Below are 72,089 nucleotides of genomic sequence, written 5' to 3' on the forward strand. Positions count from 1 at the left end.
GTTCTTAGACACAGTGAGGAGTTTTTGGGGATAATGGGAAAATCATTTCCAACTAAATGACAGGAATTTCTTAGTCCAATCATGAGGTGTGCTAGGCTTTTTTATACTGTGGCGGAAAGAGAGAGAGTATAACAGTCATTATAAATAAAGGGCCAAGGAAGTGACAGTTTATGGAAGGAACAATTTGCACATAGTTTTAGAATGTGGTCAGGAGGAGGACAATGTGCTTACACATATGAAACATTAGAAGGTAGACATTATGGAAGCACATATATTTCTTTATTTTTATTGTATTTGGGGATAGGGGGTTAATATAGCACGTCCAATGTGGAAAAGGGCTTTCCATAGCACCTTGCAGGTGGGAGACATCTAGAGCTGTGCAGTAGCCGCCCATGCCCCAGACGTCAAAGAGAACAAGAAGTTACACATGTTGGAAGTGAGGGTGAGACATTGAGGAGATATGATCCCCGTATGAAGCCGAGAGAAGGAGGAGGCGTGAACGTGCATCCATGTATGCAGGCGAGAAGGGAAGGAGCATTGGTCATGCATCCCTGCATGAGGGTGAGACAGGGAGGAGATATGATCCCCGTATGAAGCCGAGAGAAGGAGGAGGCGTGAACGTGCATCCATGTATGCGGGCGAGACAGGAAGGAGCGTTGGTCATGCATCCCTGCATGAGGGTGAGACAGGGAGGAGATATGATCCCCGTATGAAGCCGAGAGAAGGAGGAGGCGTGAACGTGCATCCATGTATGCAGGCGAGAAGGGAAGGAGCATTGGTCATGCATCCCTGCATGAGGGTGAGACAGGGAGGAGATATGATCCCCGTATGAAGCCGAGAGAAGGAGGAGGCGTGAACGTGCATCCATGTATGCGGGCGAGACAGGAAGGAGCATTGGTCATGCATCCCTGCATGAGGGTGAGACAGGGAGGAGATATGATCCCCGTATGAAGCCGAGAGAAGGAGGAGGTGTGAACGTGCATCCATGTATGCGGGCGAGACGGGAAGGAGCATTGGTCATGCATCCCTTCCTGAGGGTGAGACAGGGAGGAGATAAAATCCCTGTATGAAGCCGAGAGAACGAGGAGACATGAACGTGCATCCATGTATGCGGGCGAGAAGGGAAGGAGCATTGGTCATGCATCCCTGCATGAGGGTGAGACAGGGAGGAGATAAAATCCCTGTATGAAGCCAAGAGAACGAGGTGGCATGAACATGCATCCTTGTATGCAGGTGTGACATGGAGTCATCATGAACATGCATCCCTTTATAAGGACATAACATGGAGGACGCATGAACATGAATGCCTGAATTTTATGGTGGTGGCCTTCGGGTGATTTGGCACGTGCAATTGGTGAAGAGCACTTCTCCTGCGCAAAAAAATAAATTTACTATTAGCACCCCGGAGGGAGCCTCTGCACTTCTAATAGGGAGAAAACTCTGCAATGGAAGGGGACAGGGTCAATAACAGCTGTAAACTCTCACAAGACCATCACTGCTCTCACACTTTCCTGCTCTCAGGCTGGCGGGCCATTATCGGCCCTGGCTGCCGCACCATTGCCAGGTTTGTGTAACTATATTATTTCTAATTGGCTCCACTTTGATGACTTTCATTTGGATTCTGACTTGATTATTGAGATCTTAAATAAGTGACTGGGGATCAGGTGTCCACTTATTCTCATGGATAACATCACAACCAACCTTTAATTGAAACATGAGTCATGACATCACAGATGGAGTACAGCTTATGATAGAGGTGGAACGTCACATTGTAGCAGCCCAAGTAGCTCGCTGTGATCGTATAGGGGTTAGTACTCTGCGTTGTGGCCGCAGCAACCTCGGTTCGAATCCGAGTCACGGCATTGCGGTGAGGCAATGTCACGGCAGCTGGGCAGATATTTTAGAATTTCCATTAATACATTGGCAATCTCTGTGGAGGACTGAAACAATTCGATATGTCCTGTTACTGTTATGAACCTTTTGTTTCTTTAATGCTCTTTGCACACTTTTTCATCGGGTGACTGTAATGTATTTCAACCAAATCTAATTAAGAGCGCATTATGTGGTGACATTTGCAGTACATGAAACATTATAACAATGCCATTTACGTCAATAACCACTAGCTTGATTAAGACATATGTATTGCAGCGACAGTATTTCCCAGTTACAAATGGGAATAAAAACAACATCCGCGAGGGATTGAACCAACGACATTTAACTGATGTTGCCAATGGAGCGCATTACAGAGAGCGCGAGGTCCCGCCTTTACAGTCACACGCTGGTGATAATACAGATGTTTAAATAAACAGGCATATCTGTGGACTTGTGGTCTTTCTACATTGGGACTCATAGTCTAGTCCTAGGCTATTGTAGGCACTGGCGTATCTTTTAGTGGAGTGAGAGGCATTCTGTAGTCGCGTGAAAGGACCTTTCAAGTCAATCTGATCTGTATTGTCCTGTGAAAAAAAGCGTTCTTAGACACAGTGAGGAGTTTTTGGGGATAATGGGAAAATCGTTTCCAACTAAATGACAGGAATTTCTTAGTCCAATCATGAGGTGTGCTAGGCTTTTTTATACTGTGGCAGAAAGAGAGAGAGTATAACAGTCATTATAAATAAAGGGCCAAGGAAGTGACAGTTTATGGAAGGAACAAGGTGCACATAGTTTTAGAATGTGGTCAGGAGGAGGACAATGTGCTTACACATATGAAACATTAGAAGGTAGACATTATGGAAGCACATATATTTCTTTATTTTTATTGTATTTGGGGAGAGGGGGTTAATATAGCACGTCCAATGTGGAAAAGTGCTTTCCATAGCACCTTGCAGGTGGGCGACATCTAGAGCTGTGCAGTAGCCACCCATGCCCCAGACGTGAAAGAGAACAAGAAGTTACACATGTTGGAAGTGAGGGTGAGACATTGAGGAGATATGATCCCCGTATGAAGCCGAGAAAAGGAGGAGGCGTGAACGTGCATCCATGTATGCAGGCGAGAAGGGAAGGAGCATTGGTCATGCATCCCTGCATGAGGGTGAGACAGGGAGGAGATATGATCCCCGTATGAAGCCGAGAGAAGGAGGAGGCGTGAACGTGCATCCATGTATGCGGGCGAGACAGGAAGGAGCATTGGTCATGCATCCCTGCATGAGGGTGAGACAGGGAGGAGATATGATCCCCGTATGAAGCCTAGAGAAGGAGGAGGCGTGAACGTGCATCCATGTATGCGGGCGAGACAGGAAGGAGCATTGGTCATGCATCCCCGCATGAGGGTGAGACAGGGAGGAGATATGATCCCCGTATGAAGCCGAGAGAAGGAGGAGGCGTGAACGTGCATCCATGTATGCAGGCGAGAAGGGAAGGAGCATTGGTCATGCATCCCTGCATGAGGGTGAGACAGGGAGGAGATATGATCCCCGTATGAAGCCGAGAGAAGGAGGAGGCGTGAACGTGCATCCATGTATGCGGGCGAGACAGGAAGGAGCATTGGTCATGCATCCCTGCATGAGGGTGAGACAGGGAGGAGATATGATCCCCGTATGAAGCCGAGAGAAGGAGGAGTCGTGAACGTGCATCCATGTATGCGGGCGAGACGGGAAGGAGCATTGGTCATGCATCCCTTCCTGAGGGTGAGACAGGGAGGAGATAATATCCCCGTATGAAGCCGAGAGAACGAGGAGACACGAACGTGCATCCATGTATGCGGGCGAGAAGGGAAGGAGCATTGGTCATGCATCCCTGCATGAGGGTGAGACAGGGAGGAGATAAAATCCCTGTATGAAGCCAAGAGAACGAGGCGGCATGAACATGCATCCTTGTATGCAGGTGTGACATGGAGTCATCATGAACATGCATCCCTTTATAAGGACATAACATGGAGGGCGCATGAACATGAATGCCTGAATTTTATGGTGGTGGCCTTCGGGTATTTTGGCACGTGCAATTGGTGAAGAGCACTTCTCCTGCGCAAAAAAATAAATTTACTATTAGCACCCCGGCGGGAGCCTCTGCACTTCTTATAGGGAGAAAACTCTGCAATGGAAGGGGACAGGGTCAATAACAGTTGTAAACTCTCACAAGACCATCACTGCTCTCACACTTTCCTGCTCTCAGGCTGGCGGGCCATTATCGGCCCTGGCTGCCGCACCATTGCCAGGTTTTTGTAACTATATTATTTCTAATTGGCTCCACTTTGATGACTTTCATTTGGATTCTGACTTGATTATTGAGATCTTAAATAAGTGACTGGGGATCAGGTGTCCACTTATTCTCATGGATAACATCACAACCAACCTTTAATTCAAACATGAGTCATGACATCACAGATGGAGTACAGCTTATGATAGAGGTGGAACGTCACATTGTAGCAGCCCAAGTAGCTCGCTGTGATCGTATAGTGGTTAGTATTCTGCGTTGTGGCCGCAACCTCGGTTCGAATCCGAGTCACGGCATTGCGGTGAGGCAATGTCACGGCAGTTGGGCATATATTTTAGAATTTCCATTAATACATTGGCAATCTCTGTGGAGGACTGAAACAATTCGATATGTCCTGTTACTGTTATGAACCTTTTGTTTCTTTAATGCTCTTTGCACACTTTTTCATCGGGTGACTGTAATGTATTTCAACCAAATCTAATTAAGAGCGCATTATGTGGTGACATTTGCAGTACATGAAACATTATAACACTGCCATTTACGTCAATAACCACTAGCTTGATTAAGACATATGTATTGCAGCGACAGTATTTCCCAGTTACAAATGGGAATAAAAACAACATCCGCGAGGGATTGAACCAACGACATTTAACTGATGTTGCCAATGGAGCGCGTTACAGAGAGCGCGAGGTCCCACCATTACAGACACACGCTGATGATAATACAGATGTTTAAATAAACAGGCATATCTGTGGACTTGTGGTCTTTCTACATTGGGACTCATAGTCTAGTCCTAGGCTATTGTAGGCACTGGCGTATCTTTTAGTGGAATGAGAGGCATTCTGTAGTCGCGTGAAAGGACCTTTCAAGTCAATCTGATCTGTATTGTCCTGTGAAAAAAAGCGTTCTTAGACACAGTGAGGAGTTTTTGGGGATAATGGGAAAATCATTTCCAACTAAATGACAGGAATTTCTTAGTCCAATCATGAGGTGTGCTAGGCTTTTTTATACTGTGGCGGAAAGAGAGAGAGTATAACAGTCATTATAAATAAAGGGCCAAGGAAGTGACAGTTTATGGAAGGAACAATTTGCACATAGTTTTAGAATGTGGTCAGGAGGAGGACAATGTGCTTACACATATGAAACATTAGAAGGTAGACATTATGGAAGCACATATATTTCTTTATTTTTATTGTATTTGGGGAGAGGGGGTAATATAGCACGTCCAATGTGGAAAAGTGCTTTCCATAGCACCTTGCAGGTGGGCGACATCTAGAGCTGTGCAGTAGCCACCCATGCCCCAGACGTCAAAGAGAACAAGAAGTTACACATGTTGGAAGTGAGGGTGAGACATTGAGGAGATATGATCCCCGTATGAAGCCGAGAGAAGGAGGAGGCGTGAACGTGCATCCATGTATGCAGGCGAGAAGGGAAGGAGCATTGGTCATGCATACCTGCATGAGGGTGAGACAGGGAGGAGATATGATCCCCGTATGAAGCCGAGAGAAGGAGGAGGCGTGAACGTGCATCCATGTATGCAGGCGAGAAGGGAAGGAGCATTGGTCATGCATCCCTGCATGAGGGTGAGACAGGGAGGAGATATGATCCCCGTATGAAGCCGAGAGAAGGAGGAGGCGTGAACGTGCATCCATGTATGCGGGCGAGACAGGAAGGAGCATTGGTCATGCATCCCTGCATGAGGGTGAGACAGGGAGGAGATATGATCCCCGTATGAAGCCGAGAGAAGGAGGAGGCGTGAATGTGCATCCATGTATGCGGGCAAGACGGGAAGGAGCATTGGTCATGCATCCCTTCCTGAGGGTGAGACAGGGAGGAGATAAAATCCCTGTATGAAGCCGAGAGAACGAGGAGACATGAACGTGCATCCATGTATGCGGGCGAGAAGGGAAGGAGCATTGGTCATGCATCCCTGCATGAGGGTGAGACAGGGAGGAGATAAAATCCCTGTATGAAGCCAAGAGAACGAGGCGGCATGAACATGCATCCTTGTATGCAGGTGTGACATGGAGTCATCATGAACATGCATCCCTTTATAAGGACATAACATGGAGGACGCATGAACATGAATGCCTGAATTTTATGGTGGTGGCCTTCGGGTGATTTGGCACGTGCAATTGGTGAAGAGCACTTCTCCTGCGCAAAAATATTAATGTACTATTAGCACCCCGGAGGGAGCCTCTGCACTTCTTATAGGGAGAAAACTCTGCAATGGAAGGGGACAGGGTCAATAACAGCTGTAAACTCTCACAAGACCATCACTGCTCTCACACTTTCCTGCTCTCAGGCTGGCGGGCCATTATCGGCCCTGGCTGCCGCACCATTGCCAGGTTTGTGTAACTATATTATTTCTAATTGGCTCCACTTTGATGACTTTCATTTGGATTCTGACTTGATTATTGAGATCTTAAATAAGTGACTGGGGATCAGGTGTCCACTTATTCTCATGGATAACATCACAACCAACCTTTAATTGAAACATGAGTCATGACATCACAGATGGAGTACAGCTTATGATAGAGGTGGAACGTCACATTGTAGCAGCCCAAGTAGCTTGCCGTGATCGTATAGTGGTTAGTACTCTGCGTTGTGGCCGCAGCAACCTCGTTTCGAATCCGAGTCACGGCATTGCGGTGATTCAATGTCACGGCAGTTGGGCAGATATTTTAGAATTTCCATTAATACATTGGCAATCTCTGTGGAGGACTGAAACAATTCGATATGTCCTGTTACTGTTATGAACCTTTTGTTTCTTTAATGCTCTTTGCACACTTTTTCATCGGGTGACTGTAATGTATTTCAACCAAATCTAATTAATTGCGCATTATGTGGTGACATTTGCAGTACATGAAACATTATAACACTGCCATTTACGTCAATAACCACTAGTTTGATTAAGACATATGTATTGCAGCGACAGTATTTCCCAGTTACAAATGGGAATAAAAACAACATCCGCGAGGGATTGAACCAACGACATTTAACTGATGTTGCCAATGGAGCGCGTTACAGAGAGCGCGAGGTCCCGCCTTTACAGTCACACGCTGATGATAATACAGATGTTTAAATAAACAGGCATATCTGTGGACTTGTGGTCTTTCTACATTGGGACTCATAGTCTAGTCCTAGGCTATTGTAGGCACTGGCGTATCTTTTAGTGGAATGAGAGGCATTCTGTAGTCGCGTGAAAGGACCTTTCAAGTCAATCTGATCTGTATTGTCCTGTGAAAAAAAGCGTTCTTAGACACAGTGAGGAGTTTTTGGGGATAATGGGAAAATCATTTCCAACTAAATGACAGGAATTTCTTAGTCCAATCATGAGGTGTGCTAGGCTTTTTTATACTGTGGCGGAAAGAGAGAGAGTATAACAGTCATTATAAATAAAGGGCCAAGGAAGTGACAGTTTATGGAAGGAACAATTTGCACATAGTTTTAGAATGTGGTCAGGAGGAGGACAATGTGCTTACACATATGAAACATTAGAAGGTAGACATTATGGAAGCACATATATTTCTTTATTTTTATTGTATTTGGGGATAGGGGGTTAATATAGCACGTCCAATGTGGAAAAGGGCTTTCCATAGCACCTTGCAGGTGGGAGACATCTAGAGCTGTGCAGTAGCCGCCCATGCCCCAGACGTCAAAGAGAACAAGAAGTTACACATGTTGGAAGTGAGGGTGAGACATTGAGGAGATATGATCCCCGTATGAAGCCGAGAGAAGGAGGAGGCGTGAACGTGCATCCATGTATGCAGGCGAGAAGGGAAGGAGCATTGGTCATGCATCCCTGCATGAGGGTGAGACAGGGAGGAGATATGATCCCCGTATGAAGCCGAGAGAAGGAGGAGGCGTGAACGTGCATCCATGTATGCGGGCGAGACAGGAAGGAGCGTTGGTCATGCATCCCTGCATGAGGGTGAGACAGGGAGGAGATATGATCCCCGTATGAAGCCGAGAGAAGGAGGAGGCGTGAACGTGCATCCATGTATGCAGGCGAGAAGGGAAGGAGCATTGGTCATGCATCCCTGCATGAGGGTGAGACAGGGAGGAGATATGATCCCCGTATGAAGCCGAGAGAAGGAGGAGGCGTGAACGTGCATCCATGTATGCGGGCGAGACAGGAAGGAGCATTGGTCATGCATCCCTGCATGAGGGTGAGACAGGGAGGAGATATGATCCCCGTATGAAGCCGAGAGAAGGAGGAGGTGTGAACGTGCATCCATGTATGCGGGCGAGACGGGAAGGAGCATTGGTCATGCATCCCTTCCTGAGGGTGAGACAGGGAGGAGATAAAATCCCTGTATGAAGCCGAGAGAACGAGGAGACATGAACGTGCATCCATGTATGCGGGCGAGAAGGGAAGGAGCATTGGTCATGCATCCCTGCATGAGGGTGAGACAGGGAGGAGATAAAATCCCTGTATGAAGCCAAGAGAACGAGGTGGCATGAACATGCATCCTTGTATGCAGGTGTGACATGGAGTCATCATGAACATGCATCCCTTTATAAGGACATAACATGGAGGACGCATGAACATGAATGCCTGAATTTTATGGTGGTGGCCTTCGGGTGATTTGGCACGTGCAATTGGTGAAGAGCACTTCTCCTGCGCAAAAAAATAAATTTACTATTAGCACCCCGGAGGGAGCCTCTGCACTTCTAATAGGGAGAAAACTCTGCAATGGAAGGGGACAGGGTCAATAACAGCTGTAAACTCTCACAAGACCATCACTGCTCTCACACTTTCCTGCTCTCAGGCTGGCGGGCCATTATCGGCCCTGGCTGCCGCACCATTGCCAGGTTTGTGTAACTATATTATTTCTAATTGGCTCCACTTTGATGACTTTCATTTGGATTCTGACTTGATTATTGAGATCTTAAATAAGTGACTGGGGATCAGGTGTCCACTTATTCTCATGGATAACATCACAACCAACCTTTAATTGAAACATGAGTCATGACATCACAGATGGAGTACAGCTTATGATAGAGGTGGAACGTCACATTGTAGCAGCCCAAGTAGCTCGCCGTGATCGTATAGGGGTTAGTACTCTGCGTTGTGGCCGCAGCAACCTCGGTTCGAATCCGAGTCACGGCATTGCGGTGAGGCAATGTCACGGCAGCTGGGCAGATATTTTAGAATTTCCATTAATACATTGGCAATCTCTGTGGAGGACTGAAACAATTCGATATGTCCTGTTACTGTTATGAACCTTTTGTTTCTTTAATGCTCTTTGCACACTTTTTCATCGGGTGACTGTAATGTATTTCAACCAAATCTAATTAAGAGCGCATTATGTGGTGACATTTGCAGTACATGAAACATTATAACAATGCCATTTACGTCAATAACCACTAGCTTGATTAAGACATATGTATTGCAGCGACAGTATTTCCCAGTTACAAATGGGAATAAAAACAACATCCGCGAGGGATTGAACCAACGACATTTAACTGATGTTGCCAATGGAGCGCATTACAGAGAGCGCGAGGTCCCGCCTTTACAGTCACACGCTGGTGATAATACAGATGTTTAAATAAACAGGCATATCTGTGGACTTGTGGTCTTTCTACATTGGGACTCATAGTCTAGTCCTAGGCTATTGTAGGCACTGGCGTATCTTTTAGTGGAGTGAGAGGCATTCTGTAGTCGCGTGAAAGGACCTTTCAAGTCAATCTGATCTGTATTGTCCTGTGAAAAAAAGCGTTCTTAGACACAGTGAGGAGTTTTTGGGGATAATGGGAAAATCGTTTCCAACTAAATGACAGGAATTTCTTAGTCCAATCATGAGGTGTGCTAGGCTTTTTTATACTGTGGCAGAAAGAGAGAGAGTATAACAGTTATTATAAATAAAGGGCCAAGGAAGTGACAGTTTATGGAAGGAACAAGGTGCACATAGTTTTAGAATGTGGTCAGGAGGAGGACAATGTGCTTACACATATGAAACATTAGAAGGTAGACATTATGGAAGCACATATATTTCTTTATTTTTATTGTATTTGGGGAGAGGGGGTTAATATAGCACGTCCAATGTGGAAAAGTGCTTTCCATAGCACCTTGCAGGTGGGCGACATCTAGAGCTGTGCAGTAGCCACCCATGCCCCAGACGTGAAAGAGAACAAGAAGTTACACATGTTGGAAGTGAGGGTGAGACATTGAGGAGATATGATCCCCGTATGAAGCCGAGAAAAGGAGGAGGCGTGAACGTGCATCCATGTATGCAGGCGAGAAGGGAAGGAGCATTGGTCATGCATCCCTGCATGAGGGTGAGACAGGGAGGAGATATGATCCCCGTATGAAGCCGAGAGAAGGAGGAGGCGTGAACGTGCATCCATGTATGCGGGCGAGACAGGAAGGAGCATTGGTCATGCATCCCTGCATGAGGGTGAGACAGGGAGGAGATATGATCCCCGTATGAAGCCTAGAGAAGGAGGAGGCGTGAACGTGCATCCATGTATGCGGGCGAGACAGGAAGGAGCATTGGTCATGCATCCCCGCATGAGGGTGAGACAGGGAGGAGATATGATCCCCGTATGAAGCCGAGAGAAGGAGGAGGCGTGAACGTGCATCCATGTATGCAGGCGAGAAGGGAAGGAGCATTGGTCATGCATCCCTGCATGAGGGTGAGACAGGGAGGAGATATGATCCCCGTATGAAGCCGAGAGAAGGAGGAGGCGTGAACGTGCATCCATGTATGCGGGCGAGACAGGAAGGAGCATTGGTCATGCATCCCTGCATGAGGGTGAGACAGGGAGGAGATATGATCCCCGTATGAAGCCGAGAGAAGGAGGAGTCGTGAACGTGCATCCATGTATGCGGGCGAGACGGGAAGGAGCATTGGTCATGCATCCCTTCCTGAGGGTGAGACAGGGAGGAGATAATATCCCCGTATGAAGCCGAGAGAACGAGGAGACACGAACGTGCATCCATGTATGCGGGCGAGAAGGGAAGGAGCATTGGTCATGCATCCCTGCATGAGGGTGAGACAGGGAGGAGATAAAATCCCTGTATGAAGCCAAGAGAACGAGGCGGCATGAACATGCATCCTTGTATGCAGGTGTGACATGGAGTCATCATGAACATGCATCCCTTTATAAGGACATAACATGGAGGGCGCATGAACATGAATGCCTGAATTTTATGGTGGTGGCCTTCGGGTATTTTGGCACGTGCAATTGGTGAAGAGCACTTCTCCTGCGCAAAAAAATAAATTTACTATTAGCACCCCGGAGGGAGCCTCTGCACTTCTTATAGGGAGAAAACTCTGCAATGGAAGGGGACAGGGTCAATAACAGTTGTAAACTCTCACAAGACCATCACTGCTCTCACACTTTCCTGCTCTCAGGCTGGCGGGCCATTATCGGCCCTGGCTGCCGCACCATTGCCAGGTTTGTGTAACTATATTATTTCTAATTGGCTCCACTTTGATGACTTTCATTTGGATTCTGACTTGATTATTGAGATCTTAAATAAGTGACTGGGGATCAGGTGTCCACTTATTCTCATGGATAACATCACAACCAACCTTTAATTCAAACATGAGTCATGACATCACAGATGGAGTACAGCTTATGATAGAGGTGGAACGTCACATTGTAGCAGCCCAAGTAGCTCGCTGTGATCGTATAGTGGTTAGTATTCTGCGTTGTGGCCGCAACCTCGGTTCGAATCCGAGTCACGGCATTGCGGTGAGGCAATGTCACGGCAGTTGGGCATATATTTTAGAATTTCCATTAATACATTGGCAATCTCTGTGGAGGACTGAAACAATTCGATATGTCCTGTTACTGTTATGAACCTTTTGTTTCTTTAATGCTCTTTGCACACTTTTTCATCGGGTGACTGTAATGTATTTCAACCAAATCTAATTAAGAGCGCATTATGTGGTGACATTTGCAGTACATGAAACATTATAACACTGCCATTTACGTCAATAACCACTAGCTTGATTAAGACATATGTATTGCAGCGACAGTATTTCCCAGTTACAAATGGGAATAAAAACAACATCCGCGAGGGATTGAACCAACGACATTTAACTGATGTTGCCAATGGAGCGCGTTACAGAGAGCGCGAGGTCCCACCATTACAGACACACGCTGATGATAATACAGATGTTTAAATAAACAGGCATATCTGTGGACTTGTGGTCTTTCTACATTGGGACTCATAGTCTAGTCCTAGGCTATTGTAGGCACTGGCGTATCTTTTAGTGGAATGAGAGGCATTCTGTAGTCGCGTGAAAGGACCTTTCAAGTCAATCTGATCTGTATTGTCCTGTGAAAAAAAGCGTTCTTAGACACAGTGAGGAGTTTTTGGGGATAATGGGAAAATCATTTCCAACTAAATGACAGGAATTTCTTAGTCCAATCATGAGGTGTGCTAGGCTTTTTTATACTGTGGCGGAAAGAGAGAGAGTATAACAGTCATTATAAATAAAGGGCCAAGGAAGTGACAGTTTATGGAAGGAACAATTTGCACATAGTTTTAGAATGTGGTCAGGAGGAGGACAATGTGCTTACACATATGAAACATTAGAAGGTAGACATTATGGAAGCACATATATTTCTTTATTTTTATTGTATTTGGGGAGAGGGGGTAATATAGCACGTCCAATGTGGAAAAGTGCTTTCCATAGCACCTTGCAGGTGGGCGACATCTAGAGCTGTGCAGTAGCCACCCATGCCCCAGACGTCAAAGAGAACAAGAAGTTACACATGTTGGAAGTGAGGGTGAGACATTGAGGAGATATGATCCCCGTATGAAGCCGAGAGAAGGAGGAGGCGTGAACGTGCATCCATGTATGCAGGCGAGAAGGGAAGGAGCATTGGTCATGCATACCTGCATGAGGGTGAGACAGGGAGGAGATATGATCCCCGTATGAAGCCGAGAGAAGGAGGAGGCGTGAACGTGCATCCATGTATGCGGGCGAGACAGGAAGGAGCATTGGTCATGCATCCCTGCATGAGGGTGAGACAGGGAGGAGATATGATCCCGTATGAAGCCGAGAGAAGGAGGAGGCGTGAACGTGCATCCATGTATGCGGGCGAGACAGGAAGGAGCATTGGTCATGCATCCCCGCATGAGGGTGAGACAGGGAGGAGATATGATCCCCGTATGAAGCCGAGAGAAGGAGGAGGCGTGAACGTGCATCCATGTATGCAGGCGAGAAGGGAAGGAGCATTGGTCATGCATCCCTGCATGAGGGTGAGACAGTGAGGAGATATGATCCCCGTATGAAGCCGAGAGAAGGAGGAGGCGTGAACGTGCATCCATGTATGCGGGCGAGACAGGAAGGTGCGTTGGTCATGCATCCCTGCATGAGGGTGAGACAGGGAGGAGATATGATCCCTGTATGAAGCCGAGAGAAGGAGGAGGCGTGAACGTGCATCCATGTATGCAGGCGATAAGGGAAGGAGCATTGGTCATGCATCCCTGCATGAGGGTGAGACAGGGTGGAGATATGATCCCCGTATGAAGCCGAGAGAAGGAGGAGGCGTGAACGTGCATCCATGTATGCGGGCGAGACAGGAAGGAGCATTGGTCATGCATCCCTGCATGAGGGTGAGACAGGGAGGAGATATGATCCCCGTATGAAGCCGAGAGAAGGAGGAGGCGTGAACGTGCATCCATGTATGCGGGCGAGACGGGAAGGAGCATTGGTCATGCATCCCTGCATGAGGGTGAGACAGGGAGGAGATAAAATCCCTGTATGAAGCCAAGAGAACGAGGCGGCATGAACATGCTTCCTTGTATGCAGGTGTGACATGGAGTCATCATGAACATGCATCCCTTTATAAGGACATAACATGGAGGACGCATGAACATGAATGCCTGAATTTTATGGTGGTGGCCTTCGGGTGATTTGGCACGTGCAATTGGTGAAGAGCACTTCTCCTGTGCAAAAAAATAAATTTATTATTAGCACCCCAGAGGGAGCCTCTGCACTTCTTATAGGGAGAAAACTCTGCAATGGAAGGGGACAGGGTCAATAACAGCTGTAAACTCTCACAAGACCATCACTGCTCTCACACGTTCCTGCTCTCAGGCTGGCGGGCCATTATCGGCCCTGGCTGCCGCACCATTGCCAGGTTTGTGTAACTATATTATTTCTAATTGGCTCCACTTTGATGACTTTCATTTGGATTCTGACTTGATTATTGAGATCTTAAATAAGTGACTGGGGATCAGGTGTCCACTTATTCTCATGGATAACATCACAACCAACCTTTAATTCAAACATGAGTCATGACATCACAGATGGAGTACAGCTTATGATAGAGGTGGAACGTCACATTGTAGCAGCCCAAGTAGCTCGCTGTGATCGTATAGTGGTTAGTATTCTGCGTTGTGGCCGCAACCTCGGTTCGAATCCGAGTCACGGCATTGCGGTGAGGCAATGTCACGGCAGTTGGGCAGATATTTTAGAATTTCCATTAATACATTGGCAATCTCTGTGGAGGACTGAAACAATTCGATATGTCCTGTTACTGTTATGAACCTTTTGTTTCTTTAATGCTCTTTGCACACTTTTTCATCGGGTGACTGTAATGTATTTCAACCAAATCTAATTAAGAGCGCATTATGTGGTGACATTTGCAGTACATGAAACATTATAACACTGCCATTTACGTCAATAACCACTAGCTTGATTAAGACATATGTATTGCAGCGACAGTATTTCCCAGTTACAAATGGGAATAAAAACAACATCCGCGAGGGATTGAACCAACGACATTTAACTGATGTTGCCAATGGAGCGCGTTACAGAGAGCGCGAGGTCCCACCTTTACAGACACACGCTGATGATAATACAGATGTTTAAATAAACAGGCATATCTGTGGACTTGTGGTCTTTCTACATTGGGACGCATAGTCTAGTCCTAGGCTATTGTAGGCACTGGCGTATCTTTTAGTGGAATGAGAGGCATTCTGTAGTCGCGTGAAAGGACCTTTCAAGTCAATCTGATCTGTATTGTCCTGTGAAAAAAAGCGTTCTTAGACACAGTGAGGAGTTTTTGGGGATAATGGGAAAATCATTTCCAACTAAATGACAGGAATTTCTTAGTCCAATCATGAGGTGTGCTAGGCTTTTTTATACTGTGGCGGAAAGAGAGAGAGTATAACAGTCATTATAAATAAAGGGCCAAGGAAGTGACAGTTTATGGAAAGAACAATTTGCACATAGTTTTAGAATGTGGTCAGGAGGAGGACAATGTGCTTACACATATGAAACATTAGAAGGTAGACATTATGGAAGCACATATATTTCTTTATTTTTATTGTATTTGGGGAGAGGGGGTAATATAGCACGTCCAATGTGGAAAAGTGCTTTCCATAGCACCTTGCAGGTGGGCGACATCTAGAGCTGTGCAGTAGCCACCCATGCCCCAGACGTCAAAGAGAACAAGAAGTTACACATGTTGGAAGTGAGGGTGAGACATTGAGGAGATATGATCCCTGTATGAAGCCGAGAGAAGGAGGAGGCGTGAACGTGCATCCATGTATGCAGGCGAGAAGGGAAGGAGCATTGGTCATGCATCCCTGCATGAGGGTGAGACAGGGAGGAGATATGATCCCCGTATGAAGCCGAGAGAAGGAGGAGGCGTGAACGTGCATCCATGTATGCGGGCGAGACAGAAAGGAGCATTGGTCATGCATCCCTGCATGAGGGTGAGACAGGGAGGAGATATGATCCCCGTATGAAGCCGAGAGAAGGAGGAGGCGTGAACGTGCATCCATGTATGCGGGCGAGACAGGAAGGAGCATTGGTCATGCATCCCCGCATGAGGGTGAGACAGGGAGGAGATATGATCCCCGTATGAAGCCGAGAGAAGGAGGAGGCGTGAACGTGCATCCATGTATGCAGGCGAGAAGGGAAGGAGCATTGGTCATGCATCCCTGCATGAGGGTGAGACAGGGAGGAGACATGATCCCCGTATGAAGCCGAGAGAAGGAGGAGGCGTGAACGTGCATCCATGTATGCGGGCGAGACAGGAAGGAGCATTGGTCATGCATCCCTGCATGAGGGTGAGACAGGGAGGAGATATGATCCCTGTATGAAGCCGAGAGAAGGAGAAGGCGTGAATGTGCATCCATGTATGCGGGCGAGACAGGAAGGAGCATTGGTCATGCATCCCTGCATGAGGGTGAGACAGGGAGGAGATATGATCCCCGTATGAAGCCGAGAGAAGGAGGAGGCGTGAACGTGCATCCATATATGCGGGCGAGACGGGAAGGAGCATTGGTCATGCATCCCTTCCTGAGGGTGAGACAGGGAGGAGATAAAATCCCCGTATGAAGCTGAGAGAACGAGGAGACATGAACGTGCATCCATGTATGCGGGCGAGAAGGGAAGGAGCATTGGTCATGCATCCCTGCATGAGGGTGAGACAGGGAGGAGATAAAATCCCTGTATGAAGCCAAGAGAACGAGGCGGCATGAACATGCATCCTTGTATGCAGGTGTGACATGGAGTCATCATGAACATGCATCCCTTTATAAGGACATAACATGGAGGACGCATGAACATGAATGCCTGAATTTTATGGTGGTGGCCTTCGGGTGATTTGGCACGTGCAATTGGTGAAGAGCACTTCTCCTGCGCAAAAAAATAAATTTACTATTAGCACCCCGGAGGGAGCCTCTGCACTTCTTATAGGGAGAAAACTCTGCAATGGAAGGGGACAGGGTCAATAACAGCTGTAAACTCTCACAAGACCATCACTGCTCTCACACTTTCCTGCTCTCAGGCTGGCGGGCCATTATCGGCCCTGGCTGCCGCACCATTGCCAGGTTTGTGTAACTATATTATTTCTAATTGGCTCCACTTTGATGACTTTCATTTGGATTCTGACTTGATTATTGAGATCTTAAATAAGTGACTGGGGATCAGGTGTCCACTTGTTCTCATGGATAACATCACAACCAACCTTTAATTCAAACATGAGTCATGACATCACAGATGGAGTACAGCTTATGATAGAGGTGGAACGTCACATCGTAGCAGCCCAAGTAGCTCACCGTGATCGTATAGTGGTTAGTACTCTGTGTTGTGGCCGCAGCAACCTCGGTTCGAATCCGAGTCACAGCATTGCGGTGAGGCAATGTCACGGCAGTTGGGCAGATATTTTAGAATTTCCATTAATACATTGGCAATCTCTGTGGAGGACTGAAACAATTCGATATGTCCTGTTACTGTTATGAACCTTTTGTTTCTTTAATGCTCTTTGCACACTTTTTCATCGGGTGACTGTAATGTATTTCAACCAAATCTAATTAAGAGCGCATTATGTGGTGACATTTGCAGTACATGAAACATTATAACACTGCCATTTACGTCAATAACCACTAGCTTGATTAAGACATATGTATTGCAGCGACAGTATTTCCCAGTTACAAATGGGAATAAAAACAACATCCGCGAGGGATTCAACCAACGACATTTAACTGATGTTGCCAATGGAGCGCGTTACAGAGAGCGCGAGGTCCTGCCTTTACAGACACACGCTGATGATAATACAGATGTTTAAATAAACAGGCATATCTGTGGACTTGTGGTCTTTCTACATTGGGACTCATAGTCTAGTCCTAGGCTATTGTAGGCACTGGCGTATCTTTTAGTGGAATGAGAGGCATTCTGTAGTCGCGTGAAAGGACCTTTCAAGTCAATCTGATCTGTATTGTCCTGTGAAAAAAAGCGTTCTTAGACACAGTGAGGAGTTTTTGGGGATAATGGGAAAATCATTTCCAACTAAATGACAGGAATTTCTTAGTCCAATCATGAGGTGTGCTAGGCTTTTTTATACTGTGGCGGAAAGAGAGAGAGTATAACAGTCATTATAAATAAAGGTCCAAGGAAGTGACAGTTTATGGAAGGAACAATTTGCACATAGTTTTAGAATGTGGTCAGGAGGAGGACAATGTGCTTACACATATGAAACATTAGAAGGTAGACATTATGGAAGCACATATATTTCTTTATTTTTATTGTATTTGGGGAGAGGGGGTTAATATAGCACGTCCAATGTGGAAAAGTGCTTTCCATAGCACCTTGCAGGTGGGCGACATCTAGAGCTGTGCAGTAGCCACCCATGCCCCAGACCTCAAAGAGAACAAGAAGTTACACATGTTGGAAGTGAGGGTGAGACATTGAGGAGATATGATCCCCGTATGAAGCCGAGAGAAGGAGGAGGCGTGAACGTGCATCCATGTATGCAGGCGAGAAGGGAAGGAGCATTGGTCATGCATCCCTGCATGAGGGTGAGACAGGGAGGAGATATGATCCCCGTATGAAGCCGAGAGAAGGAGGAGGCGTGAACGTGCATCCATGTATGCGGGCGAGACAGGAAGGAGCATTGGTCATGCATCCCTGCATGAGGGTGAGACAGGGAGGAGATATGATCCCCGTATGAAGCCGAGAGAAGGAGGAGGCGTGAACGTGCATCCATGTATGCGGGCGAGACAGGAAGGAGCATTGGTCATGCATCCCTGCATGAGGGTGAGACAGGGAGGAGATATGATCCCCGTATGAAGCCGAGAGAAGGAGGAGGCGTGAATGTGCATCCATGTATGCGGCGAGACGGGAAGGAGCATTGGTCATGCATCCCTTCCTGAGGGTGAGACAGGGAGGAGATAAAATCCCCGTATGAAGTCGAGAGAACGAGGAGACATGAACGTGCATCCATGTATGCGGGCGAGAAGGGAAGGAGCATTGGTCATGCATCCCTGCATGAGGGTGAGACAGGGAGGAGATAAAATCCCTCTATGAAGCCAAGAGAACGAGGCGGCATGAACATGCATCCTTGTATGCAGGTGTGACATGGAGTCATCATGAACATGCATCCCTTTATAAGGACATAACATGGAGGACGCATGAACATGAATGCCTGAATTTTATGGTGGTGGCCTTCGGGTGATTTGGCACGTGCAATTGGTGAAGAGCACTTCTCCTGCGCAAAAAAATAAATGTACTATTAGCACCCCAGAGGGAGCCTCTGCACTTCTTATAGGGAGAAAACTCTGCAATGGAAGAGGACAGGGTCAATAACAGCTGTAAACTCTCACAAGACCATCACTGCTCTCACACTTTCCTGCTCTCAGGCTGGCGGGCCATTATCGGCCCTGGCTGCCGCACCATTGCCAGGTTTGTGTAACTATATTATTTCTAATTGGCTCCACTTTGATGACTTTCATTTGGATTCTGACTTGATTATTGAGATCTTAAATAAGTGACTGGGGATCAGGTGTCCACTTATTCTCATAGATAACATCACAACCAACCTTTAATTCAAACATGAGTCATGACATCACAGATGGAGTACAGCTTATGATAGAGGTGGAACGTCACATTGTAGCAGCCCAAGTAGCTCGCCGTGATCGTATAGTGGTTAGTACTCTGCGTTGTGGCCGCAGCAACCTCGGTTCGCACGGCATTGCGGTGAGGCAATGTCACGGCAGTTGGGCAGATATTTTAGAATTTCCATTAATACATTGGCAATCTCTGTGGAGGACTGAAACAATTCGATATGTCCTGTTACTGTTATGAACCTTTTGTTTCTTTAATGCTCTTTGCACACTTTTTCATCGGGTGACTGTAATGTATTTCAACCAAATCTAATTAAGAGCGCATTATGTGGTGACATTTGCAGTACATGAAACATTATAACACTGCCATTTACGTCAATAACCACTAGCTTGATTAAGACATATGTATTGCAGCGACAGTATTTCCCAGTTACAAATGGGAATAAAAACAACATCCGCGAGGGATTGAACCAACGACATTTAACTGATGTTGCCAATGGAGCGCGTTACAGAGAGCGCGAGGTCCCGCCTTTACAGTCACACGCTGATGATAATACAGATGTTTAAATAAACAGGCATATCTGTGGACTTGTGGTCTTTCTACATTGGGACTCTTAGTCTAGTCCTAGGCTATTGTAGGCAAAGGCGTATCTTTTAGTGGAATGAGAGGCATTCTGTAGTCGCGTGAAAGGACCTTTCAAGTCAATCTGATCTGTATTGTCCTGTGAAAAAAAGCGTTCTTAGACACAGTGAGGAGTTTTTGGGGATAATGGGAAAATCATTTCCAACTAAATGACAGGAATTTCTTAGTCCAATCATGAGGTGTGCTAGGCTTTTTTATACTGTGGCGGAAAGAGAGAGAGTATAACAGTCATTATAAATAAAGGGCCAAGGAAGTGACAGTTTATGGAAGGAACAATTTGCACATAGTTTTAGAATGTGGTCAGGAGGAGGACAATGTGCTTACACATATGAAACATTAGAAGGTAGACATTATGGAAGCACATATATTTCTTTATTTTTATTGTATTTGGGGAGAGGTGGTTAATATAGCACGTTCAATGTGGAAAAGTTCTTTCCATAGCACCTTGCAGGTGGGCGACATCTAGAGCTGTGCAGTAGCCACCCATGCCCCAGACGTCAAAGAGAACAAGAAGTTACACATGTTGGAAGTGAGGGTGAGACATTGAGGAGATATGATCCCCGTATGAAGCCGAGAGAAGGAGGAGGCGTGAACGTGCATCCATGTATGCAGGCGAGAAGGGAAGGAGCATTGGTCATGCATCCCTGCATGAGGGTGAGACAGGGAGGAGATATGATCCCCGTATGAAGCCGAGAGAAGGAGGAGGTGTGAACGTGCATCCATGTATGCGGGCGAGACAGGAAGGAGCGTTGGTCACGCATCCCTGCATGAGGGTGAGACAGGGAGGAGATATGATCCCCGTATGAAGCCGAGAGAAGGAGGAGGCGTGAACGTGCATCCATGTATGCAGGCGAGAAGGGAAGGAGCATTGGTCATGCATCCCTGCATGAGGGTGAGACAGGGAGGAGATATGATCCCCGTATGAAGCCGAGAGAAGGAGGAGGCGTGAACGTGCATCCATGTATGCGGGCGAGACAGGAAGGAGCATTGGTCATGCATCCCTGCATGAGGGTGAGACAGGGAGGAGATATGATCCCCGTATGAAGCCGAGAGAAGGAGGAGGCGTGAACGTGCATCCATGTATGCGTGCGAGACGGGAAGGAGCATTGGTCATGCATCCCTTCCTGAGGGTGAGACAGGGTGGAGATAAAATCCCCGTATGAAGCCGAGAGAACGAGGAGACATGAACGTGCATCCATGTATGCGGGCGAGAAGGGAAGGAGCATTGGTCATGCATCCCTGCATGAGGGTGAGACAGGGAGGAGATAAAATCCCTGTATGAAGCCAAGAGAACGAGGCGGCATGAACATGCATCCTTGTATGCAGGTGTGACATGGAGTCATCATGAACATGCATCCCTTTATAAGGACATAACATGGAGGACGCATGAACATGAATGCCTGAATTTTATGGTGGTGGCCTTCGGGTGATTTGGCACGTGCAATTGGTGAAGAGCACTTCTCCTGCGCAAAAAAATAAATTTACTATTAGCACCTCGGAGGGAGCCTCTGCACTTCTTATAGGGAGAAAACTCTGCAATGGAAGGGGACAGGGTCAATAACAGCTGTAAACTCTCAAAAGACCATCACTGCTCTCACACTTTCCTGCTCTCAGGCTGGCGGGCCATTATCGGCCCTGGCTGCCGCACCATTGCCAGGTTTGTGTAACTATATTATTTCTAATTGGCTCCACTTTGATGACTTTCATTTGGATTCTGACTTGATTATTGAGATCTTAAATAAGTGACTGGGGATCAGGTGTCCACTTATTCTCATGGATAACATCACAACCAACCTTTAATTCAAACATGAGTCATGACATCACAGATGGAGTACAGCTTATGATAGAGGTGGAACGTCACATTGTAGCAGCCCAAGTAGCTCGCCGTGATCGTATAGTGGTTAGTACTCTGCGTTGTGGCCGCAGCAACCTCGGTTTGAATCCGAGTCACGGCATTGCGGTGAGGCAATGTCACGGCAAATGGGCAGATATTTTAGAATTTCCATTAATACATTGGCAATCTCTGTGGAGGACTGAAACAATTCGATATGTCCTGTTACTGTTATGAACCTTTTGTTTCTTTAATGCTCTTTGCACACTTTTTCATCGGGTGACTGTAATGTATTTCAACCAAATCTAATTAAGAGCGCATTATGTGGTGACATTTGCAGTACATGAAACATTATAACACTGCCATTTACGTCAATAACCACTAGCTTGATTAAGACATATGTATTGCAGCAACAGTATTTCCCAGTTACAAATGGGAATAAAAACAACATCCGCGAGGGATTGAACCAACGACATTTAACTGATGTTGCCAATGGAGCGCGTTACAGAGAGCGCGAGGTCCCGCCTTTAGAGTCACACGCTGATGATAATACAGATGTTTAAATAAACAGGCATATCTGTGGACTTATGGTATTTCTACATTGGGACTCATAGTCTAGTCCTAGGCTATTGTATTCACTGGCGTATCTTTTAGTGGAATGAGATGCATTCTGTAGTCGCGTGAAAGGACCTTTCAAGTCAATCTGATCTGTATTGTCCTGAGAAAAAAAGCGTTCTTAGACACAGTGAGGAGTTTTTGGGGATAATGGGAAAATCATTTCCAACTAAATGGCAGGAATTTCTTAGTCCAATCATGAGGTGTGCTAGGCTTTTTTATACTGTGGCGGAAAGAGAGAGAGTATAACAGTCATTATAAATAAAGGGCCAAGGAAGTGACAGTTTATGGAAGGAACAATTTGCACATAGTTTTAGAATGTGGTCAGGAGGAGGACAATGTGCTTACACATATGAAACATTAGAAGGTAGACATTATGGAAGCACATATATTTCTTTATTTTTATTGTATTTGGGGAGAGGGGGTTAATATAGCACGTCCAATGTGGAAAAGTGCTTTCCATAGCACCTTGCAGGTGGGCGACATCTAGAGCTGTGCAGTAGCCACACATGCCCCAGACGTCAAAGAGAACAAGAAGTTACACATGTTGGAAGTGAGGGTGAGACATTGAGGAGATATGATCCCCGTATGAAGCCGAGAGAAGGAGGAGGCGTGAACGTGCATCCATGTATGCAGGCGAGAAGGGAAGGAGCATTGGTCATGCATCCCTGCATGAGGGTGAGACAGGGAGGAGATATGATCCCCGTATGAAGCCGAGAGAAGGAGGAGGTGTGAATGTGCATCCATGTATGCGGGCGAGACAGGAAGGAGCGTTGGTCATGCATCCCTGCATGAGGGTGAGACAGGGAGGAGATATGATCCCCGTATGAAGCCGAGAGAAGGAGGAGGCGTGAACGTGCATCCATGTATGCAGGCGAGAAGGGAAGGAGCATTGGTCATGCATCCCTGCATGAGGGTGAGACAGGGAGGAGATATGATCCCCGTATGAAGCCGAGAGAAGGAGGAGGCGTGAACGTGCATCCATGTATGCGGGCGAGACAGGAAGGAGCATTGGTCATGCATCCCTGCATGAGGGTGAGACAGGGAGGAGATATGATCCCCGTATGAAGCCGAGAGAAGGAGGAGGCGTGAATGTGCATCCATGTATGCGGGCGAGACGGGAAGGAGCATTGGTCATGCATTCCTTCCAGAGGGTGAGACAGGGAGGAGATAAAATCCCTGTATGAAGCCGAGAGAACGAGGAGACATGAACGTGCATCCATGTATGCGGGCGAGAAGGGAAGGAGCATTGGTCATGCATCCCTGCATGAGGGTGAGACAGGGAGGAGATAAAATCCCTGTATGAAACCAAGAGAACGAGGCGGCATGAACATGCATCCTTGTATGCAGGTGTGACATGGAGTCATCATGAACATGCATCCCTTTATAAGGACATAACATGGAGGACGCATGAACATGAATGCCTGAATTTTATGGTGGTGGCCTTCGGGTGATTTGGCACGTGCAATTGGCGAAGAGCACTTCTCCTGTGCAAAAAAATAAATTTACTATTAGCACCCCGGAGGGAGCCTCTGCACTTCTTATAGGGAGAAAACTCTGCAATGGAAGGGGACAGGGTCAATAACAGCTGTAAACTCTCACAAGACCATCACTGCTCTCACACTTTCCTGCTCTCAGGCTGGCGGGCCATTATCGGCCCTGGCTGCCAACCCATTGCCAGGTTTGTGTAACTATATTATTTCTAATTGGCTCCACTTTGATGACTTTCATTTGGATTCTGACTTGATTATTGAGATCTTAAATAAGTGACTGGGGATCAGGTGTCCACTTATTCTCATGGATAACATCACAACCAACCTTTAATTCAAACATGAGTCATGACATCACAGATGGAGTACAGCTTATGATAGAGGTGGAACATCAAATTTTGTAGCAGCCCAAGTAGCTCACCGTGATCGTATAGTGGTTAGTACTCTGCGTTGTGGCCGCAGCAACCTCGGTTCGAATCCGAGTCACGCATTGCCGTGAGGCAATGTCACGGCAGTTGGGCAGATATTTTAGAATTTCCATTAATACATTGGCAATCTCTGTGGAGGACTGAAACAATTCGATTTGTCCTGTTACTGTTATGAACCTTTTGTTTCTTTAATGCTCTTTTCACACTTTTTCATCGGGTGACTGTAATGTATTTCAACCAAATCTAATTAAGAGCGCATTATGTGGTGACATTTGCAGTACATGAAACATTATAACACTGCCATTTACGTCAATAACCACTAGCTTGATTAAGACATATGTATTGCAGCGACAGTATTTCCCAGTTACAAATGGGAATAAAAACAACATCCGCGAGGGATTGAACCAACAACATTTAACTGATGTTGCCAATGGAGCGCGTTACAGAGAGCGCGAGGTCCCGCCTTTACAGTCACACGCTGATGATAATACAGATGTTTAAATAAACAGGCATATCTGTGGACTTGTGGTCTTTCTACATTGGGACTCTTAGTCTAGTCCTAGGCTATTGTAGGCAAAGGCGTATCTTTTAGTGGAATGAGAGGCATTCTGTAGTCGCGTGAAAGGACCTTTCAAGTCAATCTGATCTGTATTGTCCTGTGAAAAAAAGCGTTCTTAGACACAGTGAGGAGTTTTTGGGGATAATGGGAAAATCATTTCCAACTAAATGACAGGAATTTCTTAGTCCAATCATGAGGTGTGCTAGGCTTTTTTATACTGTGGCGGAAAGAGAGAGAGTATAACAGTCATTATAAATAAAGGGCCAAGGAAGTGACAGTTTATGGAAGGAACAATTTGCACATAGTTTTAGAATGTGGTCAGGAGGAGGACAATGTGCTTACACATATGAAACATTAGAAGGTAGACATTATGGAAGCACATATATTTCTTTATTTGTATTGTATTTGGGGAGAGGTGGTTAATATAGCACGTTCAATGTGGAAAAGTTCTTTCCATAGCACCTTGCAGGTGGGCGACATCTAGAGCTGTGCAGTAGCCACCCATGCCCCAGACGTCAAAGAGAACAAGAAGTTACACATGTTGGAAGTGAGGGTGAGACATTGAGGAGATATGATCCCCGTATGAAGCCGAGAGAAGGAGGAGGCGTGAACGTGCATCCATGTATGCAGGCGAGAAGGGAAGGAGCATTGGTCATGCATCCCTGCATGAGGGTGAGACAGGGAGGAGATATGATCCCCGTATGAAGCCGAGAGAAGGAGGAGGTGTGAACGTGCATCCATGTATGCGGGCGAGACAGGAAGGAGCGTTGGTCACGCATCCCTGCATGAGGGTGAGACAGGGAGGAGATATGATCCCCGTATGAAGCCGAGAGAAGGAGGAGGCGTGAACGTGCATCCATGTATGCAGGCGAGAAGGGAAGGAGCATTGGTCATGCATCCCTGCATGAGGGTGAGACAGGGAGGAGATATGATCCCCGTATGAAGCCGAGAGAAGGAGGAGGCGTGAACGTGCATCCATGTATGCGGGCGAGACAGGAAGGAGCATTGGTCATGCATCCCTGCATGAGGGTGAGACAGGGAGGAGATATGATCCCCGTATGAAGCCGAGAGAAGGAGGAGGCGTGAACGTGCATCCATGTATGCGTGCGAGACGGGAAGGAGCATTGGTCATGCATCCCTTCCTGAGGGTGAGACAGGGTGGAGATAAAATCCCCGTATGAAGCCGAGAGAACGAGGAGACATGAACGTGCATCCATGTATGCGGGCGAGAAGGGAAGGAGCATTGGTCATGCATCCCTGCATGAGGGTGAGACAGGGAGGAGATAAAATCCCTGTATGAAGCCAAGAGAACGAGGCGGCATGAACATGCATCCTTGTATGCAGGTGTGACATGGAGTCATCATGAACATGCATCCCTTTATAAGGACATAACATGGAGGACGCATGAACATGAATGCCTGAATTTTATGGTGGTGGCCTTCGGGTGATTTGGCACGTGCAATTGGTGAAGAGCACTTCTCCTGCGCAAAAAAATAAATTTACTATTAGCACCTCGGAGGGAGCCTCTGCTCTTCTTATAGGGAGAAAACTCTGCAATGGAAGGGGACAGGGTCAATAACAGCTGTAAACTCTCAAAAGACCATCACTGCTCTCACACTTTCCTGCTCTCAGGCTGGCGGGCCATTATCGGCCCTGGCTGCCGCACCATTGCCAGGTTTGTGTAACTATATTATTTCTAATTGGCTCCACTTTGATGACTTTCATTTGGATTCTGACTTGATTATTGAGATCTTAAATAAGTGACTGGGGATCAGGTGTCCACTTATTCTCATGGATAACATCACAACCAACCTTTAATTCAAACATGAGTCATGACATCACAGATGGAGTACAGCTTATGATAGAGGTGGAACGTCACATTGTAGCAGCCCAAGTAGCTCGCCGTGATCGTATAGTGGTTAGTACTCTGCGTTGTGGCCGCAGCAACCTCGGTTCGAATCCGAGTCACGGCATTGCGGTGAGGCAATGTCACGGCAGTTGGGCAGATATTTTAGAATTTCCATTAATACATTGGCAATCTCTGTGGAGGACTGAAACAATTCGATATGTCGTGTTACTGTTATGAACCTTTTGTTTCTTTAATGCTCTTTGCACACTTTTTCATCGGGTGACTGTAATGTATTTCAACCAAATCTAATTAAGAGCGCATTATGTGGTGACATTTGCAGTACATGAAACATTATAACACTGCCATTTACGTCAATAACCACTAGCTTGATTAAGACATATGTATTGCAGCAACAGTATTTCCCAGTTACAAATGGGAATAAAAACAACATCCGCGAGGGATTGAACCAACGACATTTAACTGATGTTGCCAATGGAGCGCGTTACAGAGAGCGCGAGGTCCCGCCTTTACAGTCACACGCTGATGATAATACAGATGTTTAAATAAACAGGCATATCTGTGGACTTATAGTCTTTCTACATTGGGACTCATAGTCTAGTCCTAGGCTATTGTATTCACTGGCGTATCTTTTAGTGGAATGAGAGGCATTCTGTAGTCGCGTGAAAGGACCTTTCAAGTCAATCTGATCTGTATTGTCCTGTGAAAAAAAGCGTTCTTAGACACAGTGAGGAGTTTTTGGGGATAATGGGAAAATCATTTCCAACTAAATGGCAGGAATTTCTTAGTCCAATCATGAGGTGTGCTAGGCTTTTTTATACTGTGGCGGAAAGAGAGAGAGTATAACAGTCATTATAAATAAAGGGCCAAGGAAGTGACAGTTTATGGAAGGAACAATTTGCACATAGTTTTAGAATGTGGTCAGGAGGAGGACAATGTGCTTACACATATGAAACATTAGAAGGTAGACATTATGGAAGCACATATATTTCTTTATTTTTATTGTATTTGGGGAGAGGGGGTTAATATAGCACGTCCAATGTGGAAAAGTGCTTTCCATAGCACCTTGCAGGTGGGCGACATCTAGAGCTGTGCAGTAGCCACACATGCCCCAGACGTCAAAGAGAACAAGAAGTTACACATGTTGGAAGTGAGGGTGAGACATTGAGGAGATATGATCCCCGTATGAAGCCGAGAGAAGGAGGAGGCGTGAACGTGCATCCATGTATGCAGGCGAGAAGGGAAGGAGCATTGGTCATGCATCCCTGCATGAGGGTGAGACAGGGAGGAGATATGATCCCCGTATGAAGCCGAGAGAAGGAGGAGGTGTGAATGTGCATCCATGTATGCGGGCGAGACAGGAAGGAGCGTTGGTCATGCATCCCTGCATGAGGGTGAGACAGGGAGGAGATATGATCCCCGTATGAAGCCGAGAGAAGGAGGAGGCGTGAACGTGCATCCATGTATGCAGGCGAGAAGGGAAGGAGCATTGGTCATGCATCCCTGCATGAGGGTGAGACAGGGAGGAGATATGATCCCCGTATGAAGCCGAGAGAAGGAGGAGGCGTGAACGTGCATCCATGTATGCGGGCGAGACAGGAAGGAGCATTGGTCATGCATCCCTGCATGAGGGTGAGACAGGGAGGAGATATGATCCCCGTATGAAGCCGAGAGAAGGAGGAGGCGTGAATGTGCATCCATGTATGCGGGCGAGACGGGAAGGAGCATTGGTCATGCATTCCTTCCAGAGGGTGAGACAGGGAGGAGATAAAATCCCTGTATGAAGCCGAGAGAACGAGGAGACATGAACGTGCATCCATGTATGCGGGCGAGAAGGGAAGGAGCATTGGTCATGCATCCCTGCATGAGGGTGAGACAGGGAGGAGATAAAATCCCTGTATGAAACCAAGAGAACGAGGCGGCATGAACATGCATCCTTGTATGCAGGTGTGACATGGAGTCATCATGAACATGCATCCCTTTATAAGGACATAACATGGAGGACGCATGAACATGAATGCCTGAATTTTATGGTGGTGGCCTTCGGGTGATTTGGCACGTGCAATTGGCGAAGAGCACTTCTCCTGTGCAAAAAAATAAATTTACTATTAGCACCCCGGAGGGAGCCTCTGCACTTCTTATAGGGAGAAAACTCTGCAATGGAAGGGGACAGGGTCAATAACAGCTGTAAACTCTCACAAGACCATCACTGCTCTCACACTTTCCTGCTCTCAGGCTGGCGGGCCATTATCGGCCCTGGCTGCCAACCCATTGCCAGGTTTGTGTAACTATATTATTTCTAATTGGCTCCACTTTGATGACTTTCATTTGGATTCTGACTTGATTATTGAGATCTTAAATAAGTGACTGGGGATCAGGTGTCCACTTATTCTCATGGATAACATCACAACCAACCTTTAATTCAAACATGAGTCATGACATCACAGATGGAGTACAGCTTATGATAGAGGTGGAACATCAAATTTTGTAGCAGCCCAAGTAGCTCACCGTGATCGTATAGTGGTTAGTACTCTGCGTTGTGGCCGCAGCAACCTCGGTTCGAATCCGAGTCACGCATTGCCGTGAGGCAATGTCACGGCAGTTGGGCAGATATTTTAGAATTTCCATTAATACATTGGCAATCTCTGTGGAGGACTGAAACAATTCGATTTGTCCTGTTACTGTTATGAACCTTTTGTTTCTTTAATGCTCTTTTCACACTTTTTCATCGGGTGACTGTAATGTATTTCAACCAAATCTAATTAAGAGCGCATTATGTGGTGACATTTGCAGTACATGAAACATTATAACACTGCCATTTACGTCAATAACCACTAGCTTGATTAAGACATATGTATTGCAGCGACAGTATTTCCCAGTTACAAATGGGAATAAAAACAACATCCGCGAGGGATTGAACCAACAACATTTAACTGATGTTGCCAATGGAGCGCGTTACAGAGAGCGCGAGGTCCCGCCTTTACAGTCACACGCTGATGATAATACAGATGTTTAAATAAACAGGCATATCTGTGGACTTGTGGTCTTTCTACATTGGGACTCTTAGTCTAGTCCTAGGCTATTGTAGGCAAAGGCGTATCTTTTAGTGGAATGAGAGGCATTCTGTAGTCGCGTGAAAGGACCTTTCAAGTCAATCTGATCTGTATTGTCCTGTGAAAAAAAGCGTTCTTAGACACAGTGAGGAGTTTTTGGGGATAATGGGAAAATCATTTCCAACTAAATGACAGGAATTTCTTAGTCCAATCATGAGGTGTGCTAGGCTTTTTTATACTGTGGCGGAAAGAGAGAGAGTATAACAGTCATTATAAATAAAGGGCCAAGGAAGTGACAGTTTATGGAAGGAACAATTTGCACATAGTTTTAGAATGTGGTCAGGAGGAGGACAATGTGCTTACACATATGAAACATTAGAAGGTAGACATTATGGAAGCACATATATTTCTTTATTTGTATTGTATTTGGGGAGAGGTGGTTAATATAGCACGTTCAATGTGGAAAAGTTCTTTCCATAGCACCTTGCAGGTGGGCGACATCTAGAGCTGTGCAGTAGCCACCCATGCCCCAGACGTCAAAGAGAACAAGAAGTTACACATGTTGGAAGTGAGGGTGAGACATTGAGGAGATATGATCCCCGTATGAAGCCGAGAGAAGGAGGAGGCGTGAACGTGCATCCATGTATGCAGGCGAGAAGGGAAGGAGCATTGGTCATGCATCCCTGCATGAGGGTGAGACAGGGAGGAGATATGATCCCCGTATGAAGCCGAGAGAAGGAGGAGGTGTGAACGTGCATCCATGTATGCGGGCGAGACAGGAAGGAGCGTTGGTCATGCATCCCTGCATGAGGGTGAGACAGGGAGGAGATATGATCCCCGTATGAAGCCGAGAGAAGGAGGAGGCGTGAACGTGCATCCATGTATGCAGGCGAGAAGGGAAGGAGCATTGGTCATGCATCCCTGCATGAGGGTGAGACAGGGAGGAGATATGATCCCCGTATGAAGCCGAGAGAAGGAGGAGGCGTGAACGTGCATCCATGTATGCGGGCGAGACAGGAAGGAGCATTGGTCATGCATCCCTGCATGAGGGTGAGACAGGGAGGAGATATGATCCCCGTATGAAGCCGAGAGAAGGAGGAGGCGTGAACGTGCATCCATGTATGCGTGCGAGACGGGAAGGAGCATTGGTCATGCATCCCTTCCTGAGGGTGAGACAGGGTGGAGATAAAATCCCCGTATGAAGCCGAGAGAACGAGGAGACATGAACGTGCATCCATGTATGCGGGCGAGAAGGGAAGGAGCATTGGTCATGCATCCCTGCATGAGGGTGAGACAGGGAGGAGATAAAATCCCTGTATGAAGCCAAGAGAACGAGGCGGCATGAACATGCATCCTTGTATGCAGGTGTGACATGGAGTCATCATGAACATGCATCCCTTTATAAGGACATAACATGGAGGACGCATGAACATGAATGCCTGAATTTTATGGTGGTGGCCTTCGGGTGATTTGGCACGTGCAATTGGTGAAGAGCACTTCTCCTGCGCAAAAAAATAAATTTACTATTAGCACCTCGGAGGGAGCCTCTGCTCTTCTTATAGGGAGAAAACTCTGCAATGGAAGGGGACAGGGTCAATAACAGCTGTAAACTCTCAAAAGACCATCACTGCTCTCACACTTTCCTGCTCTCAGGCTGGCGGGCCATTATCGGCCCTGGCTGCCGCACCATTGCCAGGTTTGTGTAACTATATTATTTCTAATTGGCTCCACTTTGATGACTTTCATTTGGATTCTGACTTGATTATTGAGATCTTAAATAAGTGACTGGGGATCAGGTGTCCACTTATTCTCATGGATAACATCACAACCAACCTTTAATTCAAACATGAGTCATGACATCACAGATGGAGTACAGCTTATGATAGAGGTGGAACGTCACATTGTAGCAGCCCAAGTAGCTCGCCGTGATCGTATAGTGGTTAGTACTCTGCGTTGTGGCCGCAGCAACCTCGGTTCGAATCCGAGTCACGGCATTGCGGTGAGGCAATGTCACGGCAGTTGGGCAGATATTTTAGAATTTCCATTAATACATTGGCAATCTCTGTGGAGGACTGAAACAATTCGATATGTCGTGTTACTGTTATGAACCTTTTGTTTCTTTAATGCTCTTTGCACACTTTTTCATCGGGTGACTGTAATGTATTTCAACCAAATCTAATTAAGAGTGCATTATGTGGTGACATTTGCAGTACATGAAACATTATAACACTGCCATTTACGTCAATAACCACTAGCTTGATTAAGACATATGTATTGCAGCAACAGTATTTCCCAGTTACAAATGGGAATAAAAACAACATCCGCGAGGGATTGAACCAACGACATTTAACTGATGTTGCCAATGGAGCGCGTTACAGAGAGCGCGAGGTCCCGCCTTTACAGTCACACGCTGATGATAATACAGATGTTTAAATAAACAGGCATATCTGTGGACTTATAGTCTTTCTACATTGGGACTCATAGTCTAGTCCTAGGCTATTGTATTCACTGGCGTATCTTTTAGTGGAATGAGAGGCATTCTGTAGTCGCGTGAAAGGACCTTTCAAGTCAATCTGATCTGTATTGTCCTGTGAAAAAAAGCGTTCTTAGACACAGTGAGGAGTTTTTGGGGATAATGGGAAAATCATTTCCAACTAAATGGCAGGAATTTCTTAGTCCAATCATGAGGTGTGCTAGGCTTTTTTATACTGTGGCGGAAAGAGAGAGAGTATAACAGTCATTATAAATAAAGGGCCAAGGAAGTGACAGTTTATGGAAGGAACAATTTGCACATAGTTTTAGAATGTGGTCAGGAGGAGGACAATGTGCTTACACATATGAAACATTAGAAGGTAGACATTATGGAAGCACATATATTTCTTTATTTTTATTGTATTTGGGGAGAGGGGGTTAATATAGCACGTCCAATGTGGAAAAGTGCTTTCCATAGCACCTTGCAGGTGGGCGACATCTAGAGCTGTGCAGTAGCCACACATGCCCCAGACGTCAAAGAGAACAAGAAGTTACACATGTTGGAAGTGAGGGTGAGACATTGAGGAGATATGATCCCCGTATGAAGCCGAGAGAAGGAGGAGGCGTGAACGTGCATCCATGTATGCAGGCGAGAAGGGAAGGAGCATTGGTCATGCATCCCTGCATGAGGGTGAGACAGGGAGGAGATATGATCTCCGTATGAAGCCGAGAGAAGGAGGAGGTGTGAATGTGCATCCATGTATGCGGGCGAGACAGGAAGGAGCGTTGGTCATGCATCCCTGCATGAGGGTGAGACAAGGAGGAGATATGATCCCCGTATGAAGCCGAGAGAAGGAGGAGGCGTGAACGTGCATCCATGTATGCAGGCGAGAAGGGAAGGAGCATTGGTCATGCATCCCTGCATGAGGGTGAGACAGGGAGGAGATATGATCCCCGTATGAAGCCGAGAGAAGGAGGAGGCGTGAACGTGCATCCATGTATGCGGGCGAGACAGGAAGGAGCATTGGTCATGCATCCCTGCATGAGGGTGAGACAGGGAGGAGATATGATCCCCGTATGAAGCCGAGAGAAGGAGGAGGCGTGAATGTGCATCCATGTATGCGGGCGAGACGGGAAGGAGCATTGGTCATGCATTCCTTCCAGAGGGTGAGACAGGGAGGAGATAAAATCCCTGTATGAAGCCGAGAGAACGAGGAGACATGAACGTGCATCCATGTATGCGGGCGAGAAGGGAAGGAGCATTGGTCATGCATCCCTGCATGAGGGTGAGACAGGGAGGAGATAAAATCCCTGTATGAAACCAAGAGAACGAGGCGGCATGAACATGCATCCTTGTATGCAGGTGTGACATGGAGTCATCATGAACATGCATCCCTTTATAAGGACATAACATGGAGGACGCATGAACATGAATGCCTGAATTTTATGGTGGTGGCCTCGGGTGATTTGGCACGTGCAATTGGCGAAGAGCACTTCTCCTGTGCAAAAAAATAAATTTACTATTAGCACCCCGGAGGGAGCCTCTGCACTTCTTATAGGGAGAAAACTCTGCAATGGAAGGGGACACGGTCAATAACAGCTGTAAACTCTCACAAGACCATCACTGCTCTCACACTTTCCTGCTCTCAGGCTGGCGGGCCATTATCGGCCCTGGCTGCCAACCCATTGCCAGGTTTGTGTAACTATATTATTTCTAATTGGCTCCACTTTGATGACTTTCATTTGGATTCTGACTTGATTATTGAGATCTTAAATAAGTGACTGGGGATCAGGTGTCCACTTATTCTCATGGATAACATCACAACCAACCTTTAATTCAAACATGAGTCATGACATCACAGATGGAGTACAGCTTATGATAGAGGTGGAACATCAAATTTTGTAGCAGCCCAAGTAGCTCGCCGTGATCGTATAGTGGTTAGTACTCTGCGTTGTGGCCGCAGCAACCTCGGTTCGAATCCGAGTCACGGCAATGCCGTGAGGCAATGTCACGGCAGTTGGGCAGATATTTTAGAATTTCCATTAATACATTGGCAATCTCTGTGGAGGACTGAAACAATTCGATTTGTCCTGTTACTGTTATGAACCTTTTGTTTCTTTAATGCTCTTTTCACACTTTTTCATCGGGTGACTGTAATGTATTTCAACCAAATCTAATTAAGAGCGCATTATGTGGTGACATTTGCAGTACATGAAACATTATAACACTGCCATTTACGTCAATAACCACTAGCTTGATTAAGACATATGTATTGCAGCGACAGTATTTCCCAGTTACAAATGGGAATAAAAACAACATCCGCGAGGGATTGAACCAACAACATTTAACTGATGTTGCCAATGGAGCGCGTTACAGAGAGCGCGAGGTCCCGCCTTTACAGTCACACGCTGATGATAATACAGATGTTTAAATAAACAGGCATATCTGTGGACTTGTGGTCTTTCTACATTGGGACTCTTAGTCTAGTCCTAGGCTATTGTAGGCAAAGGCGTATCTTTTAGTGGAATGAGAGGCATTCTGTAGTCGCGTGAAAGGACCTTTCAAGTCAATCTGATCTGTATTGTCCTGTGAAAAAAAACGTTCTTAGACACAGTGAGGAGTTTTTGGGGATAATGGGAAAATCATTTCCAACTAAATGACAGGAATTTCTTAGTCCAATCATGAGGTGTGCTAGGCTTTTTTATACTGTGGCGGAAAGAGAGACAGTATAACAGTCATTATAAATAAAGGGCCAAGGAAGTGACAGTTTATGGAAGGAACAATTTGCACATAGTTTTAGAATGTGGTCAGGAGGAGGACAATGTGCTTACACATATGAAACATTAGAAGGTAGACATTATGGAAGCACATATATTTCTTTATTTTTATTGTATTTGGGGAGAGGTGGTTAATATAGCACGTTCAATGTGGAAAAGTTCTTTCCATAGCACCTTGCAGGTGGGCGACATCTAGAGCTGTGCAGTAGCCACCCATGCCCCAGACGTCAAAGAGAACAAGAAGTTACACATGTTGGAAGTGAGGGTGAGACATTGAGGAGATATGATCCCCGTATGAAGCCGAGAGAAGGAGGAGGCGTGAACGTGCATCCATGTATGCAGGCGAGAAGGGAAGGAGCATTGGTCATGCATCCCTGCATGAGGGTGAGACAGGGAGGAGATATGATCCCCGTATGAAGCCGAGAGAAGGAGGAGGCGTGAACGTGCATCCATGTATGCGGGCGAGACAGGAAGGAGCATTGGTCATGCATCCCTGCATGAGGGTGAGACAGGGAGGAGATATGATCCCCGTATGAAGCCGAGAGAAGGAGGAGGCGTGAACGTGCATCCATGTATGCGGGCGAGACGGGAAGGAGCATTGGTCATGCATCCCTTCCTGAGGGTGAGACAGGGTGGAGATAAAATCCCCGTATGAAGCCGAGAGAACGAGGAGACATGAACGTGCATCCATGTATGCGGGCGAGAAGGGAAGGAGCATTGGTCATGCATCCCTGCATGAGGGTGAGACAGGGAGGAGATAAAATCCCTGTATGAAGCCAAGAGAACGAGGCGGCATGAACATGCATCCTTGTATGCAGGTGTGACATGGAGTCATCATGAACATGCATCCCTTTATAAGGACATAACATGGAGGACGCATGAACATGAATGCCTGAATTTTATGGTGGTGGCCTTCGGGTGATTTGGCACGTGCAATTGGTGAAGAGCACTTCTCCTGCGCAAAAAAATAAATTTACTATTAGCACCCCGGAGGGAGCCTCTGCACTTCTTATAGGGAGAAAACTCTGCAATGGAAGGGGACAGGGTCAATAACAGCTGTAAACTCTCACAAGACCATCACTGCTCTCACACTTTCCTCCTCTCAGGCTGGCGGGCCATTATCGGCCCTGGCTGCCGCACCATTGCCAGGTTTGTGTAACTATATTATTTCTAATTGGCTCCACTTTGATGACTTTCATTTGGATTCTGACTTGATTATTGAGATCTTAAATAAGTGACTGGGGATCAGGTGTCCACTTATTCTCATGGATAACATCACAACCAACCTTTAATTCAAACATGAGTCATGACATCACAGATGGAGTACAGCTTATGATAGAGGTGGAACGTCACATTGTAGCAGCCCAAGTAGCTCGCTGTGATCGTATAGTGGTTAGTACTCTGCGTTGTGGCCACAGCAACCTTGGTTCGAATCCGAGTCACGGCATTGCGGTGAGGCAATGTCACGGCAGTTGGGCAGATATTTTAGAATTTCCATTAATACATTGGCAATCTCTGTGGAGGACTGAAACAATTCGATATGTCCTGTTACTGTTATGAACCTTTTGTTTCTTTAATGCTCTTTGCACACTTTTTCATCGGGTGACTGTAATGTATTTCAACCAAATCTAATTAAGAGCGCATTATGTGGTGACATTTGCAGTACATGAAACATTATAACACTGCCATTTACGTCAATAACCACTAGCTTGATTAAGACATATGTATTGCAGCGACAGTATTTCCCAGTTACAAATGGGAATAAAAACAACATCCGCGAGGGATTGAACCAACGACATTTAACTGATGTTGCCAATGGAGCGCGTTACAGAGAGCGCGAGGTCCCGCCTTTAGAGTCACACGCTGATGATAATACAGATGTTTAAATAAACAGGCATATCTGTGGACTTGTGGTCTTTCTACATTGGGACTCATAGTCTAGTCCTAGGCTATTGTAGGCACTGGCGTATCTTTTAGTGGAATGAGAGGCATTCTGTAGTCGCGTGAAAGGACCTTTCAAGTCAATCTGATCTGTATTGTCCTGTGAAAAAAAGCGTTCTTAGACACAGTCAGGAGTTTTTGGGGATAATGGGAAAATCATTTCCAACTAAATGACAGGAATTTCTTAGTCCAATCATGAGGTGTGCTAGGCTTTTTTATACTGTGGCGGAAAGAGAGAGAGTATAACAGTCATTATAAATAAAGGGCCAAGGAAGTGACAGTTTATGGAAGGAACAATTTGCACATAGTTTTAGAATGTGGTCAGGAGGAGGACAATGTGCTTACACATATGAAACATTAGAAGGTAGACATTATGGAAGCACATATATTTCTTTTATTTTTATTGTCTTTGGGGAGAGGGGGTTAATATAGCACGTCCAATGTGGAAAAGTGCTTTCCATAGCACCTTGCAGGTGGGCGACATCTAGAGCTGTGCAGTAGCCACCCATGCCCCAGACGTCAAAGAGAACAAGAAGTTACACATGTTGGAAGTGAGGGTGAGACATTGAGGAGATATGATCCCCGTATGAAGCCGAGAGAAGGAGGAGGCGTGAACGTGCATCCATGTATGCAGGCGAGAAGGGAAGGAGCATTGGTCATGCATCCCTGAATGAGGGTGAGACAGGGAGGAGATATGATCCCCGTATGAAGCCGAGAGAAGGAGGAGTCGTGAACGTGCATCCATGTATGCGGGCGAGACAGGAAGGAGCGTTGGTCATGCATCCCTGCATGAGGGTGAGACAGGGAGGAGATATGATCCCCGTATGAAGCCGAGAGAAGGAGGAGGCGTGAACGTGCATCCATGTATGCAGGCGAGAAGGGAAGGAGCATTGGTCATGCATCCCTGCATGAGGGTGAGACAGGGAGGAGATATGATCCCCGTATGAAGCCGAGAGAAGGAGGAGGCGTGAACGTGCATCCATGTATGCGGGCGAGACGGGAAGGAGCATTGGTCATGCATCCCTTCCTGAGGGTGAGACAGGGTGGAGATAAAATCCCCGTATGAAGCCGAGAGAACGAGGAGACATGAACGTGCATCCATGTATGCGGGCGAGAAGGGAAGGAGCATTGGTCATGCATCCCTGCATGAGGGTGAGACAGGGAGGAGATAAAATCCCTGTATGAAGCCAAGAGAACGAGGCGGCATGGACATGCATCCTTGTATGCAGGTGTGACATGGAGTCATCATGAACATGCATCCCTTTATAAGGACATAACATGGAGGACGCATGAACATGAATGCCTGAATTTTATGGTGGTGGCCTTCGGGTGATTTGGCACGTGCAATTGGTGAAGAGCACTTCTCCTGCGCAAAAAAATAAATGTACTATTAGCACCCCGGAGGGAGCCTCTGCACTTCTTATAGGGAGAAAACTCTGCAATGGAAGGGGACAGGGTCAATAACAGCTGTAAACTCTCACAAGACCATCACTGCTCTCACACTTTCCTGCTCTCAGGCTGGCGGGCCATTATCGGCCCTGGCTGCCGCACCATTGCCAGGTTTGTGTAACTATATTATTTCTAATTGGCTCCACTTTGATGACTTTCATTTGGATTCTGACTTGATTATTGAGATCTTAAATAAGTGACTGGGGATCAGGTGTCCACTTATTCTCATGGATAACATCACAACCAACCTTTAATTCAAACATGAGTCATGACATCACAGATGGAGTACAGCTTATGATAGAGGTGTAACGTGAAATTGTAGCAGCCCAAGTAGCTCGCTGTGATCGTATAGTGGTTAGTACTCTGCGTTGTGGCCGCAGCAACCTCTGTTCGAATCCGAGTCACGTCACGGCAGTTGGGCAGATATTTTAGAATTTCCATTAATACATTGGCAATCTCTGTGGAGGACTGAAACAATTCGATATGTCCTGTTACTGTTATGAACCTTTTGTTTCTTTAATGCTCTTTGCACACTTTTTCATCGGGTGACTGTAATGTATTTCAACCAAATCTAATTAAGAGCGCATTATGTGGTGACATTTGCAGTACATGAAACATTATAACACTGCCATTTACGTCAATAACCACTAGCTTGATTAAGACATATGTATTGCAGCGACAGTATTTCCCAGTTACAAATGGGAATAAAAACAACATCCGCGAGGGATTGAACCAACGACATTTAACTGATGTTGCCAATGGAGCGCGTTACAGAGAGCGCGAGGTCCCGCCTTTAGAGTCACACGCTGATGATAATACAGATGTTTAAATAAACAGGCATATCTGTGGACTTGTGGTCTTTCTACATTGGGACTCATAGTCTAGTCCTAGGCTATTGTAGGCACTGGCGTATCTTTTAGTGGAATGAGAGGCATTCTGTAGTCGCGTGAAAGGACCTTTCAAGTCAATCTGATCTGTATTGTCCTGTGAAAAAAAGCGTTCTTAGACACAGTCAGGAGTTTTTGGGGATAATGGGAAAATCATTTCCAACTAAATGACAGGAATTTCTTAGTCCAATCATGAGGTGTGCTAGGCTTTTTTATACTGTGGCGGAAAGAGAGAGAGTATAACAGTCATTATAAATAAAGGGCCAAGGAAGTGACAGTTTATGGAAGGAACAATTTGCACATAGTTTTAGAATGTGGTCAGGAGGAGGACAATGTGCTTACACATATGAAACATTAGAAGGTAGACATTATGGAAGCACATATATTTCTTTATTTTTATTGTCTTTGGGGAGAGGGGGTTAATATAGCACGTCCAATGTGGAAAAGTGCTTTCCATAGCACCTTGCAGGTGGGCGACATCTAGAGCTGTGCAGTAGCCACCCATGCCCCAGACGTCAAAGAGAACAAGAAGTTACACATGTTGGAAGTGAGGGTGAGACATTGAGGAGATATGATCCCCGTATGAAGCCGAGAGAAGGAGGAGGCGTGAACGTGCATCCATGTATGCAGGCGAGAAGGGAAGGAGCATTGGTCATGCATCCCTGAATGAGGGTGAGACAGGGAGGAGATATGATCCCCGTATGAAGCCGAGAGAAGGAGGAGTCGTGAACGTGCATCCATGTATGCGGGCGAGACAGGAAGGAGCGTTGGTCATGCATCCCTGCATGAGGGTGAGACAGGGAGGAGATATGATCCCCGTATGAAGCCGAGAGAAGGAGGAGGCGTGAACGTGCATCCATGTATGCAGGCGAGAAGGGAAGGAGCATTGGTCATGCATCCCTGCATGAGGGTGAGACAGGGAGGAGATATGATCCCCGTATGAAGCCGAGAGAAGGAGGAGGCGTGAACGTGCATCCATGTATGCGGGCGAGACGGGAAGGAGCATTGGTCATGCATCCCTTCCTGAGGGTGAGACAGGGTGGAGATAAAATCCCCGTATGAAGCCGAGAGAACGAGGAGACATGAACGTGCATCCATGTATGCGGGCGAGAAGGGAAGGAGCATTGGTCATGCATCCCTGCATGAGGGTGAGACAGGGAGGAGATAAAATCCCTGTATGAAGCCAAGAGAACGAGGCGGCATGAACATGCATCCTTGTATGCAGGTGTGACATGGAGTCATCATGAACATGCATCCCTTTATAAGGACATAACATGGAGGACGCATGAACATGAATGCCTGAATTTTATGGTGGTGGCCTTCGGGTGATTTGGCACGTGCAATTGGTGAAGAGCACTTCTCCTGCGCAAAAAAATAAATGTACTATTAGCACCCCGGAGGGAGCCTCTGCACTTCTTATAGGGAGAAAACTCTGCAATGGAAGGGGACAGGGTCAATAACAGCTGTAAACTCTCACAAGACCATCACTGCTCTCACACTTTCCTGCTCTCAGGCTGGCGGGCCATTATCGGCCCTGGCTGCCGCACCATTGCCAGGTTTGTGTAACTATATTATTTCTAATTGGCTCCACTTTGATGACTTTCATTTGGATTCTGACTTGATTATTGAGATCTTAAATAAGTGACTGGGGATCAGGTGTCCACTTATTCTCATGGATAACATCACAACCAACCTTTAATTCAAACATGAGTCATGACATCACAGATGGAGTACAGCTTATGATAGAGGTGGAACGTCACATTGTAGCAGCCCAAGTAGCTCGCCGTGATCGTATAGTGGTTAGTACTCTGCGTTGTGGCCACAGCAACCTCGGTTCGAATCCGAGTCACGGCGTTGCGGTGAGGCAATGTCACGGCAGTTGGGCAGATATTTTAGAATTTCCATTAATACATTGGCAATCTCTGTGGAGGACTGAAACAATTCGATATGTCCTGTTACTGTTATGAACCTTTTGTTTCTTTAATGCTCTTTGCACACTTTTTCTTCGGGTGACTGTAATGTATTTCAACCAAATCTAATTAAGAGCTCATTATCTGGTGACATTTGCAGTACATGAAACATTATAACACTGCCATTTACGTCAATAACCACTAGCTTGATTAAGACATATGTATTGCAGCGACAGTATATCCCAGTTACAAATGGGAATAAAAACAACATCCGCGAGGGATTGAACGAACGACATTTAACTGATGTTGCCAATGGAGCGCGTTACAGAGAGTGCGAGGTCCCGCCTTTACAGTCACACGCTGATGATAATACAGATGTTTAAATAAACAGGCATATCTGTGGACTTGTGGTCTTTCTACATTGGGACTCATAGTCTAGTCCTAGGCTATTGTAGGCACTGGCGTATCTTTTAGTGGAATGAGAGGCATTCTGTAGTCGCGTGAAAGGACCTTTCAAGTCAATCTGATCTGTATTGTCCTGTGAAAAAAAGCGTTCTTAGACACAGTCAGGAGTTTTTGGGGATAATGGGAAAATCATTTCCAACTAAATGACAGGAATTTCTTAGTCCAATCATTAGGTGTGCTAGGCTTTTTTATACTGTGGCGGAAAGAGAGAGAGTATAACAGTCATTATAAATAAAGGGCCAAGGAAGTGACAGTTTATGGAAGGAACAATTTGCACATAGTTTTAGAATGTGGTCAGGAGGAGGACAATGTGCTTACACATATGAAACATTAGAAGGTAGACATTATGGAAGCACATATATTTCTTTATTTTTATTGTATTTGGCAGAGGGGGTTAATATAGCACGTCCAATGTGGAAAAGTGCTTTCCATAGCACCTTGCAGGTGGGCGACATCTAGAGCTGTGCAGTAGCCACCCATGCCCCAGACGTCAAAGAGAACAAGAAGTTACACATATTGGAAGATAGGGTGAGACATTGAGGAGATATGATCCCCGTATGAAGCCGAGAGAAGGAGGAGGCGTGAACGTGCATCCATGTATGCAGGCGAGAAGGGAAGGAGCATTGGTCATGCATCCCTGCATGAGGGTGAGACAGGGAGGAGATATGATCCCCGTATGAAGCCGAGAGAAGGAGGAGGCGTGAACGTGCATCCATGTATGCGTGCGAGACAGGAAGGAGCATTGGTCATGCATCCCTGCATGAGGGTGAGACAGGGAGGAGATATGATCCCCGTATGAAGCCAAGAGAAGGAGGAGGCGTGAACGTGCATCCATGTATGCAGGCTAGAAGGGAAGGAGCATTGGTCATGCATCCCTGCATGAGGGTGAGACAGGGAGGAGATATGATCCCCGTATGAAGCCGAGAGAAGGAGGAGGCGTGAACGTGCATCCATGTATGCGGGCGAGACAGGAAGGAGCATTGGTCATGCATCCCTGCATGAGGGTGAGACAGGGAGGAGATATGATCCCCGTATGAAGCCGAGAGAACGAGGAGGCGTGAACGTGCATCCATGTATGCGGGCGAGAAGGGAAGGAGCATTGGTCATGCATCCCTTCCTGAGGGTGGGACAGGGAGGAGATATGATCCCCGTATGAAGCCGAGAGAACGAGGAGACATGAACGTGCATCCATGTATGCGGGCGAGAAGGGAAGGAGCATTGGTCATGCATCCCTGCATGAGGGTGAGACAGGGAGGAGATAAAATCCCTGTATGAAGCCAAGAGAACGAGGCGGCATGAACATGCATCCTTGTATGCAGGTGTGACATGGAGTCATCATGAACATGCATCCCTTTATAAGGACATAACATGGAGGACGCATGAACATGAATGCCTGAATTTTGTGGTGGTGGCCTTCGGGTGATTTGGCACGTGCAATTGGTGAAGAGCACTTCTCCTGCGCAAAAAAATAAATGTACTATTAGCACCCCGGAGGGAGCCTCTGCACTTCTTATAGGGAGAAAACTCTGCAATGGAAGGGGACAGGGTCAATAACAGCTGTAAACTCTCACAAGACCATCACTGCTCTCACACTTTCCTGCTCTCAGGCTGGCGGGCCATTATCGGCCCTGGCTGCCGCACCATTGCCAGGTTTGTGTAACTATATTATTTCTAATTGGCTCCACTTTGATGACTTTCATTTGGATTCTGACTTGATTATTGAGATCTTAAATAAGTGACTGGGGATCAGGTGTCCACTTATTCTCATGGATAACATCACAACCAACCTTTAATTCAAACATGAGTCATGACATCACAGATGGAGTAGAGCTTATGATAGAGGTGGAACGTCACATTGTAGCAGCCCAAGTAGCTCGCCGTGATCGTATAGTGGTTAGTACTCTGCGTTGTGGCCGCAGCAACCTCGGTTCGCACGGCATTGCGGTGAGGCAATGTCACGGCAGTTGGGCAGATATTTTAGAATTTCCATTAATACATTGGCAATCTCTGTGGAGGACTGAAACAATTCGATATGTCCTGTTACTGTTATGAACCTTTTGTTTCTTTAATGCTTTTTGCACACTTTTTAATCGGGTTACTGTAATGTATTTCAACCAAATCTAATTAAGAGCGCATTATGTGGTGACATTTGCAGTACATGAAACATTATAACACTGCCATTTACGTCAATAACCACTAGCTTGATTAAGACATATGTATTGCAGCGACAGTATTTCCCAGTTACAAATGGGAATAAAAACAACATCCGCGAGGGATTGAACCAACGACATTTAACTGATGTTGCCAATGGAGCGCGTTACAGAGAGCGCAAGGTCCCGCCTTTACAGTCACACGCTGATGATAATACAGATGTTTAAATAAACAGGCATATCTGTGGACTTGTGGTCTTTCTACATTGGGACTCATAGTCTAGTCCTAGGCTATTGTAGGCACTGGCGTATCTTTTGGTGGAATGAGAGGCATTCTGTAGTCGCGTGAAAGGACCTTTCAGGTCAATCTGATCTGTATTGTCCTGTGAAAAAAAGCGTTCTTAGACACAGTGAGGAGTTTTTGGGGATAATGGGAAAATCATTTCCAACTAAATGACAGGAATTTCTTAGTCCAATCATGAGGTGTGCTAGGCTTTTTTATACTGTGGCGCAAAGAGAGAGAGTATAACAGTCATTATAAATAAAGGGCCAAGGAAGTGACAGTTTATGGAAGGAACAATTTGCACATAGTTTTAGAATGTGGTCAGGGGGAGGACAATGTGCTTACACATATGAAACATTAGAAGGTAGACATTATGGAAGCACATATATTTCTTTATTTTTATTGTATTTGGCAGAGGGGGTTAATATAGCACGTCCAATGTGGAAAAGTGCTTTCCATAGCACCTTGCAGGTGGGCGACATCTAGAGCTGTGCAGTAGCCACCCATGCCCCAGACGTCAAAGAGAACAAAAAGTGACACATTTTGGAAGTGAGGGTGAGACATTGAGGAGATATGATCCCGTATGAAGCCGAGAGAAGGAGGAGGCGTGAACGTGCATCCATGTATGCAGGCGAGAAGGGAAGGAGCATTGGTCATGCATCCCTGCATGAGGGTGAGACAGGGAGGAGATATGATCCCCGTATGAAGCCGAGAGAAGGAGGAGGCGTGAACGTGCATCCATGTATGCGGGCGAGACAGGAAGGAGCATTGGTCATGCATCCCTGCATGAGGGTGAGACAGGGAGGAGATATGATCCCCGTATGAAGCCAAGAGAAGGAGGAGGCGTGAACGTGCATCCATGTATGCAGGCGACAAGGGAAGGAGCATTGGTCATGCATTCCTGCATGAGGGTGAGACAGGGAGGAGATATGATCCCCGTATGAAGCCGAGAGAAGGAGGAGGCGTGAACGTGCATCCATGTATGCGGGCGAGAAGGGAAGGAGCATTGGTCATGCATCCCTGCATGAGGGTGAGACAGGGAGGAGATAAAATCCCTGTATGAAGCCAAGAGAACGAGGCGGCATGAACATGCATCCTTGTATGCAGGTGTGACATGGAGTCATCATGAACATGCATCCCTTTATAAGGACATAACATGGAGGACGCATGAACATGAATGCCTGAATTTTATGGTGGTGGCCTTCGGGTGATTTGGCACGTGCAATTGGTGAAGAGCACTTCTCCTGCGCAAAAAAATAAATGTACTATTAGCACCCCGGAGGGAGCCTCTGCACTTCTTATAGGGAGAAAACTCTGCAATGGAAGGGGACAGGGTCAATAACAGCTGTAAACTCTCACAAGACCATCACTCCTCTCACACTTTCCTGCTCTCAGGCTGGCGGGCCATTATCGGCCCTGGCTGCCACACCATTGCCAGGTTTGTGTAACTATATTATTTCTAATTGGCTCCACTTTGATGACTTTCATTTGGATTCTGACTTGATTATTGAGATCTTAAATAAGTGACTGGGGACCAGGTGTCCACTTATTCTCATGGATAACATCACAACCAACCTTTAATTCAAACATGAGTCATGACATCACAGATGGAGTACAGCTTATGATAGAGTTGGAACGTCACATTGTAGCAGCCCAAGTAGCTCGCCGTGATCGTATAGTGGTTAGTACTCTGATTTGTGGCCGCAGCAACCTCGGTTCGCACAGCATTGCGGTGAGGCAATGTCACGGCAGTTGGGCAGATATTTTAGAATTTCCATTAATACATTGGCAATCTCTGTGGAGGACTGAAACAATTCGATATGTCCTGTTACTGTTATGAACCTTTTGTTTCTTTAATGCTCTTTGCACACTTTTTCATCGGGTGACTGTAATGTATTTCAACCAAATCTAATTAAGAGCGCATTATGTGGTGACTTTTGCAGTACATGAAACATTATAACACTGCCATTTACGTCAATAACCACTAGCTTGATTAAGACATATGTATTGCAGCGACAGTATTTCCCAGTTACAAATTGGAATAAAAACAACATCCGCGAGGGATTGAACCAACGACATTTAACTGATGTTGCCAATGGAGCGCGTTACAGAGAGCGCGAGGTCCCGCCTTTACAGTCACACGCTGATGATAATACAGATGTTTAAATAAACAGGCATATCTGTGGACTTGTGGTCTTTCTACATTGGGACTCATAGTCTAGTCCTAGGCTATTGTAGGCACTGGCGTATCTTTTAGTGGAATGAGAGGCATTCTGTAGTCGCGTGAAAGGACCTTTCAAGTCAATCTGATCTGTACTGTCCTGTGAAAAAAAGCGTTCTTAGACACAGTCAGGAGTTTTTGGGGATAATGGGAAAATCATTTCCAACTAAATGACAGGAATTTCTTAGTCCAATCATGAGGTGTGCTAGGCTTTTTTATACTGTGGCGGAAAGAGAGAGAGTATAACAGTCATTATAAATAAAGGGCCAAGGAAGTGACAGTTTATGGAAGGAACAATTTGCACATAGTTTTAGAATGTGGTCAGGAGGAGGACAATGTGCTTACACATATGAAACATTAGAAGGTAGACATTATGGAAGCACATATATTTCTTTATTTTTATTGTATTTGGCAGAGGGGGTTAAAATAGCACGTCCAATGTGGAAAAGTGCTTTCCATAGCACCTTGCAGGTGGGCGACATCTAGAGCTGTGCAGTATCCACCCATGCCCCAGACGTCAAAGAGAACAAGAAGTTACACATATTGGAAGTGAGGGTGAGACATTGAGGAGATATGATCCCTGTATGAAGCCGAGAGAAGGAGGAGGCGTGAACGTGCATCCATGTATGCAGGCGAGAAGGGAAGGAGCATTGGTCATGCATCCCTGCATGAGGGTGAGACAGGGAGGAGATATGATCCCCGTATGAAGCCGAGAGAAGGAGGAGGCGTGAACGTGCATCCATGTATGCGTGCGAGACAGGAAGGAGCATTGGTCATGCATCCCTGCATGAGGGTGAGACAGGGAGGAGATATGATCCCCGTATGAAGCCAAGAGAAGGAGGAGGCGTGAACGTGCATCCATGTATGCAGGCGAGAAGGGAAGGAGCATTGGTCATGCATCCCTGCATTAGGGTGAGACAGGGAGGATATATGATCCCCGTATGAAGCCGAGAGAAGGAGGAGGCGTGAACGTGCATCCATGTATGCGGGCGAGACAGGAAGGAGCATTGGTCATGCATCCCTGCATGAGGGTGAGACAGGGAGGAGATATGATCCCCGTATGAAGCCGAGAGAACGAGGAGGGGTGAACGGGCATCCATGTATGCGGGCGAGAAGGGAAGGAGCATTGGTCATGCATCCCTTCCTGAGGGTGGGACAGGGAGGAGATATGATCCCCGTATGAAGCCGAGAGAACGAGGAGACATGAACGTGCATCCATGTATGCGGGCGAGAAGGGAAGTAGCATTGGTCATGCATCCCTGCATGAGGGTGAGACAGGGAGGAGATAAAATCCCTGTATGAAGCCAAGAGAACGAGGCGGCATGAACATGCATCCTTGTATGCAGGTGTGACATGGAGTCATCATGAACATGCATCCCTTTATAAGGACATAACATGGAGGACGCATGAACATGAATGCCTGAATTTGATGGTGGTGGCCTTCGGGTGATTTGGCACGTGCAATTGGTGAAGAGCACTTCTCCTCCGCAAAAAAATAAATGTACTATTAGCACCCCGGAGGGAGCCTCTGCACTTCTTATAGGGAGAAAACTCTGCAATGGAAGGGGACAGGGTCAATAACAGCTGTAAACTCTCACAAGACCATCACTGCTCTCACACTTTCCTGCTCTCAGGCTGGCGGGCCATTATCGGCCCTGGCTGCCGCACCATTGCCAGGTTTGTGTAACTATATTATTTCTAATTGGCTCCACTTTGATGACTTTCATTTGGATTCTGACTTGATTATTGAGATCTTAAATAAGTGACTGGGGATCAGGTGTCCACTTATTCTCATTGATAACATCACAACCAACCTTTAATTCAAACATGAGTCATGACATCACAGATGGAATAGAGCTTATGATAGAGGTGGAACGTCACATTGTAGCAGCCCAAGTAGCTCGCCGTGATCGTATAGTGGTTAGTACTCTGCGTTGTGGCCGCAGCAACCTCGGTTCTCACGGCATTGCGGTGAGGCAATGTCACGGCAGTTGGGCAGATATTTTAGAATTTCCATTAATACATTGGCAATCTCTGTGGAGGACTGAAACAATTCGATATGTCCTGTTACTGTTATGAACCTTTTGTTTCTTTAATGCTTTTTGCACACTTTTTAATCGGGTTACTGTAATGTATTTCAACCAAATCTAATTAAGAGCGCATTATGTGGTGACATTTGCAGTACATGAAACATTATAACACTGCCATTTACGTCAATAACCACTAGCTTGATTAAGACATATGTATTGCAGCGACAGTATTTCCCAGTTACAAATGGGAATAAAAACAACATCCGCGAGGGATTGAACCAACGACATTTAACTGATGTTGCCAATGGAGCGCGTTACAGAGAGCGCAAGGTCCCGCCTTTACAGTCACACGCTGATGATAATACAGATGTTTAAATAAACAGGCATATCTGTGGACTTGTGGTCTTTCTACATTGGGACTCATAGTCTAGTCCTAGGCTATTGTAGGCACTGGCGTATCTTTTAGTGGAATGAGAGGCATTCTGTAGTCGCGTGAAAGGACCTTTCCAGTCAATCTGATCTGTATTGTCCTGTGAAAAAAAGCGTTCTTAGACACAGTGAGGAGTTTTTGGGGATAATGGGAAAATCATTTCCAACTAAATGACAGGAATTTCTTAGTCCAATCATGAGGTGTGCTAGGCTTTTGTATACTGTGGCGGAAAGAGAGAGAGTATAACAGTCATTATAAATAAAGGGCCAAGGAAGTGACAGTTTATGGAAGGAACAATTTGCACATAGTTTTAGAATGTGGTCAGGAGGAGGACAATGTGCTTACACATATGAAACATTAGAAGGTAGACATTATGGAAGCACATATATTTCTTTATTTTTATTGTATTTGGGGAGAGGGGGTTAATATAGCACGTCCAATGTGGAAAAGTGCTTTCCATAGCACCTTGCAGGTGGGCGACATCCTGAGCTGTGCAGTAGCCACCCATGCCCCAGACGTCAAAGAGAACAAGAAGTTACACATGTTGGAAGTGAGGGTGAGACATTGAGGAGATATGATCCCCGTATGAAGCAGAGAGAAGGAGGAGGCGTGAACGTGCATCCATGTATGCAGGCGAGAAGGGAAGGAGCATTGGTCATGCATCCCTGCATGAGGGTGAGACAGGGAGGAGATATGATCCCCGTATGAAGCCGAGAGAAGGAGGAGGCGTGAACGTGCATCCATGTATGCAGGCGAGAAGGGAAGGAGCATTGGTCATGCATCCCTGCATGAGGGTGAGACAGGGAGGAGATATGATCCCCGTATGAAGCCGAGAGAAGGAGGAGGCGTGAACGTGCATCCATGTATGCGGGCGAGGCAGGAAGGAGCATTGGTCATGCATCCCTGCATGAGGGTGAGACAGGGAGGAGATATGATCCCCGTATGAAGCCGAGAGAAGGAGGAGGCGTGAATGTGCATCCATGTATGCGGCGAGACGGGAAGGAGCATTGGTCATGCATCCCTTCCTGAGGGTGGGACAGGGAGGAGATAAAATCCCCGTATGAAGCCGAGAGAACGAGGAGACATGAACGTGCATCCATGTATGCGGGCGAGAAGGGAAGGAGCATTGGTCATGCATCCCTGCATGAGGGTGAGACAGGGAGGAGATAAAATCCCTGTATGAAGCCAAGAGAACGAGGCGGCATGAACATGCATCCTTGTATGCAGGTGTGACATGGAGTCATCATGAACATGCATCCCTTTATAAGGACATAACATGGAGGACGCATGAACATGAATGCCTGAATTTTATGGTGGTGGCCTTCGGGTGATTTGGCACGTGCAATTGGTGAAGAGCACTTCTCCTGCGCAAAAAAATAAATGTACTATTAGCACCCCGGAGGGAGCCTCTGCACTTCTTATAGGGAGAAAACTCTGCAATGGAAGGGGACAGGGTCAATAACAGCTGTAAACTCTCACAAGACCATCACTGCTCTCACACTTTCCTGCTCTCAGGCTGGCGGGCCATTATCGGCCCTGGCTGCCACACCATTGCCAGGTTTTTGTAACTATATTATTTCTAATTGGCTCCACTTTGATGACTTTCATTTGGATTCTGACTTGATTATTGAGATCTTAAATAAGTGACTGGGGATCAGGTGTCCACTTATTCTCATGGATAACATCACAACCAACCTTTAATTCAAACATGAGTCATGACATCACAGATGGAGTACAGCTTATGATAGAGGTGGAACGTCACATTGTAGCAGCCCAAGTAGCTCGCCGTGATCGTATAGTGGTTAGTACTCTGCGTTGTGGCCGCAGCAACCTCGGTTCGCACGGCATTGCGGTGAGGCAATGTCACGGCAGTTGGGCAGATATTTTAGAATTTCCATTAATACATTGGCAATCTCTGTGGAGGACTGAAACAATTCGATATGTCCTGTTACTGTTATGAACCTTTTGTTTCTTTAATGCTCTTTGCACACTTTTTCATCGGGTGACTGTAATGTATTTCAACCAAATCTAATTAAGAGCGCATTATGTGGTGACATTTGCAGTACATGAAACATTGTAACACTGCCATTTATGTCAGTAACCACTAGCTTGATTAAGACATATGTATTGCAGCGACAGTATTTCCCAGTTACAAATGGGAATAAAAACAACATCCGCGAGGGATTGAACCAACGACATTTAACTGATGTTGCCAATGGAGCGCGTTACAGAGAGCGCGAGGTCCCGCCTTTACAGTCTCACGCTGATGATAATACAGATGTTTAAATAAACAGGCATATCTGTGGACTTGTGGTCTTTCTACATTGGGACTCATAGTCTAGTCCTAGGCTATTGTAGGCACTGGCATATCTTTTAGTGGAATGAGAGGCATTCTGTAGTCGCGTGAAAGGACCTTTCAAGTCAATCTGATCTGTATTGTCCTGTGAAAAAAAGCGTTCTTAGACACAGTCAGGAGTTTTTGGGGATAATGGGAAAATCATTTCCAACTAAATGACAGGAATTTCTTAGTCCAATCATGAGGTGTGCTAGGCTTTTTTATACTGTGGCGGAAAGAGAGAGAGTATAACAGTCATTATAAATAAAGGGCCAAGGAAGTGACAGTTTATGGAAGGAACAATTTGCACATAGTTTTAGAATGTGGTCAGGAGGAGGACAATGTGCTTACACATATGAAACATTAGAAGGTAGACATTATGGAAGCACATATATTTCTTTATTTTTATTGTATTTGGGGAGAGGGGGTTAATATAGCACGTCCAATGTGGAAAAGTGCTTTCCATAGCACCTTGCAGGTGGGCGACATCTAGAGCTGTGCAGTAGCCACCCATGCCCCAGACGTCAAAGAGAACAAGAAGTTACACATGTTGGAAGTGAGGGTGAGACATTGAGGAGATATGATCCCCGTATGAAGCCGAGAGAAGGAGGAGGCGTGAACGTGCATCCATGTATGCAGGCGAGAAGGGAAGGAGCATTGGTCATGCATCCCTGAATGAGGGTGAGACAGGGAGGAGATATGATCCCCGTATGAAGCCGAGAGAAGGAGGAGGCGTGAACGTGCATCCATGTATGCGGGCGAGACAGGAAGGAGCGTTGGTCATGCATCCCTGCATGAGGGTGAGACAGGGACGAGATATGATCCCCGTATGAAGCCGAGAGAAGGAGGAGGCGTGAACGTGCATCCATGTATGCAGGCGAGAAGGGAAGGAGCATTGGTCATGCATCCCTGCATGAGGGTGAGACAGGGAGGAGATATGATCCCCGTATGACGCCGAGAGAAGGAGGAGGCGTGAACGTGCATCCATGTATGCGGGCGAGACGGGAAGGAGCATTGGTCATGCATCCCTTCCTGAGGGTGAGACAGGGTGGAGATAAAATCCCCGTATGACGCCGAGAGAACGAGGAGACATGAACATGCATCCATGTATGCGGGCGAGAAGGGAAAGAGCATTGGTCATGCATCCCTGCATGAGGGTGAGACAGGGAGGAGATAAAATCCCTGTATGAAGCCAAGAGAACGAGGTGGCATGAACATGCATCCTTGTATGCAGGTGTGACATGGAGTCATCATGAACATGCATCCCTTTATAAGGACATAACATGGATGACGCATGAACATGAATGCCTGAATTTTACGGTGGTGGCCTTCGGGTGATTTGGCACGTGCAATTGGTGAAGAGCACTTCTCCTGCGCAAAAAAATAAATGTACTATTAGCACCCCGGAGGGAGCCTCTGCACTTCTTATAGGGAGAAAACTCTGCAATGGAAGGGGACAGGGTCAATAACAGCTGTAAACTCTCACAAGACCATCACTGCTCTCACACTTTCCTGCTCTCAGGCTGGCGGGCCATTATCGGCCCTGGCTGCCGCACCATTGCCAGGTTTGTGTAACTATATTATTTCTAATTGGCTCCACTTTGATGACTTTCATTTGGATTCTGACTTGATTATTGAGATCTTAAATAAGTGACTGGGGATCAGGTGTCCACTTATTCTCATGGATAACATCACAACCAACCTTTAATTCAAACATGAGTCATGACATCACAGATGGAGTACAGCTTATGATAGAGGTGGAACGTCACATTGTAGCAGCCCAAGTAGCTCGCCGTGATCGTATAGTGGTTAGTACTCTGCGTTGTGGCCGCAGCAACCTCGGTTCGCACGGCATTGCGGTGAGGCAATGTCACGGCAGTTGGGCAGATATTTTAGAATTTCCATTAATACATTGGCAATCTCTGTGGAGGACTGAAACAATTCGATATGTCCTGTTACTGTTATGAACCTTTTGTTTCTTTAATGCTCTTTGCACACTTTTTCATCGGGTGACTGTAATGTATTTCAACCAAATCTAATTAAGAGCGCATTATGTGGTGACATTTGCAGTACATGAAACATTGTAACACTGCCATTTATGTCAGTAACCACTAGCTTGATTAAGACATATGTATTGCAGCGACAGTATTTCCCAGTTACAAATGGGAATAAAAACAACATCCGCGAGGGATTGAACCAACGACATTTAACTGATGTTGCCAATGGAGCGCGTTACAGAGAGCGCGAGGTCCCGCCTTTACAGTCTCACGCTGATGATAATACAGATGTTTAAATAAACAGGCATATCTGTGGACTTGTGGTCTTTCTACATTGGGACTCATAGTCTAGTCCTAGGCTATTGTAGGCACTGGCATATCTTTTAGTGGAATGAGAGGCATTCTGTAGTCGCGTGAAAGGACCTTTCAAGTCAATCTGATCTGTATTGTCCTGTGAAAAAAAGCGTTCTTAGACACAGTCAGGAGTTTTTGGGGATAATGGGAAAATCATTTCCAACTAAATGACAGGAATTTCTTAGTCCAATCATGAGGTGTGCTAGGCTTTTTTATACTGTGGCGGAAAGAGAGAGAGTATAACAGTCATTATAAATAAAGGGCCAAGGAAGTGACAGTTTATGGAAGGAACAATTTGCACATAGTTTTAGAATGTGGTCAGGAGGAGGACAATGTGCTTACACATATGAAACATTAGAAGGTAGACATTATGGAAGCACATATATTTCTTTATTTTTATTGTATTTGGGGAGAGGGGGTTAATATAGCACGTCCAATGTGGAAAAGTGCTTTCCATAGCACCTTGCAGGTGGGCGACATCTAGAGCTGTGCAGTAGCCACCCATGCCCCAGACGTCAAAGAGAACAAGAAGTTACACATGTTGGAAGTGAGGGTGAGACATTGAGGAGATATGATCCCCGTATGAAGCCGAGAGAAGGAGGAGGCGTGAACGTGCATCCATGTATGCAGGCGAGAAGGGAAGGAGCATTGGTCATGCATCCCTGAATGAGGGTGAGACAGGGAGGAGATATGATCCCCGTATGAAGCCGAGAGAAGGAGGAGGCGTGAACGTGCATCCATGTATGCGGGCGAGACAGGAAGGAGCGTTGGTCATGCATCCCTGCATGAGGGTGAGACAGGGACGAGATATGATCCCCGTATGAAGCCGAGAGAAGGAGGAGGCGTGAACGTGCATCCATGTATGCAGGCGAGAAGGGAAGGAGCATTGGTCATGCATCCCTGCATGAGGGTGAGACAGGGAGGAGATATGATCCCCGTATGACGCCGAGAGAAGGAGGAGGCGTGAACGTGCATCCATGTATGCGGGCGAGACGGGAAGGAGCATTGGTCATGCATCCCTTCCTGAGGGTGAGACAGGGTGGAGATAAAATCCCCGTATGACGCCGAGAGAACGAGGAGACATGAACATGCATCCATGTATGCGGGCGAGAAGGGAAAGAGCATTGGTCATGCATCCCTGCATGAGGGTGAGACAGGGAGGAGATAAAATCCCTGTATGAAGCCAAGAGAACGAGGTGGCATGAACATGCATCCTTGTATGCAGGTGTGACATGGAGTCATCATGAACATGCATCCCTTTATAAGAACATAACATGGATGACGCATGAACATGAATGCCTGAATTTTATGGTGGTGGCCTTCGGGTGATTTGGCACGTGCAATTGGTGAAGAGCACTTCTCCTGCGCAAAAAAATAAATGTACTATTAGCACCCCGGAGGGAGCCTCTGCACTTCTTATAGGGAGAAAACTCTGCAATGGAAGGGGACAGGGTCAATAACAGCTGTAAACTCTCACAAGACCATCACTGCTCTCACACTTTCCTGCTCTCAGGCTGGCGGGCCATTATCGGCCCTGGCTGCCGCACCATTGCCAGGTTTGTGTAACTATATTATTTCTAATTGGCTCCACTTTGATGACTTTCATTTGGATTCTGACTTGATTATTGAGATCTTAAATAAGTGACTGGGGATCAGGTGTCCACTTATTCTCATGGATAACATCACAACCAACCTTTAATTCAAACATGAGTCATGACATCACAGATGGAGTACAGCTTATGATAGAGGTGGAACGTCACATTGTAGCAGCCCAAGTAGCTCGCCGTGATCTTATAGTGGTTAGTACTCTGCGTTGTGGCCACAGCAACCTCGGTTCGAATCCGAGTTGCGGTGAGGCAATGTCACGACAGTTGGGCAGATATTTTAGAATTTCCATTAATACATTGGCAATCTCTGTGGAGGACTGAAACAATTCGATATGTCCTGTTACTGTTATGAACCTTTTGTTTCTTTAATGCTCTTTGCACACTTTTTCATCGGGTGACTGTAATGTATTTCAACCAAATCTAATTAAGAGCTCATTATGTGGTGACATTTGCAGTACATGAAACATTACAACACTGCCATTTACGTCAATAACCACTAGCTTGATTAAGACATATGTATTGCAGCAACAGTATTTCCCAGTTACAAATGGGAATAAAAACAACATCCGCGAGGGATTGAACCAACGACATTTAACTGATGTTGCCAATGGAGCGCGTTACAGAGAGCGCGAGGTCCCGCCTTTACAGTCACACGCTGATGATAATACAGATGTTTAAATAAACAGGCATATCTGTGGACGTGTGGTCTTTCTACATTGGGACTCATAGTCTAGTCCTAGGCTATTGTAGGCACTGGCGTATCTTTTAGTGGAATGAGAGGCATTCTGTAGTCGCGTGAAAGGACCTTTCAAGTCAATCTGATCTGTATTGTCCTGTGAAAAAAAGCGTTCTTAGACACAGTGAGGAGTTTTTGGGGATAATGGGAAAATCATTTCCAACTAAATGACAGGAATTTCTTAGTCCAATCATGAGGTGTGCTAGGCTTTTTTATACGGTGGCGGAAAGAGAGAGAGTATAACAGTCATTATAAATAAAGGGCCAAGGAAGTGACAGTTTATGGAAGGAACAATTTGCACATAGTTTTAGAATGTGGTCAGGGGGAGGACAATGTGCTTACACATATGAAACATTAGAAGGTAGACATTATGGAAGCACATATATTTCTTTATTTTTATTGTATTTGGCAGAGGGGGTTAATATAGCACGTCCAATGTGGAAAAGTGCTTTCCATAGCACCTTGCAGGTGGGCGACATCTAGAGCTGTGCAGTAGCCACCCATGCCCCAGACGTCAAAGAGAACAAGAAGTTACACATGTTGGAAGTGAGGGTGAGACATTGAGGAGATATGATCCCCGTATGAAGCCGAGAGAAGGAGGAGGCGTGAACGTGCATCCATGTATGCAGGCGAGAAGGGAAGGAGCATTGGTCATGCATCCCTGCATGAGGGTGAGACAGGGAGGAGATATGATCCCCGTATGAAGCCAAGAGAATGAGGAGGCGTGAATGTGCATCCATGTAAGCGGGCGAGACGGGAAGGAGCATTGGTCATGCATCCCTTCCTGAGGGTGAGACAGGGTGGAGATAAAATCCCCGTATGAAGCCCAGAGAACGAGGAGACATGAACGTGCATCCATGTATGCGGGCGAGAAGGGAAGGAGCATTGGTCATGCATCCCTGCATGAGGGTGAGACAGGGAGGAGATAAAATCCCTGTATGAAGCCAAGAGAACGAGGCGGCATGAACATGCATCCTTGTATGCAGGTGTGACATGGAGTCATCATGAACATGCATCCCTTTATAAGGACATAACATGGAGGACGCATGAACATGAATGCCTGAATTTTATGGTGGTGGCCTTCGGGTGATTTGGCACGTGCAATTGGTGAAGAGCACTTCTCCTGCGCAAAAAAATAAATTTACTATTAGCACCCCGGAGGGAGCCTCTGAACCTCTTATAGGCAGAAAACTCTGCAATGGAAGGGGACAGGGTCAATAACAGCTGTAAACTCTCACAAGACCATCACTGCTCTCACACTTTCCTGCTCTCAGGCTGGCGGGCCATTATCGGCCCTGGCTGCCGCACCATTGCCAGGTTTGTGTAACTATATTATTTCTAATTGGCTCCACTTTGATGACTTTCATTTGGATTCTGACTTGATTATTGAGATCTTAAATAAGTGACTGGGGATCAGGTGTCCACTTATTCTCATGGATAACATCACAACCAACCTTTAATTCAAACATGAGTCATGACATCACAGATGGAGTAGAGCTTATGATAGAGGTGGAACGTCACATTGTAGCAGCCCAAGTAGCTCGCCGTGATCGTATAGTGGTTAGTACTCTGCGTTGTGGCCGCAGCAACCTCGGTTCGCACGGCATTGCGGTGAGGCAATGTCACGGCAGTTGGGCAGATATTTTAGAATTTCCATTAATACATTGGCAATCTCTGTGGAGGACTGAAACAATTCGATATGTCCTGTTACTGTTATGAACCTTTTGTTTCTTTAATGCTTTTTGCACACTTTTTAATCGGGTTACTGTAATGTATTTCAACCAAATCTAATTAAGAGCGCATTATGTGGTGACATTTGCAGTACATGAAACATTATAACACTGCCATTTACGTCAATAACCACTAGCTTGATTAAGACATATGTATTGCAGCGACAGTATTTCCCAGTTACAAATGGGTATAAAAACAACATCCGCGAGGGATTGAACCAACGACATTTAACTGATGTTGCCAATGGAGCGCGTTACAGAGAGCGCAAGGTCCCGCCTTTACAGTCACACGCTGATGATAATACAGATGTTTAAATAAACAGGCATATCTGTGGACTTGTGGTCTTTCTACATTGGGACTCATAGTCTAGTCCTAGGCTATTGTAGGCACTGGCGTATCTTTTAGTGGAATGAGAGGCATTCTGTAGTCGCGTGAAAGGACCTTTCCAGTCAATCTGATCTGTATTGTCCTGTGAAAAAAAGCGTTCTTAGACACAGTGAGGAGTTTTTGGGGATAATGGGAAAATCATTTCCAACTAAATGACAGGAATTTCTTAGTCCAATCATGAGGTGTGCTAGGCTTTTTTATACTGTGGCGGAAAGAGAGAGAGTATAACAGTCATTATAAATAAAGGGCCAAGGAAGTGACAGTTTATGGAAGGAACAATTTGCACATAGTTTTAGAATGTGGTCAGGAGGAGGACAATGTGCTTACACATATGAAACAGTAGAAGGTAGACATTATGGAAGCACATATATTTCTTTATTTTTATTGTATTTGGGGAGAGGGGGTTAATATAGCACGTCCAATGTGGAAAAGTGCTTTCCATAGCACCTTGCAGGTGGGCGACATCTAGAGCTGTGCAGTAGCAACCCATGCCCCAGACGTCAAAGAGAACAAGAAGTTACACATGTTGGAAGTGAGGGTGAGACATTGAGGAGATATGATCCCCGTATGAAGCCGAGAGAAGGAGGAGGCGTGAACGTGCATCCATGTATGCAGGCGAGAAGGGAAGGAGCATTGGTCATGCATCCCTGCATGAGGGTGAGACAGGGAGGAGATATTATCCCCGTATGAAGCCGAGAGAAGGAGGAGGCGTGAACGTGCATCCATGTATGCGGGCGAGACAGGAAGGAGCGTTGGCCATGCATCCCTGCATGAGGGTGAGAGAGGGAGGAGATATGATCCCCGTATGAAGCCGAGAGAAGGAGGAGGCGTGAACGTGCATCCATGTATGCAGGCGAGAAGGGAAGGAGCATTGGTCATGCATCCCTGCATGAGGGTGAGACAGGGAGGAGATATGATCCCCGTATGAAGCCGAGAGAAGGAGGAGGCGTGAACGTGCATCCATGTATGCGGGCGAGACAGGAAGGAGCATTGGTCATGCATCCCTGCATGAGGGTGAGACAGGGAGGAGATATGATCCCCGTATGAAGCCGAGAGAAGGAGGAGGCATGAACGTGCATCCATGTATGCGGGCGAGACGGGAAGGAGCATTGGTCATGCATCCCTTCCTGAGGGTGAGACAGGGAGGAGATAAAATCCCTGTATGAAGCCAAGAGAACGAGGCGGCATGAACATGCATCCTTGTATGCAGGTGTGACATGGAGTCATCATGAACATGCATCCCTTTATAAGGACATAACATGGAGGACGCATGAACATGAATGCCTGAATTTTATGGTGGTGGCCTTCGGGTGATTTGCCACGTGCAATTGGCGAAGAGCACTTCTCCTGTGCAAAAAAATAAATTTACTATTAGCACCCCGGAGGGAGCCTCTGCACTTCTTATAGGGAGAAAACTCTGCAATGGAAGGGGACAGGGTCAATAACAGCTGTAAACTCTCACAAGACCATCACTGCTCTCACACTTTCCTGCTCTCAGGCTGGCGGGCCATTATCGGCCCTGGCTGCCGACCCATTGCCAGGTTTGTGTAACTATATTATTTCTAATTGGCTCCACTTTGATGACTTTCATTTGGATTCTGACTTGATTATTGAGATCTTAAATAAGTGACTGGGGATCAGGTGTCCACTTATTCTCATGGATAACATCACAACCAACCTTTAATTCAAACATGAGTCATGACATCACAGATGGAGTACAGCTTATGATAGAGGTGGAACATCACATCGTAGCAGCCCAAGTAGCTCGCCGTGATCTTATAGTGGTTAGTACTATGCGTTGTGGCCACAGCAACCTCAGTTCGAATCCGAGTCACGGCATTGCGGTGAGGCAATGTCACGGCAGTTGGGCAGATATTTTAGAATTTCCATTAATACATTGGCAATCTCTGTGGAGGACTGAAACAATTCGATATGTCCTGTTACTGTTATGAACCTTTTGTTTCTTTAATGCTCTTTGCACACTTTTTCATCGGGTGACTGTAATGTATTTCAACCAAATCTAATTAAGAGCGCATTATGTGGTGACATTTGCAGTACATGAAACATTATAACACTGCCATTTACGTCAATAACCACTAGCTTGATTAAGACATATGTATTGCAGCGACAGTATTTCCCAGTTACAAATGGGAATAAAAACAACATCCGCGAGGGATTGAACCAACGACATTTAACTGATGTTGCCAATGGAGCGCGTTACAGAGAGCGCGAGGTCCCGCCTTTACAGTCACACGCTGATGTTAATACAGATGTTTAAATAAACAGGCATATCTGTGGACTTGTGGTCTTTCTACATTGGGACTCATAGTCTAGTCCTAGGCTATTGTAGGCAAAGGCGTATCTTTTAGTGGAATGAGAGGCATTCTGTAGTCGCGTGAAAGGACCTTTCAAGTCAATCTGATCTGTATTGTCCTGTGAAAAAAAGCGTTCTTAGACACAGTGAGGAGTTTTTGGGGATAATGGGAAAATCATTTCCAACTAAATGACAGGAATTTCTTAGTCCAATCATGAGGTGTGCTAGGCTTTTTTATACTGTGGCGGAAAGAGAGAGAGTATAACAGTCATTATAAATAAAGGGCCAAGGAAGTGACAGTTTATGGAAGGAACAATTTGCACATAGTTTTAGAATGTGGTCAGGAGGAGGACAATGTGCTTACACATATGAAACATTAGAAGGTAGACATTATGGAAGCACATATATTTCTTTATTTTTATTGTATTTGGGGAGAGGGGGTTAATATAGCACGCCCAATGTGGAAAAGTGCTTTCCATAGCACCTTGCAGGTGGGCGACATCTAGAGCTGTGCAGTAGCCACCCATGCCCCAGACGTCAAAGAGAACAAGAAGTTACACATGTTGGAAGTGAGGGTGAGACATTGAGGAGATATGATCCCCGTATGAAGCCGAGAGAAGGAGGAGGCGTGAACGTGCATCCATGTATGCAGGCGAGAAGGGAAGGAGCATTGGTCATGCATCCCTGCATGAGGGTGAGACAGGGAGGAGATATGATCCCCGTATGAAGCCGAGAGAAGGAGGAGGCGTGAACGTGCATCCATGTATGCGGGCGAGACAGGAAGGAGCATTGGTCATGCATCCCTGCATGAGGGTGAGACAGGGAGGAGATATGATCCCTGTATGAAGCCGAGAGAAGGAGCAGGCGTGAACGTGCATCCATGTATGCGGGCGAGACGGGAAGGAGCATTGGTCATGCATCCCTTCCTGAGGGTGAGACAGGGAGGAGATAAAATCCCCGTATGAAGCCGAGAGAACGAGAAGACATGAACGTGCATCCATGTATGCGGGCGAGAAGGGAAGGAGCATTGTTCATGCATCCCTGCATGAGGGTGAGACAGGGAGGAGATAAAATCCCTGTATGAAGCCAAGAGAACGAGGCGGCATGAACATGCATCCTTGTATGCAGGTGTGACATGGAGTCATCATGAACATGCATCCCTTTATAAGGACATAACATGGAGGACGCATGAACATGAATGCCTGAATTTTATGGTGGTGGCCTTCGGGTGATTTGGCACGTGCAATTGGCGAAGAGCACTTCTCCTGTGCAAAAAAATAAATTTACTATTAGCACCCCGGAGGGAGCCTCTGCACTTCTTATAGGGAGAAAACTCTGCAATGGAAGGGGACAGGGTCAATAACAGCTGTAAACTCTCACAAGACCATCACTGCTCTCACACTTTCCTGCTCTCAGGCTGGCGGGCCATTATCGGCCCTGGCTGCCGACCCATTGCCAGGTTTGTGTAACTATATTATTTCTAATTGGCTCTACTTTGATGACTTTCATTTGGATTCTGACTTGATTATTGAGATCTTAAATAAGTGACTGGGGATCAGGTGTCCACTTATTCTCATGGATAACATCACAACCAACCTTTAATTCAAACATGAGTCATGACATCACAGATGGAGTACAGCTTATGATAGAGGTGGAACGTCGCATTGTAGCAGCCCAAGTAGCTCGCCGTGATCGTATAGCGGTTAGTACTCTGCGTTGTGGCCGCAGCAACCTCGGTTGGAATCCGAGTCACGGCATTGCGGTGAGGCAATGTCACGGCAGTTGGGCAGTTATTTTAGAATTTCCATTAATACATTGGCAATCTCTGTGGAGGACTGAAACAATTCGATTTGTCCTGTTACTGTTATGAACCTTTTGTTTCTTTAATGCTCTTTGCACACTTTTTCATCGGGTGACTGTAATGTATTTCAACCAAATCTAATTAAGAGCGCATTATGTGGTGACATTTGCAGTACATAATAATTATAACACTGCCATTTACGTCAATAACCACTAGCTTGATTAAGACATATGTATTGCAGCGACAGTATTTCCCAGTTACAAATGGGAATAAAAACAACATCCGCGAGGGATTGAACCAACGACATTTAACTGATGTTGCCAATGGAGCGCGTTACAGAGAGCGCGAGGTCCCGCCTTTACAGTCACACGCTGATGATAATACAGATGTTTAAATAAACAGGCATATCTGTAGACTTGTGGTCTTTCTACATTGGGACTCATAGTCTAGTCCTAGGCTATTGTAAGCAAAGGCGTATCTTTTAGTGGAATGAGAGGCATTCTGTAGTCGCGTGAAAGGACCTTTCAAGTCAATCTGATCTGTATTGTCCTGTGAAAAAAAGCGTTCTAGACACAGTGAGGAGTTTTTGGGGATAATGGGAAAATCATTTCCAACTAAATGACAGGAATTTCTTAGTCCAATCATGAGGTGTGCTAGGCTTTTTTATACTGTGGCGGAAAGAGATAGAGTATAACAGTCATTATAAATAAAGGGCCAAGGAAGTGACAGTTTATGGAAGGAACAATTTGCACATAGTTTTAGAATGTGGTCAGGAGGAGGACAATGTGCTTACACATATGAAACATTAGAAGGTAGACATTATGGAAGCACATATATTTCTTTATTTTTATTGTATTTGGGGAGAGGGGGTTAATATAGCACGTCCAATGTGGAAAAGTGCTTTTCATAGCACCTTGCAGGTGGGCGACATCTAGAGCTGTGCAGTAGCCACCCATGCCCCAGACGTCAAAGAGAACAAGAAGTTACACATGTTGGAAGTGAGGGTGAGACATTGAGGAGATATGATCCCTGTATGAAGCCGAGAGAAGGAGGAGGCGTGAACGTGCATCCATGTATGCAGGCGAGAAGGGAAGGAGCATTGGTCATGCATCCCTGCATGAGGGTGAGACAAGGAGGAGATATGATCCCCGTATGAAGCCGAGAGAAGGAGGAGGCGTGAACATGTATGCGGGCGAGACAGGAAGGAGCATTGGTCATGCATCCCTGCATGAGGGTGAGACAGGGAGGAGATATGATCCCCGTATGAAGCCGAGAGAAGGAGGAGGCGTGAACGTGCATCCATGTATGCGGGCGAGAAGGGAAGGAGCATTGGTCATGCATCCCTGCATGAGGGTGAGACAGGGAGGAGATATGATCCCCGTATGAAGCCGAGAGAAGGAGGAGGCGTGAACGTGCATCCATGTATGCGGGCGAGACAGGAAGGAGCGTTGGTCATGCATCCTTGCATGAGGGTAAGACAGGGAGGAGATATGATCCCTGTATGAAGCCGAGAGAAGGAGGAGGCGTGAACGTGCATCCATGTATGCAGGCGAGAAGGGAAGGAGCATTGGTCATGCATCCCTGCATGAGGGTGAGACAGGGAGGAGATATGATCCCCGTATGAAGCCGAGAGAAGGAGGAGGCGTGAACGTGCATCCATGTATGCGGGCGAGACAGGAAGGAGCATCGGTCATGTATCCCTGCATGAGGGTGAGACAGGGAGGAGATATGATCCCCGTATGAAGCCGAGAGAAGGAGGAGGCGTGAACAAGCATCCATGTATGCGGGCGAGACGGGAAGGAGCATTGGTCATGCATCCCTTCCTGAGGGTGAGACAGGGAGGAGATAAAATCCCTGTATGAAGCCGAGAGAACGAGAAGACATGAACGTGCATCCATGTATGCGGGCGAGAAGGGAAGGAGCATTGGTCATGCATCCCTGCATGAGGGTGAGACAGGGAGGAGATAAAATCCCTGTATGAAGCCAAGAGAACGAGGCGGCATGAACATGCATCCTTGTATGCAGGTGTGACATGGAGTCATCATGAACATGCATCCCTTTATAAGGACATAACATGGAGGACACATGAACATGAATGCCTGAATTTTATGGTGGTGGCCTTCGGGTGATTTGGCACGTGCAATTGGCGAAGAGCACTTCTCCTGTGCAAAAAAATAAATGTACTATTAGCACCCCGGAGGGAGCCTCTGCACTTCTTATAGAGAGAAAACTCTGCAATGGAAGGGGACAGGGTCAATAACAGCTGTAAACTCTCACAAGACCATCACTGCTCTCACACTTTCCTGCTCTCAGGCTGGCGGGCCATTATCGGCCCTGGCTGCCGACCCATTGCCAGGTTTGTGTAACTATATTATTTCTAGTTGGCTCCACTTTGATGACTTTCATTTGGATTCTGACTTGATTATTGAGATCTTAAATAAGTGACTGGGGATCAGGTGTCCACTTATTCTCATGGATAACATCACAACCAACCTTTAATTCAAACATGAGTCATGACATCACAGATGGAGTACAGCTTATGATAGAGGTGGAACATCACATTGTAGCAGCCCAAGTAGCTCGCCGTGATCGTATAGTGGTTAGTACTCTGCGTTGTGGCCGCAGCAACCTGTGAGGCAATGTCACGGCAGTTGTGCAGATATTTTAGAATTTGCATTAATACATTGGCAATCTCTGTGGAGGACTGAAACAATTCGATTTGTCCTGTTACTGTTATGAACCTTTTGTTTCTTTAATGCTCTTTGCACACTTTTTCATCGGGTGACTGTAATGTATTTCAACCAAATCTAATTAAGAGCGCATTATGTGGTGACATTTGCAGTACATGAAACATTATAACACTGCCATTTACGTCAATAACCACTAGCTTGATTAAGACATATGTATTGCAGCGACAGTATTTCCCAGTTACAAATGGGAATAAAAACAACATCCGCGAGGGATTGAACCAACGACATTTAACTGATGTTGCCAATGGAGCGCGTTACAGAGAGCGCGAGGTCCCGCCTTCACAGTCACACGCTGATGATAATACAGATGTTTAAATAAACAGGCATATCTGTGGACTTGTGGTCTTTCTACATTGGGACTCATAGTCTAGTTCTAGGCTATTGTAGGCAAAGGCGTATCTTTTAGTGAAATGAGAGGCATTCTGTAGTCGCGTGAAAGGACCTTTCAAGTCAATCTGATCTGTATTGTCCTGTGAAAAAAAGCGTTCTTAGACACAGTGAGGAGTTTTTGGGGATAATGGGAAAATCATTTCCAACTAAATGACAGGAATTTCTTAGTCCAATCATGGGGTGTGCTAGGCTTTTTTATACTGTGGCGGAAAGAGAGAGAGTATAACAGTCATTATAAATAAAGGGCCAAGGAAGTGACAGTTTATGGAAGGAACAATTTGCACATAGTTTTAGAATGTGGTCAGGAGGAGGACAATGTGCTTACACATATGAAACATTAGAAGGTAGACATTATGGAAGCACATATATTTCTTTATTTTTATTGTATTTGGGGAGAGGGGGTTAATATAGCACGTCCAATGTGGAAAAGTGCTTTCCATAGCACCTTGCAGGTGGGCGACATCTAGAGCTGTGCAGTAGCCACCCATGCCCCAGACGTCAAAGAGAACAAGAAGTTACACATGTTGGAAGTGAGGGTGAGACATTGAGGAGATATGATCCCCGTATGAAGCCGAGAGAAGGAGGAGGCGTGAACGTGCATCCATGTATGCAGGCGAGAAGGGAAGGAGCATTGGTCATGCATCCCTGCATGAGGGTGAGACAGGGAGGAGATATGATCCCCGTATGAAGCCGAGAGAAGGAGGAGGCGTGAACGTGCATCCATGTATGCGGGCGAGACAGGAAGGAGCATTGGTCATGCATCCCTGCATGAGGGTGAGACAGGGAGGAGATATGATCCCCGTATGAAGCCGAGAGAAGGAGGAGGCGTGAACGTGCATCCATGTATGCAGGCGAGAAGGGAAGGAGCATTGGTCATGCATCCCTGCATGAGGGTGAGACAGGGAGGAGATATGATCCCCGTATGAAGCCGAGAGAAGGAGGAGGCGTGAACGTGCATCCATGTATGCGGGCGAGACAGGAAGGAGCATTGGTCATGCATCCCTGCATGAGGGTGAGACAGGGAGGAGATATGATCCCCGTGTGAAGCCGAGAGAAGGAGGAGGCTTGAACGTGCATCCATGTATGCGGGCGAGACAGGAAGGAGCATTGGTCATGCATCCCTGCATGAGGGTGAGACAGGGAGGAGATATGATCCCTGTATGAAGCCGAGAGAAGGAGGAGGCGTGAACATGCATCCATTTTATGCGGGCGAGACGGGAAGGAGCATTGGTCATGCATCCCTTCCTGAGGGTGAGACAGGGTGGAGATAAAATCCCTGTATGAAGCCGAGAGAACGAGGAGACATGAACGTGCATCCATGTATGCGGGCGAGAAGGGAAGGAGCATTGGTCATGCATCCCTGCATGAGGGTGAGACAGGGAGGAGATAAAATCCCTGTATGAAGCCAAGAGAACGAGGCGGCATGAACATGCATCCTTGTATGCAGGTGTGACATGGAGTCATCATGAACATGCATCCCTTTATAAGGACATAACATGGAGGACGCATGAACATGAATGCCTGAATTTTATGGTGGTGGCCTTCGGGTGATTTGGCACGTGCAATTGGTGAAGAGCACTTCTCCTGCGCAAAAAAATAAATTTACTATTAGCACCCCGGAGGGAGCCTCTGCACTTCTTATAGGGAGAAAACTCTGCAATGGAAGGGGACAGGGTCAATAACAGCTGTAAACTCTCACAAGACCATCACTGCTCTCACACTTTCCTGCTCTCAGGCTGGCGGGCCATTATCGGCCCTGGCTGCCGCACCATTGCCAGGTTTGTGTAACTATATTATTTCTAATTGGCTCCACTTTGATGACTTTCATTTGGATTCTGACTTGATTATTGAGATCTTAAATAAGTGACTGGGGATCAGGTGTCCACTTATTCTCATGGATAACATCACAACCAACCTTTAATTCAAACATGAGTCATGACATCACAGATGGAGTACAGCTTATGATAGAGGTGGAACGTCACATTGTAGCAGCCCAAGTAGCTCGCCGTGATCGTATAGTGGTTAGTACTCTGCGTTGTGGCCGCAGCAACCTCGGTTCGCACGGCATTGCGGTGAGGCAATGTCACGGCAGTTGGGCAGATATTTTAGAATTTCCATTAATACATTGGCAATCTGTGGAGGACTGAAACAATTCGATATGATATGTCCTGTTACTGTTATGAACCTTTTGTTTCTTTAATGCTCTTTGCACACTTTTTCATCGGGTGACTTTAATGTATTTCAACCAAATCTAATTAAGAGCGCATTATGTGGTGACATTTGCAGTACATGAAACATTGTAACACTGCCATTTACGTCAATAACCACTAGCTTGATTAAGACATATGTATTGCAGCGACAGTATTTCCCAGTTACAAATGGGAATAAAAACAACATCCGCGAGGGATTGAACCAACGACATTTAACTGATGTTGCCAATGGAGCGCGTTACAGAGAGCGCGAGGTCCCGCCTTTACAGTCACACGATGATGATAATACAGATGTTTAAATAAACAGGCATATCTGTGGACTTGTGGTCTTTCTACATTGGGACTCATAGTCTAGTCCTAGGCTATTGTAGGCACTGGCGTATCTTTTAGTGGAATGAGAGGCATTCTGTAGTCGCGCGAAAGGACCTTTCAAGTCAATCTGATCTGTATTGTCCTGTGAAAAAAAGCGTTCTTAGACACAGTGAGGAGTTTTTGGGGATAATGGGAAAATCATTTCCAACTAAATGACAGGAATTTCTTAGTCCAATCATGAGGTGTGCTAGGCTTTTTTATACTGTGGCGGAAAGAGAGAGAGTATAACAGTCATTATAAATAAAGGGCCAAGGAAGTGACAGTTTATGGAAGGAACAATTTGCACATAGTTTTAGAATGTGGTCAGGAGGAGGACAATGTGCTTACACATATGAAACATTAGAAGGTAGACATTATGGAAGCACATATATTTCTTTATTTTTATTGTATTTGGGGAGAGGGGGTTAATATAGCACGTCCAATGTGGAAAAGTACTTTCCATAGCACCTTGCAGGTGGGCGACATCTAGAGCTGTGCAGTAGCCACCCATGCCCCAGACGTCAAAGAGAACAAGAAGTTACACATGTTGGAAGTGAGGGTGAGACATTGAGGAGATATGATCCCCGTATGAAGCCGAGAGAAGGAGGAGGCGTGAACGTGCATCCATGTATGCAGGCGAGAAGGGAAGGAGCATTGGTCATGCATCCCTGCATGAGGGTGAGACAGGGAGGAGATATGATCCCTGTATGAAGCCGAGAGAAGGAGGAGGCGTGAACGTGCATCCATGTACGCGGGCGAGACAGGAAGGAGCGTTGGTCATGCATCCCTGCATGAGGGTGAGACAGGGAGGAGATATGATCCCCGTATGAAGCCAAGAGAAGGAGGAGGCGTGAACGTGCATCCATGTATGCAGGCGAGAAGGGAAGGAGCATTGGTCATGCATCCCTGCATGAGGGTGAGACAGGGAGGAGATATGATCCCCGTATGAAGCCGAGAGAAGGAGGAGGCGTGAACGTGCATCCATGTATGCGGGCGAGACAGGAAGGAGCATTGGTCATGCATCCCTGCATGAGGGTGAGACAGGGAGGAGATATGATCCCCGTATGAAGCCGAGAGAAGGAGGAGGCGTGAACGTGCATCCATGTATGCGGGCGAGACGGGAAGGAGCATTGGTCATGCATCCCTTCCTGATGGTGAGACAGGGAGGAGATAAAATCCCCGTATGAAGCCGAGAGAACGAGAAGACATGAACGTGCATCCATGTATGCGGGCGAGAAGGGAAGGAGCATTGGTCATGCATCCCTGCATGAGGGTGAGACAGGGAGGAGATAAAATCCCTGTATGAAGCCAAGAGAACGAGGCGGCATGAACATGCATCCTTGTATGCAGGTGTGACATGGAGTCATCATGAACATGCATCCCTTTATAAGGACATAACATGGAGGACGCATGAACATGAATGCCTGAATTTTATGGTGGTGGCCTTCGGGTGATTTGGCACGTGCAATTGGCGAAGAGCACTTCTCCTGTGCAAAAAAAAAAATTTACTATTAGCACCCCGGAGGGAGCCTCTGCACTTCTTATAGGGAGAAAACTCTGCAATGGAAGGGGACAGGGTCAATAACAGCTGTAAACTCTCACAAGACCATCACTGCTCTCACACTTTCCTGCTCTCAGGCTGGCGGGCCATTATCGGCCCTGGCTGCCGCACCATTGCCAGGTTTGTGTAACTATATTATTTCTAATTGGCTCCACTTTGATGACTTTCATTTGGATTCTGACTTGATTATTGAAATCTTAAATAAGTGACTGGGGATCAGGTGTCCACTTATTCTCATGGATAACATCACAACCAACCTTTAATTCAAACATGAGTCATGACATCACAGATGGAGTACAGCTTATGATAGAGGTGGAACGTCACATTGTAGCAGCCCAAGTAGCTCGCCGTGATCGTATAGTGGTTAGTACTCTGCGTTGTGGCCGCAGCAACCTCGGTTCGCACGGCATTGCGGTGAGGCAATGTCACGGCAGTTGGGCAGATATTTTAGAATTTCCATTAATACATTGGCAATCTCTGTGGAGGACTGAAACAATTCGATATGTCCTGTTACTGTTATGAACCTTTTGTTTCTTTAATGCTCTTTGCACACTTTTTCATCGGGTGACTGTAATGTATTTCAACCAAATCTAATTAAGAGCGCATTATGTGGTGACATTTGCAGTACATGAAACATTGTAACACTGCCATTTACGTCAATAACCACTAGCTTGATTAAGACATATGTATTGCAGCGACAGTATTTCCCAGTTACAAATGGGAATAAAAACAACATCCGCGAGGGATTGAACCAACGACATTTAACTGATGTTGCCAATGGAGCGCGTTACAGAGAGCGCGAGGTCCCGCCTTTACAGTCACACGCTGATGATAATACAGATGTTTAAATAAACAGGCATATCTGTGGACTTGTGGTCTTTCTACATTGGGACTCATAGTCTAGTCCTAGGCTATTGTAGGCACTGGCGTATCTTTTAGTGGAATGAGAGGCATTCTGTAGTCTGTTTGTTTGTTTGTTTGTTTGTTTATTTGGTATAGCGCAGAACCAAACCCGAAGGGGTAGCTGGGCGCAATCAGTGCAAGATTACTTGAGAACTTAGTTACAGGAAAAATACAGTTTATGCAGATCGCAATTGAATCAAGAAAAGTGCAGTTTATACAGTTCATGTTAGATCAAAGGTAAGTATAGAAAGAAAGCAGAGGAGAAGAAAAATATGCAGAGCTAAGGTACAGTCTAGTTGAATGGATGTCATTCAGCTGGTAGCAGACGTCTAGTGTCTGTGTGGGAGGGGGAGGTCAAGTTAAGTGTCATTGGCACGGATCCAAGTGAGGACTTTTCGCCTGAAACTAGAGTAAGGTTGGTCCATTCTGAGATCCAGAGGGAGTTTGTTCCAAGTTTGCGCAGCTATGATTGGGAAACTAGAGCCGCCGGCTGTGCTCTTTTTGTATCTAGGCATCACTAAGGTGAAGGCATTGGTCAGTCTCGTGGGACGGTTTGAGGTTCTCTTGTGGATTCTGTTGGCCAGATAAGGGGGGGCAATGTTGTTAAGACATTTGGATGTGAGGGAAAGTATTTTGAGGGTGATCCTGTCTTTGATTTTTAGCCAATGGATATTTTTCCTAAAGGTGGAGATGTGGGCTCTGTTAGGAATATTTAACGCTACTCTGATAGCGTTATTTTGGAGAGTTTGTAATTTGTCAAGGATATACTTGTTAGAACCAGCATAGAGGGCATTGCAGTAATCCAGCTTGGATATGATGAGAGCATTGGCTAATGTGATGCAGCTAGTCTCAGTTAGAAAAGGTCTGCATGCTCGGATCAATTTGCAGGTATATGCCGTGGAGGATGCTAGAGAGTTCGTTTGTTTTTTGAAGGTGAGCGCTGAGTCAAGATAAACCCCGAGGGTTTTGACTGCAGTCATCACTTTGATAACGTTATTGTCGATGTTAAATGAGGCATAGTTGGGACCGAGTTTTTTGATGGCCAGCGCTGAGCCAAGGATCAGTAGCTCAGTCTTGTCGTCGTTCAGGCAGAGGCCATGGGATGCCATCCAAGACTGAATGAGGAGATATATCTTATTTACTAAGTCCGTGTCTTCCAAGAAGTTACCCGAAAGGGGGATTAGAATCTGAGTGTCATCTGCGTAATTAGTGTAGACAACACCCAGTCTGTCCAACTTATCAAACAGGGGTTTAGTAAAGATGTTATACATCGTTGGAGAAACACATGATCCTTGGGGAACACCGCATGAAACTTGTATGGGATCAGCGGCAGCTGAGGGGGAGAAGACTCTCATTGTCCGGTTTGCAAGGAAGGATTGTACCCAGGTTATGGCATCACTTGAGAAATGAGCGGCTGAGCATAGGTGATTGCATAAGACTGCATGATCTACCAAGTCAAAGGCCGCAGATAGGTCAAGGAGGAGTAGCATAGCTGTTTTACCATTGTCCTTCAACTCGTCAATTTGGGTCTTGAGGTCAATCAAGGCTGTTTCAGTGCCATGAAGGGGACGGAAGCCAGATTGCCGTGATCCTAGTAAATTGTTAGTTTCTAAGTAGTCCTGGATTTGCAGGTATGCTACTCTGTCTATGATTTTAAGTAAGAAAGGGACGGTAGTGATGGGT

The 72,089-nt window shown here is 46.2% G+C and overlaps 4 non-coding genes across 4 annotated transcripts; all 4 read left to right on the forward strand.

The window, feature by feature from the left end:
- Positions 1 to 9,196: 9,196 nt before the first annotated feature.
- TRNAH-GUG (transfer RNA histidin (anticodon GUG)) lies at positions 9,197 to 9,268 on the forward strand. The gene has a single exon. It is a non-coding gene; the product is annotated as a tRNA-His (tRNA).
- A 17,676-nt stretch (positions 9,269 to 26,944) lies between these two features.
- On the forward strand, positions 26,945 to 27,016 carry TRNAH-GUG (transfer RNA histidin (anticodon GUG)). The gene has a single exon. It is a non-coding gene; the product is annotated as a tRNA-His (tRNA).
- A 4,869-nt stretch (positions 27,017 to 31,885) lies between these two features.
- Positions 31,886 to 31,957, forward strand: TRNAH-GUG (transfer RNA histidin (anticodon GUG)). Its single transcript has one exon. It is a non-coding gene; the product is annotated as a tRNA-His (tRNA).
- A 2,399-nt stretch (positions 31,958 to 34,356) lies between these two features.
- On the forward strand, positions 34,357 to 34,428 carry TRNAH-GUG (transfer RNA histidin (anticodon GUG)). The gene has a single exon. It is a non-coding gene; the product is annotated as a tRNA-His (tRNA).
- Positions 34,429 to 72,089: the final 37,661 nt, after the last annotated feature.

This window comes from Ambystoma mexicanum (genome assembly GCF_040938575.1).
Source record: "Ambystoma mexicanum isolate Mex_15411 chromosome 12 unlocalized genomic scaffold, UKY_AmexF1_1 Mex_chr12_unloc.1, whole genome shotgun sequence".
Taxonomy (NCBI): Eukaryota; Metazoa; Chordata; class Amphibia; order Caudata; family Ambystomatidae; genus Ambystoma; species Ambystoma mexicanum.